This window comes from Lissotriton vulgaris, chromosome 5 (genome assembly GCF_964263255.1).
Source record: "Lissotriton vulgaris chromosome 5, aLisVul1.2, whole genome shotgun sequence".
Taxonomy (NCBI): domain Eukaryota; kingdom Metazoa; phylum Chordata; class Amphibia; order Caudata; family Salamandridae; genus Lissotriton; species Lissotriton vulgaris.
This window is the reverse complement of record NC_141693.1, coordinates 716752362-716824450: the sequence shown is the minus strand read 5'-3', so window position 1 is coordinate 716824450 and position 72089 is coordinate 716752362.

Below are 72089 nucleotides of genomic sequence, written 5' to 3'. Positions count from 1 at the left end.
CCAAATTATATCCGAATCATACTTTTCACACACTAAATCTATATCAATTTTAAAATGTCCCATTTCAGCACCATATTCCCCTTGGGAATCCCACTGTATATATACATTTAAAATCAACATATTTTCATTATTTTTTTCAGCGATCATTAGGCTTGTTCTACAACTAAGCAACCGTTTGCATGTTACAGTGAGCTGAAGTGCATTTTTCACTAGTTTTGTAGATAATATTGTCAATAAGCCACCTGCAGGGCGACCGGACCTTGATTTTATTGCCGGGGCGATAGAATTGGCGAAACCCATCATCTACAGGGGTCTCGCCAAATAGCCAGGTCTCTTGGATACAAATGATCTCGTTGTTTTTTGCCAAACCTTTATCCGTTCATGCTTTATTTGATTTCCTAGACCATTTATATTCCAAGAGACCAGTTTTAAGCCATGTGGCAACCCCATTACCTATTCTATGTCGCTAAGGAGCCCATATCCATTAGTTTCCTCTAAATTTAGCTGAGAAGGCCCTTGGGGGCTTGTACTATGGCTCCAATTCTTCCAGGATTCCTCCAAATCTGAGTTGTTTATTACTATATTACGATTTCCCAAGCCTAATCCTACTTCTCTTTCCAATAATCTCACTTGCCTCTTTCCTAGTCCTGCATGATGCTTTAGTTTTTCTTCCCGGGGTATATAGTTCCTGCAAATAATCCTCCCAAGCACCCTCTTCTACAATGCAATTCATTGAGGCAACCGAAGTTCTGTTGCTGATTGTACCAGCTTCCAGAACTGTTGTATGTTCTTAGATTCGATAACCTCTAACAATTTTACCCAACAACTTTCCTTGTGGGTTCTCTTGGTACTATAAAGTAGCATGTTATATTCTCTCTTTAGTTTGACAAGGTTTTCAGCCCTGGTCGTGTCAAGTTTTTTATGCAGGCTACACTCTTCTCTCCTTTGTTCTATTTTCTTGTTTAGGCAATCCATGTTGAACCAGTTTCCTTGTCTATCCAGGGTATTTTGTTTACTCTTAGCAACCCTTGCATCTGTTCTGAGTTCTACACGGATACTTTGTACCACTTGAATTCTTTTCTCAACATACCAAGCCAAGTTTAAGCCACTCACACATCCTACATCAATATTTTGTTGGAGCCTGGTTAACCTTTCTATGTATTCTTCTGTTAACCATGTTGTTATGCGCCTTGGGTAATCTATCTGTTGTATTATTACTTTCTCACAGGCAGTCTGATGAAAGTTTACCAGATCTAGTTCTAATATATTGTGGTCACTGCCTTCTATGTGGCTAATCATGGGAACCCTTTACTAACGCAAAATTACATGCTGGCATAAAAACATAGTCTATGGGGCAATTTTGTGTCCCTTGTTTAAACGTTTTCTTCGCTGGGCAATCTTGGGATGACCTATCGTTCAAACAAAAAAGACTTTTTGTGGCTAGGTAATTTCCCAACTTTGCATCATGCATTGAACAAAGGCTTTCAGGAAACTTTGCTTGATTTATGTCATAGGACTCTAAGATTTCCAAACACAAAAGATCTAACTGCTTTGGGTTTAGTTTATGATTAAAATCTCCCATCAACCAAATTTATATCCGAATCATACTTTTCACACACTAAATCTATATCAATTTTAAAATGTCCCATTTCAGCACCATATTCCTCCTGGGAATCCCACTGTATATATACATTTAAAATCAACATATTTTCATTATTTTTTTCAGCGATCATTAGGCTTGTCCTACAACCAAGCAACCGTTTGCATGTTACAGTGAGCTAAAGTGCATTTTTCACTAGTTTTGTAGATAATAATGTCAATAAGCCACCTGCAGGGCGACCAGACCTTGATTTTATTGCCGGGCGATAGAATTGGCGAAACCCATCATCTACAGGTGTCTCGCCAAATAACCAGGTCTCTTGGATACAAATGATCTCGTTGTTTTTTGCCAAACCTTTATCCGTTCATGCTTTATTTGATTTCCTAGACCATTTATATTCCAAGAGACCAGTTTTAAGCCATGTGGCAACCCCATTACCTATTCTATGTCGCTAAGGAGCCCATATCCATTGGTTTCCTCTAAATTTAGCTGAGAAGGCCCTTGGGGGCTTGTACTATGGCTCCAATTCTTCCAGGATTCCTCCAAATCGGAGTTGTTTATTACTATATTACGATTTCCCAAGCCTAATCCTACTTCTCTTTCCAATAATCTCACTTGCCTCTTTCCTAGTCCTGCATGATGCTTTAGTTTTTCTCCCCGGGGTATATAGTTCCTGCAAATAATCCTCCCAAGCACCCTCTTCTACAATGCAATTCATTGAGGCAACCGAAGGTTCTGTTGCTGATTGTACCAGTTTCCAGAACTGTTGTATGTTCTTAGATTCGATAACCTCTAACAATTTTCCCCAACAAGTTTCCTTGTGGGTTCTCTTGGTACTATAAAGTAGCATGTTATATTCTCTCTTTAGTTTGACAAGGTTTTCAGCCCTGGTCGTGTCAAATTTTTTATGCAGGCTGCACTCTTCCCTCCTTTGTTCTCTTTTCTTGTTTAGGCAATCCATGTTGAACCAGTTTCCTTGTCTATCCAGGGTATTTTGTTTACTCTTAGCAACCCTTGCATCTGTTCTGAGTTCTACACGGATACTTTGTACCACTTGAATTCTTTTCTCAACATACCAAGCTAAGTTTAAGCCACTCACACATCCTACATCAATATTTTGTTGGAGCCTGGTTAACCTTTCTATGTATTCTTCTGTTAACCATGTTGTTATGCGCCTTGGGTAATCTATCTGTTGTATTATTACTTTCTCACAGGCAGTCTGATGAAAGTTTACCAGCTCTAGTTCTAATATATTGTGGTCACTGCCTTCTATGTGGCTAATCATGGGAACCCTTTACTAACGCAAAATTACATGCTGGCATAAAAACATAGTCTATGGGGCAATTTTGTGTCCCTTGTTTAAACGTTTTCTTCGCCGGGCAATCTTGGGATGACCTATCGTTCAAACAAAAAATACTTTTTGTGGCTAGGTAATTTCCCAACTTTGCATCATGCATTGAACAAAGGCTTTCAGGAAACTTTGCTTGATTTATGTCATAGGACTCTAAGATTTCCAAATACAAAAGATCTAACTGCTTTGGGTTTAGTTTATGATTAAAATCTCCCATCAACCAAATTTATATCCGAATCATACTTTTCACACACTAAATCTATATCAATTTTAAAATGTCCCATTTCAGCACCATATTCCTCCTGGGAATCCCACTGTATATATACATTTAAAATCAACATATTTTCATTATTTTTTTCAGCGATCATTAGGCTTGTCCTACAACCAAGCAACCGTTTGCATGTTACAGTGAGCTGAAGTGCATTTTTCACTAGTTTTGTAGATAATAATGTCAATAAGCCACCTGCAGGGCGACCAGACCTTGATTTTATTGCCGGGCGATAGAATTGGCGAAACCCATCATCTACAGGTGTCTCGCCAAATAACCAGGTCTCTTGGATACAAATGATCTCGTTGTTTTTTGCCAAACCTTTATCCGTTCATGCTTTATTTGATTTCCTAGACCATTTATATTCCAAGAGACCAGTTTTAAGCCATGTGGCAACCCCATTACCTATTCTATGTCGCTAAGGAGCCCATATCCATTGGTTTCCTCTAAATTTAGCTGAGAAGGCCCTTGGGGGCTTGTACTATGGCTCCAATTCTTCCAGGATTCCTCCAAATCGGAGTTGTTTATTACTATATTACGATTTCCCAAGCCTAATCCTACTTCTCTTTCCAATAATCTCACTTGCCTCTTTCCTAGTCCTGCATGATGCTTTAGTTTTTCTCCCCGGGGTATATAGTTCCTGCAAATAATCCTCCCAAGCACCCTCTTCTACAATGCAATTCATTGAGGCAACCGAAGGTTCTGTTGCTGATTGTACCAGTTTCCAGAACTGTTGTATGTTCTTAGATTCGATAACCTCTAACAATTTTCCCCAACAAGTTTCCTTGTGGGTTCTCTTGGTACTATAAAGTAGCATGTTATATTCTCTCTTTAGTTTGACAAGGTTTTCAGCCCTGGTCGTGTCAAATTTTTTATGCAGGCTGCACTCTTCCCTCCTTTGTTCTCTTTTCTTGTTTAGGCAATCCATGTTGAACCAGTTTCCTTGTCTATCCAGGGTATTTTGTTTACTCTTAGCAACCCTTGCATCTGTTCTGAGTTCTACACGGATACTTTGTACCACTTGAATTCTTTTCTCAACATACCAAGCTAAGTTTAAGCCACTCACACATCCTACATCAATATTTTGTTGGAGCCTGGTTAACCTTTCTATGTATTCTTCTGTTAACCATGTTGTTATGCACCTTGGGTAATCTATCTGTTGTATTATTACTTTCTCACAGGCAGTCTGATGAAAGTTTACCAGCTCTAGTTCTAATATATTGTGGTCACTGCCTTCTATGTGGCTAATCATGGGAACCCTTTACTAACGCAAAATTACATGCTGGCATAAAAACATAGTCTATGGGGCAATTTTGTGTCCCTTGTTTAAACGTTTTCTTCGCCGGGCAATCTTGGGATGACCTATCGTTCAAACAAAAAATACTTTTTGTGGCTAGGTAATTTCCCAACTTTGCATCATGCATTGAACAAAGGCTTTCAGGAAACTTTGCTTGATTTATGTCATAGGACTCTAAGATTTCCAAATACAAAAGATCTAACTGCTTTGGGTTTAGTTTATGATTAAAATCTCCCATCAACCAAATTTATATCCGAATCATACTTTTCACACACTAAATCTATATCAATTTTAAAATGTCCCATTTCAGCACCATATTCCTCCTGGGAATCCCACTGTATATATACATTTAAAATCAACATATTTTCATGATTTTTTTCAGCGATCATTAGGCTTGTCCTACAACCAAGCAACCGTTTGCATGTTACAGTGAGCTGAAGTGCATTTTTCACTAGTTTTGTAGATAATAATGTCAATAAGCCACCTGCAGGGTGACCGGACCTTGATTTTATTGCCGGGCGATAGAATTGGCGAAACCCATCATCTACAGGGGTCTCGCCAAATAACCAGGTCTCTTGGATACAAATGATCTCGTTGTTTTTTGCCAAACCTTTATCCGTTCATGCTTTATTTGATTTCCTAGACCATTTATATTCCAAGAGACCAGTTTTAAGCCATGTGGCAACCCCATTACCTATTCTATGTCGCTAAGGAGCCCATATCCATCGGTTTCCTCTAAATTTAGCTGAGAAGGCCCTTGGGGGCTTGTACTATGGCTCCATTTCTTGCAGGATTCCTCCAAATCGGAGTTGTTTATTACTATATCACGATTTCCCAAGCCTAATCCTACTTCTCTTTCCAGTAATCTCACTTGCCTCTTTCCTAGTCCTGCATGATGCTTTAGGAAGGCTTTCTCTTGCTGAACATTATGTTCTGTCCCTACTTCTTCATTGGGTACAAGCCGAATCCCTGCTTTTAGTATCTCGCTCTGATGAGTACAGGCCTCAGCAAGACCTGCGAGTGCCAAAGGGTTCGCCCTTCTGTACACAGAGTCCTCAGACTACGTAGGAAATTGGCACGGAAACTGGAAATACAAAAACATAGTTTAATAAACCTTTAAAGGTGGTACTACAGCCCACACAACACTCTACAGTATTGTACAAGGTAGCACACAGAACTCGGACATGCGGTCCCCTTTTATACACAAAGAAGGGGCTCATAAGTGGGCGGTTACAGCTCAAAACATGATTTACAACCATATATGGACATTTCTCGAACATGATCGATACATGGGTGGAGTTAACGGGTCTTGAAGCCCACCAAATTCACATTCCAATATACTTCAAGCAAAAACAGATGTTACTCTTACTGAGCATGCGCTAGACGCACAAGGAGTTATTTATAGCCTGTTGCTGGGAAAAATTCAGGGGTGACAACCAGCGAGGTAGGACTTGCCTCGTGGCGAGCACATGGTGCCATGTAGCATACAAGATGGATGCCTGAAAACAAAATGGAGTCCGGCCGTATTAGAAATACGAGCGGGAAAAACTGAAGTAAGACACAATAGCATGTCTTCAGTGAATGCTTAACATAATCGCTGTTTTATTTACAACAGACGACCCTTTCAGCATTTGCTGAAGACATTCGGTTTTCTTGGATAATCTAAATACTCATCGTTTATATCGATGCTCATCATATCCACTATCTCTCTTGTTATAGTTTTCTTATGGGCAGCATCCGCAACAGCTTGTTTATTAGGCACACAAAATGAAACACACAGAGAGCATATCATCGGGCTACATTGAATACATATGAAACAGGTGAATAATATGGCAACAATTATGCATAGCCCAGTGAGAACCTTCCAACCCCATGTAGAGATTAAAGTCCAAAACCACCCAGAGAAAGTCCAAGATCCATTTTCTTGGTGTATATCAGCTGCAATTATGCGCAATTTGTTAATGGCTTTATACACAGAAGGAGTATGATCAGGTATAAAAACACAACAGCTGCTTCCAATAATTCTACAAGCTCCACCTCTATCTGCTAACATAACATTGAGAACCATCCGGTTCTGCAAAGCAACAATCCTGGTAATTTGTAGCTCTTCAGTAAGGTTTCCAAGAGCCGCAGCAGTTTGATTGGTGACAGCTTCCACTACTCTCGTTAATCGTCGTATCTTTCTACTATTCAGAGCAGCTCCCACAAAGAAAAATAATCCTAAATTGAAATCTATATATTGTTGCAGACTAGTGTCCGTCTGATCAACATCATCTACAGATAAAGTTCGCTTGAATCTGTTTACAGTTACATTACTCAATAATTTCAAGTCTTTATGATATGATGCAGGTGCCAAGAATACAGGTGGCAATAAAAACGATACATAACATACCCCAGACCATCCAGCTGGTAATCGATAATAGCCCTTATTCCCGCATACAAAATAGGTGTTATGTGAAGCAAGGAAAGTACTGTTATTCAGGCCATCAATGTTCAACACAACAATACAATCACTAACACCTACAGGAATATGGCCTACACTTTGTACACATAAATCAGCTTGAGCTTGAGCCACTGAGATCACAAACTTCTCTTGTCCAACAGTGTCTCTAGTGTTCGTAAAGATATAAGGTGTCGATTCATTGTCCGGTCGATACTCTTCCCACTCCCATATAGTTCCGTTGGCTTGTGGATAGCCGTCTTTATCTTGATGGCATTCTTTATTCAGTCTAAAAAGTAGTCGTCCTACTGTAGGTTTTCTCGTAGCAAAGAGCAAAGTGTACCATGCTCTGCAAGAGTCATTATGAGAAAAGGGAAGAGGTATGAACGGTGTCCCCCCCTTCTTTTGGTGCGCTGGCATCATTCCACATAACCAGCAGTCGGTAGCATTTTTAGCAACGTGAGTATGATGCAACATCTGAATGAAAGTGTTATTCATATATGACTGTCAATGTTTCAACTCTTGATATGGGAGTGTATAGAAAAAGTGTTCATCAGGGACTGGAGTGGAAACACCATATAGTTCACGAGCAGGAGCCTTCTCCTCAACAAACCACATGACTGTAGCAATGACTGCTATAACAATAACGAACCCTACAGAACCAAGAATCTTCCTCTTATCCATTTGAGCAAATGTACACAGTATCTTCCTGAAACTAAAGTGTTGTCAGAACTCTTACCCCATAGGTAGCCGTTGTTTTCTTCACCATCGGGCCAAGACGTGTGTCACTACTCTAATGCATGGCTGATCCTCACCCCTTGCCTCATTGGCTCTCCGTTTCACTAACCTAGGGACCGTTCTGACAACTTCTCATACAATTGCAGATTCTTTCCTTGGTCGTAGATTGTATCTTCTCTATGCTGGAGTTGTCTGTTCCGGGAAGAACTCCTCAGAATCGTCAGGTACCACAGCACGGCCTCTCTCCGTAGTCAGGATATCTCAGTGGTCGGTCAATACAGCAGGTTCCACCAGGTCAGGTTGCACTTTTCGACAGTGGATGGAGTGAATCCAGTTTCTGCGATTGGTTACCCGCACTGCTGTTCTTGTCGCCAAAAGGGCTTGTTCAGGACCACACCATCTCGGCTCCAGACTACTCGACCTCTCGAAGGACTTCACGAGGACAAAATCACCAGGCCGGAGATTATGACCTTCTCCTGTGGACCGATCAGGGAGTGTTTCTCGAACCTGTTGATGAATGGAAACCAAGCTGTCAGTTAATTGTGCCAAATAGTCATTCATTAAAACACAAGGTACATCGTACACTGAACTTGGTTTGGGTACCCCCCAGATATTTATGGGGCGCCCGAAAACCATTTCATAAGGCGTTAAGCCTGTCCGAGAATGTGGTACTGATCTGATAGACAATAATGCCAAAGGCAGAGCATCTGGCCAAGTCAGAGAAGTAGAAGCCTGTATTTTTGCAATTTTTAACTTAAGTGTGCCGTTGTACTTCTCCACCAACCCTGCTGATTGAGGGTGGAACACCGCATGGAACCTTTGTACGATGCCTAATCCCTTCAGGACATACTTAATAACGTCCGCCTCGAAATGGGGCCCGTTATCAATCCACAACAATCTGTAAACACCGAAACGAGGAAAGAATTCCTTCAAGAGCACCTTAGCTGTAGTCATTGCAGTATTGTCCTTAGTAGGGTATGCTTCAATCCATGTGCTGAATGTACAAACCACAACCAGGACATACTTTAGATTATTGCAGCGTTCCAGCTGAATGTAATCCATTTGCAGTACTTCAAAAGGTACAGTGGGTGTTGCAAATCCTCCTGCTGGAGTTCGTGTCCCTTTCCCTGGATTATATTTAAGGCAAATCATACAGGTCTGTACTACTCTCTTAGCCGTGCTAGCAATTTCTGGATGCTCCCAAACTTGCGTAAGCAAATTCACAATTGCCGAAGCTCCAGCATGTGCTAGCCCATGTGCCATCTGAACCATAGGCTGTACGAAGGCTTGTAGGTAACTTCCACCTATCCATCTGCTTATTCCTCCAACAGCCCTCATCGTCCAATTCTCCATCTTTGGACCACTGGTCTCATTCTTTCTCAGTAGCAGTCTTTTGCATCTCTAGTACCTTTTCCCTAGCATCGTGCCACCGCTCAGCTTGCGACTTCACGACATACATTGAAGTGGAGCCAGGCTGCGTCGCAGTTTCACGTGCAACTCAATCTACGAAGGCCTTTCCTTGTCCTACTTTGTCTGTCACTTTCTTGTGTGCACTACATTTCACTATAGCTATCCTTTTAGGGTACGTTAGTGCAGTCAAGAGATTTTGTAGTAATTCTCCATACATTATCTGTGTTCCATGTGATGTCAAAAAGCCCCTTTCCTTCCAGAGCAGGCCAAAATCACGCGCTACTCCGAAAGCATAGCGGCTGTCTGTGTAGACATTCACACATAATCCTGCACTAAGCTCACATGCTCGTGTCAACGCTATCAGTTCTGCTGCCTGAGCTGATTTCTGCGGTATGCGTGCTGTCTCCACTATCGTGTGCAGTGTAGTGATTGCATATGCTGCGGAGGTGGTTCCATCTGGTAACTTCAAGCAGGACCCATCCACCCACAGCTCTCCATCCACATCTGTAAAGGGCGTATCCTGTAAGTCGATACGACCCTTTGTCTGTTCCTCAGTCACAAAGACACAGTCATGTGTCTCTTGTGCCTCGGGCTGAGTCGTTGGGAAGGGCAACAACGTAGCTGGATTCAATGTTGCACATCTCTTCAATGTAATATGAGGAGCCAACAGCGTCAGCTCGTATCCTGTCAGACGAGCACTGGTTAAATGCTGCGTCTTTGTCTGATTCAAAAGGGCATCAACAGCATGGGGGACCAACACCAACAGCTTATGAGATAAGACTATCCCTTCACTTTGACGTATTGACACAGCTGTCGCCGCAACTGAACAAAAACACCCAGGCAATGCTCGGGCAACAGGATCAAGTACTGCCGAAAAGTATGCACAAGGGCGCTGCTTATCGCCGTGCATCTGCACTAACACTGATAACGCGCATCCATCTCTCTCATGCACATACAATGTAAAGGGCTTCGTGTAATCAGGGGTGCCTAACACTGGTGCTGAACAAAGGGCCTGACGTAACTGTTGAAAAGCATTCTCACATTCATCTGTCCATGGAAGGGGGACTGGGGTATCCTTTGTCAAAAGGGCTAACAGTGGTTTAACTATGTATGAAAACCCTAATATCCACTGTCTACAGAAGGAGGTGAGACCCAAAAAGGCTCGGACTTCTTTCTGTGTGGAGGGTGCTGGTGTGTCTAAAATAGCTTGAATACGATCTGGTGTAAGTGCACGCCCCTCCTTAGTCAAAAGGTGACCTAAGTAGGTTACCTTTGGTCTACAATATTGCAATTTCTTTTTCAATACTTTGTGGTTGTGGGATGCCAGGAAGGTAAGTAAAGACAATGTACACTCCTCACATTGTTCAGAGGTGTCGGCCGCCAACAAGATGTCACTGACATATTGTATGAGCGCCACACCTTCAGGTAAAACAAAAGAATCCAACTGTCGTTTCAATGCCTGACTATAAATGCTAGGGCTCTCAGTATAGCTTGGGGAACTCTACAAAATCTGTACGATCTATTATTCAACGTGAAGCCGAAAAGATATCGGCTGTCAGGATGAATAGGGATCGAAAAGAAAGCGTTCTTCAAGTCTATAACCGAGAACGTTGTCATAGTTGGCGGGACCAGAGTAAGGAGTGTCGTAATATCTGAAACCACTGGGTATTGAGGTATCACTATCTTGTTGACCTCCCTCAAATCGATAATAAATCGATAAATCCTGGTGTCAGTGTCTTTCTTCAAAATCGGTAGTATAGGACTGTTGCACACGTTGTATGGAACTTCTTCAACCACCCACACTTTAATCAGGTCCTGCACTATCTGAATGAGCGCCTCCTCCCCCTCCTGTGATATCCGATACTGAGGCAGGCATGGCAGCACAGCTCCCTCCTTTACACTGATGTGTACCGGAGGGATGATCATCTGTCCCACGTCAGTATCGGAGGTGGCCCACAAAGATTTAGGCAAAGAGGCCAGTGCAGCCTCTACGGTAATCATGTACACCCTCTCCATTGTTGGATAATTATCATTCAGGATAACACGTACTCCCTCAGGGGAGCACCGTATCGTGGCCCCAAAGTGCTTGAGCATATCTAGACCCACAATATTATCAGGCGTGTTTGGAGAGAGTAGAAATGGGCATGGTGCAGCAAACTGATCTACATAAAGTGCAAGTGGTTGTGATAGTGGGCTAACAGAAGGCGTTCCATCGAACCCTATTGACGTAATTGTTGAGCCAGACAGGGGAGCCCTCAGAACCAATTTTTTAGACAAAGCGCTACGGGTAGCTCCTGTATCAACCAGGAACTGGTCAGTAGAACCCAAAACATGTGCTGTAACATAAGGACCCCTCTGATCTACTGGCACTTCAACTGGTTCCTTACCCCATCCTACGCAATCCTATGCATACTGTGAGTCATGCTGTTCAGGAGGTGGATAATCAGACATTTGGTACTGATTTCGTCGATCAAAAACATTGGACCCATCTCGGGGTCACATATTAGACTCAAACCTAGCTCGATCATTCGTATTGCCTCTAGGGCCTGAAAAACCCCCTCTACCCCTCATGGATCTCTGTCCTGGCTCCTGCCGCTGTGCACGTAATAACAGACACTCGTTCGCCCAATGGCCTTTCTGCCTACAATAAGCACATTGATCCCGGGCCAAGTCAGTACGGCCTGAAGGGGAACTGGAGAAATTCCGACCGCCCCTTTCATTACCTCTACGAGGCGGTCCATACACTTGTGCTAACATAACCTTCGTTTTTAGATCTTTAGATTTCTTCTTCTCAGTACCCTTTGCTTCTAACTCCTGACGCTCGTAATACTGAGCCATCGTCAGGAGGGCTGCTGGCGTCGAAGTCGTCCAAGAGCTTTCACTCGCTTTTAATCGAGCTGCTACACTTGGTAATAAATTCAAAACATATTTATCAACAAAGAGATGTCGACCTGTGTCATCCGTAAGCGACTGACCGCTAAAATCAAGAAATGTTTCCTCAAATCGTCTAAAGAAATCTGAAACCGATTCATCTACTTTCTGTTTACATGACGCTAACATAGTCCAATCAATCTTTTTAGGGGGGATGAGCGTCTTTAATTTAGCCAGGATAGCAGCAGGTAGATCTAAAATTGACTGGGGTGGTTTCTGCGCAGGTTTACTCTCTCTATCCTCATTCTCAAGATCCGCCCATTTAAATTTAAATGACTGAAGGTCATCTATCCTTCGTATAGATCTCCACATATCAAGGGGTAATATAAGCCCGAAAAATAAATCAATATCGGCCAAGGTCATAGTACAGGAATTCAGGGCCCCCTCAACTTCCTCGTAGAAGGCAGCGGGATTCTTTCGTGGATCAGGTAATGCTGCCTTTAATGCCATAACATCTGCCCTATTCCAAGGAGTATAAACCCAATTATAGATAAAATACCCTTGAGCATCCGCTGACCTTCTATCTGAACTAGTGCCTACTCCTTTAGGGGGAACATACAAAGGCGCCGCCTCCCGCATTGGTTTAGCATGCACTGCATCAATCTTATCTGAATAAAAGATGGATGACTGCTTCCCGCCGCCACTCGGATTCGTGGTCTCGTCCCCGTCTTTCCTTTTCCGCGCTTCGTCCCATAGCCGACACGTCTCATCCCGTAATGCAAATAGCCGTCGAATCGCATCGGGCACCTGAGAAGGAAGAAAAAGACCTTTACGCAGTTCCTTTGCATCAGCTATCACATCAGCTGGTTCAAGAACATCTGAATATTTCCGAAAAGCTGACACTACTTCATTAGAAACAAAATCAGCGAAATATAGTTTCTCCCTATCTTCCCATGCCTCAAGCTCTTTCAATAGATCGGCAAGGGGAATAGTATCTTTGTTGACCCGATAAGCAATCTTACGGAGATCAGCCATACGCTCAGTCGATAACATAGACCGCGTATCCACCTTCTGTCCGGGTGGTCTATTATCTTGATCTCCTCCTCTCGGAGCAGACTGACACACGTTCGGGGGCGGAGAGCGATCTAATAACGAAAAATCATCCTTCGATTTATTAAGGACAGGATAAAGAGGCTGTCGAACAGGATACTGGCCAGATATTTGCAACCGATGTAAGAACAAATTTAGAGTATGGAAGGACATCGATTACGATACCTTCAGGATATCCTTGTCTAATACTCGCCCGGAGATTCAGCCTAATCTTACTGAAGCAGTAGGTCAGTTTCTCAATTGGGTAGGCAACGCGGTGGAAAAGCATGCCCCACTAAAAATCATCTCGAAAAATAGAAAAGTGCCTTCAGCACCGTGGTACTCAGAGACCCTCAGAAAGCAAAAACAGATCTGTAGGAACCAGGAAAGAATATGGCGAAAAACTTATGATAACATACGTAAGGCCAAGTACAAAAACGAACTAACCACTTACAAAAAAATGATTCAGGAGGAAAAAAAGAATTATTTTGAGCAGCAAATTGAAAAATCAAAAAATTCAAGTCGACAACTATTTGAAGTAGTCAAGACTTTGTCAGGGAAAGTGGTAGACCTGAGCCCTCCCCAATCACAGGAATTCTGCAATAATTTAGCAGGTTTCTTCTTCTCAAAAGTCAATGACATTTACCCCGAATTTTCGGTTATTTCATCTAATACCAACATACAACCTAAACAATTAAGAAATATCCCGGACTGCTCATTTACTAAATTCAGGGACGTGACGAATGAAGAGATAATAGATCTCATGAGACAGGTAAAAACTGGCTCATCTCTAGATCCTTGCCCCCCTAAAATTCTTATTCCAGTAAATGACTTGGTTAGTGAAGTCATCACTCCAATCTGCAACGCCATGTTCCAATCCGGGATTTTCCCGGACAAGTTAAAAAACACACTACTGAAACCCCTCCTCAAAAAGAGTGGTCTAGATAAAACAATCCTCAAAAACTATAGACCTATCGCCAGCTTGCCTTTCCTAGCCAAAATAGTGGAGAAAGTTATGAATAGCCAACTAGCCGAGTATATCGAACATAACAACCTCCTGGACGAGTCCCAGTTCGGATTTCGCAAACTACATGGAACTGAGACCGCTCTTATAAAGGCTGCCGATGACATTAGAACCATCAGGGACCAAGGAGGAACAGCGATACTGGTCCTGCTGGATCTTTCGGCGGCCTTCGACACGGTCAATCATGCTATCCTGATTGACCGTGTCGAAGAAATGGGCATTCGCTCAATGGCCAAAGAGCTTCTGGCTTCTTTTCTGTCGAACAGAACGCAAGCAGTGACCTTGGGCGAATTTCAATCTACCGAGCTCGCCCTCCCATGTGGCGTTCCGCAAGGCTCATCCCTAAGTCCGACACTTTTTAACATCTATGTGTCGGACTTAGCTAGGGTAATCAAGAACTACCGGATGAACCTTACCTCATACGCCGACGACACCCAATTGGTGATCGCAATTAAGAATGATGGTGAGGAAGTAGCTGCCAGCTTCCAGGAAGGTATGGTGGCCATCAAGGAATGGATGGCTGAGAATTGCTTACGTCTCAATTCAGATAAAACGGAGGTAATGATCTTTGGAAAACTATCGCCACAATGGTCCAACACATGGTGGCCGACTCCTCTTGGAGCCCCCCCAGAACCTGTGCATAAGGTCAGGAATCTGGGAATTATTTTCGACGACAATCTCAATTTCGCCAGCCATGCCAATCAGGTAGCGTCATCTGCCTTTTACAAGCTCAAGATCATTAGAAAAATCCTGCCCTATCTGCCTGAGAGTACAAGGAAAACAGTGGTGAGCTCCTTAGTACTCTCATCACTTGATTATTGCAACGGACTATTTGTAAATGCTCAGGCACGGGTGGTGGCCAAACTGCAGCTTATTCAAAATGCTGCTGCAAGGCTACTATCTGGCATTCCCAGATTTCAGTCCACCAAGCAAGCAATAAGAAACTACCACTGGTTAACGGTGAGAAATCGCATTAGATTCAAGACCTTGTGTCTCACCTTTAAAGCTCTCAAGGGTCATGGCCCAGTGTTTCTCAAACAGAAACTTTGCCACTACCTTCCGAAAAGATCTCTTCGATCTGAACAGAGACTTCTACTGGTAGTGCCACGAACCAGGACGGTTAAATGGGGCGACAGATGCTTCATCAATTCCGCAGCCAAACTTTGGAACATGCTTCCAATGGAAATAAAATCGGCACCCTCGTTACTCCAATTCAGGAAACTGGTAAAAACCTGGTTATTTGACCAATAACCGTTCAGCACAACATTTCCTAAGGTAGACACCTTGCTTAATCAGAGATCGTTAGCTAAGTCATAGCGCCAAGACACCCACGGGTATATGCTGCGCTTTATACATTTTTAAAATAAATAAAATAAATACATTTCTCCTGCTTCTCTTCTAATTCCTTTGCTTCACGTTTTTTTGCCTCATGCGCATCATCACGCTCACTCTTTCGCTGCTCTTTTTCAATCAGGGCTTGCTCACGCTTCTCACGCTCTCGCACATCTTTCACCCACATTCGTATACATTCAAACATGTCTTGTCTCACTCGTCGCTTACACGTACACTGCTCCACATACTGAATTTTCTTCAAATCAAACAATCCATACATAGGCTGAGGTAATATGAATTTTTATGGTCAATTGTGTCCCCTAACGTAGACCCCAACGGCTCCATGTACGTGCTTCAAGTACATGTATGTTCCCTCCACTTCCAGCTATGAAGACGCAAATACATTTGCGTCCAACGTTAACATGTCCTCTTTCAGATCCACCATGAATGGGTCGAATATTCAGTTCCTAAGTATGCCTTGCCACCGTCTTTACATGGTGCACTTTTCACGTTTTCCTGACTCTGGCGAGTTAGGCCCTGATTTCTGCCATCGAGCTTTTTCTGCCTTCTGCCTCTGGAAGCTGCAGCCTGGACCTGCATCTGTATCCCTGACCTTTGTCTTACTCCCTGCGCGGCTAGCGGTGCCTGGCTCGGCCTGCTTGCCTGCCAAAACAGTATTCAGCCTTCAAGTTATCTGCTCCGCGAAAATACATTCCTGTCTAGTAGTTTAGGTAAACATCCTTCCCAGCTGCAGAGCAAAGGGCCCGGCCTTTCTGTCTTCATGCAAGTAATTCATAGCTCCCGTTACCATGGTAGGCCCATGGCCCCTTGCTTTACACGTAGACACGTAGTCGCATATGCACGCACTAGCAGTCAGTATAGAATAGCCTCTGCCCGAGAGACCTTTCCTTCTAGATAATATAGTTCCTCCAACACAAGATACCAGATATGATTTGGGATTAGGTTGTTCTGACACGCCAGACTTCTGTCTCCCTGTATAGCGCAAATGTCAAGTCCCCTTCACCCTCCAGTTCCACGTCAATTACATGTCATGCTGCTGCGCGCGCATCTCTGCCACATATTTCTGCTGACTCTGCAGGATTCTTCTATGGATCCACCCACCAGTGACCCTTCTTTATGACGTTTCTAGCACACACATCTATGTACGCCCTTGTGCACGCCTTCTGTTACGCATGTGTGTTCTTATCTCATTTCTCTCAGCTGTTACGCCTTCTGCATTCATCACCACTATATGCATTGACTATATATATGATATTCTGTTAATAAAGCATTGTACATGTCCATGTCCATTCCCTTCCTGAACCCTTGTGGTGATGGAACATGATACCTGGTTCGAACCAATTCCTTTTTAAGGAATAAAACCCTTATAAACTCAGATGCCACGGACTCTGCCTCTCATTTTTTTGACTGAGTTATTCTTATTGAACTTTACCGCATAGAAATTAAGTATAGGTAATTTTATTTACCACATAATTGGCGCCCGAATAGGGACCCCTCCCCCACCTTACGCGCCGGCGGTGCGTTGCAGGCCTGGTCCCCTGCCACAGCCGTGACGGACAACTACGCGTACCCGCAGGATTTCCTGTATCTCCCTCAGGCCAACGGAGGTGACTGAGGCTGCGATCGACACCCAGACGAGGCGGTGAGGAGTGCGGAGGATCCCGACCAGAGCCCAGCCGAGAGAGCAAGGTCCGAGGTATTCAGAGGCCCACCAGTTCCGAAGTTCCGAAGTACCTACGTCACGAGTCGAGTCCAGTCCGGTCCAGTCCAGTGTCGAGTTTCCGAGGCCTTCCGTTCCGTGCTTCCCGGTGAGTACCGTTGCTGGGGACGCATCTAGACGGGTGCATTAATTTGTGTCCGGTCAAGACGGGTTTGGGTACACAGATCCGGTCTGCACTGTTTAGCAGTGTATCTGTACTGTTTAGCAGTATATCCAGTATTCAGCTATTAAGTTATTGTTCGTTGTTCGAAATGTTTCAATGTGTTTTAAATGTCGTGGTATGAGTGATTGTTTGATTTCCATTACTGTGTTTATTGTATTAGTGGTGTCCAAATCCGAGTAAGTATCAAGTATCAAGTACCACGGCTCAAAATGCCGCTGTTTTCTAAACTGAAACAGATAGGAACTAGGAAAGGAATACTCGAGGAAGCTGTTCCCATCCCACCCAGGGACACTCCCGGATATTTTATGTACCACAAACACGGCTTAGATGCTGTATTATATCTCGACTTGTGGGTGGACTACACCAAAGATCTAGCAGAGAATCAGAGATGGCCCGTTACAGGGACATGGGATGCCGAGTGCATCTTGAGAGTAGAAGAAGCATTATGGAAAAAGAAAGCCAGACAGTCACAGAAAGATGCCATTGAATTATGGCGTAAAGAATCGCATAAACGCACAGAGAAAGCACTCAGAAAAGCAGAGAGAAGTAAAGAGGATTCCGAAAAAGCCAAAGAAAAAGAACTACTAGAAGAAGGAGAACGAGTTAGGATAGAACAACACAATAGACGTAGTAATGCTATTATGACAGGATTGTATCCAGTCCTGGCCGAGGGCCTGCCCAAGGCGACCCCGGAAGTACCGAAAGATCAGCCCCCTCCATTGGTTCCGACTAAATTACGTCACAAGACCGCAGCAGAGATTTTCCTTTCTTCTTATTTAGACGATGTAGCACCCGCATACACCAATGTTCCACCTGCACCTATACCACCCACTAATAACCTTCCCCAACGACAGACCACTCCTCCACCACTTCCTGCACCCCCCATTGACCCTATTAATCTGCTTAATCCTTTCGGGCCTGACACGACCCTACAGACAGATCATGCTCAAGCCTCCGCCTCAGGAGGTGCATCAGGGGGTTACCATACCCCGCCACCAACACACCGAATAACTATTAGAGAACTAGCAATGGAACGTACTCCGAAACCAGCCACAATGGAAAAGCTTAAAGAGCTTCTTACAGATTGTAGATATGACCCAGTACCAGGCAAAGACGGTTGCATGATATTAGCATCAATACGCATAAGACGTGCTGCAAACTTTTTGGTTTTATTTCCAGGAATGCAAGATTACCTAGACAGGATATATCATTTTGTTCAGACAGGGGAGGGTCAGGAATGTATTCACGAGGCTATGGCACATCAGAAAGTAGACCTTCAAAGTGTATTATTAAGATTCCTCATAAACTGTTTCATAAGAGAACGAGACCGGCCTGGTGTAAATAAAGAAGAGATGGAGGTACTAACTACGTGGGGTCAGAATATTTCAGAGGGAAAACATGATAGAAAGGCATGTATAGAGGCCATGTACAGGAAAATTCGTAAAGAAATAGTAGTATTTCATGCAAAAGAGAACGCTGAAAGGGAAGCAGAATCAGACACGAATAAATCTTCAGGGGAGGAAGAGCCAGAAGATAGAGGAACGATAGCATATGTAGGAAAGGGTAGATCCTTTAATAAGCCGATACGCCCAGAAAGCAAGAGACTTTTTCACTCCGCTATGTCAAACCTGAAGACTCCTGAACATCTATTTCAGGCTACCGATAAAATACTTCAAGAACGAATGGGGTACCATGTACTCGATTCCATGGATGAACAAGAATTAGCCAGGTCAGCAGTACAATGGGCTGACAATTCTGATAAATATAGTGATGACGCATTAGCGCAGACCTTTTTGAATCTTTCCCCAGACGAACAGTGACTAGCTAGTATGTATATGATACAACACCTCCTTATATTGTATAAGAGCCAACATTCTGATCCAGGTCCCTTACCTGATGTATTAATAGAGTTACTCATGAATAAATGGAGGGGCCTGGGTACCGACTTAATTAAGGTAATTCTAGAACATCAACACAGATATAGTGCTTTCCTGAATCCACAGTTTGTTTCAGCTCCACCCCCAGAAAGAAAAATGTTTTACATAGACAGACAAAATCCCTTGCGAGAAGTGCATCCAGTCAGGAATGCTGATAATACCTTTAGACGTGTGTTTGTGTACACGCCCATAACTAAAATGGAATTATTGGAAATGAAGAAACTAGTGCCCAGTCACGATAAAGACCCTGCAGGTTTCCACCGTGAAATAAAAGACATGTTACTCATGGGTGATTATACCTATCCCGACATCATGAAAATATTGAAAATATTATTGCCTGCCGGTATTTACGAGAAACTCAAAGAAAAAGAATGGGAGGTGGGAGAGCAAAAGATTGATTGGGCTGCATTAGAGAATGAAGAAAATACTCGAACCCCAGGCCTAGGGCTTGGGGATAAAACTAAAGCATTACCAGGATTGTTAGTACAAGTATTGCCACGTTTATTAGCAACGAAAAAGGAGGACTGGGATGCAATCTCAGCCTGCAAACAGAAACCCGATGAAGACACTAGTGATTTTTATTCCCGATTTGAGAAATGTTTTATTATTAATAGTGGCCTGAAAGCAAGTAGCGAGTCATATCCACACCTTTTTGTATCCAAGTTAGGCCAAAATTCCTTGCCCCAAGTTAAGAATCGTGTACTGAAAGTCGAGAGCACCTGGCAAGCAAACACGCCTTCCCAAATGTTACAAATGTTACAGTACCACCAGAACAGAATTAGAGAAGAACATGATCACGAACAAAGACGTATGAAAGATACGAAAATGAAAATGTTAGTAGCCCAGTCAGTTCCAGCTGATGGTCAGAAAAAGGGCATGACACAGTCCAATAATTCAGCAGCTCCTGTTAAAGGGACATGCAACTATTGTAAACAGCCAGGTCACTATATAAACGATTGTGCAGTTTTGAAACACAATATAGCTACAGGTAAAACTAAAGAAAGACCGCGTCAACCTAGACAGGACCAGGTCCAACAACAAGTACCACAGAATATCCAGCCTATGCAGGCTCCACAACAGACAGTACAGACCGTAGCGGTACCACAGCCACAACCAATTGCCGCAACACAACATGCAACGCAGCAGATGTACCAGTATGCCCAAACTGATTATCCCGATTATCAGCGATACACATGAAACAGCCTAGAGAGGGAAGTTGGCTTGCCTCTTATTGAGGTTCCTGTAGATCAAGAGGGTCCTTACGTACATAGCCAAGTGTTAGGAAAAGATAGAAAGTTTTTGATTGATACAGGGGCAAGCAGGACGACAATAAGTCACAACGAGGTTCCAGGGGCACCCCTCTCAGGCTCCCAGAATGTTTCCCTTGGATTTTCAGGCAAGCCTATTGTAAATGAAGTATCGAAACCAGTACCTCTTTTAGTTGGTCCGTTGTCTCGCACTACAGATTTGTTATTAACGAAATCATGTCCAGAAAACTTGTTAGGTATCAAGACACTGAAAGCTCTAGGAGCTGTGATTTGCTGTTCTCCGGAAGGAGTAAGACTGTTTTTGCGTGACTTCAAGGGTCACTATGTGTTGAGAGATATTGATCCCAGATTACAGAACGTTCCTGCACATTTATGGGCACAAGGCCCCACTGATGTAGGTTGTATGCACATTACACCATATCGAGTCACACTCAGGCCAGGGGTGGTATTACCACGAATCCGACAATACAAGTTACCCCCAGATGCTGTAGTGGCTTTACTGAAAAGCATTGACGAGCTCATTGCACAAGGAGTGGTTGTAGAAACCGACTCAAATTTATGTAATTCCCCTATCATTCCGATTCTTAAACGCACTGATCCAAATGCACCTCCAGTTTATCGATTAGTGATCGATTTACGCGAATTAAATAAATGCATTGTACCACAGTATCCTGTGGTCCCAGATATCTCCTCACTACTGACAGCTATTGATTCCGAGGCAACGTTCTTTACTGTAATTGATCTGAAGAACGCCTTCTTTAGTGTCCCCATTGATCCGGAAAGCCAATATCTCTTCGGATTCTGTTTAAATGGCCGAAGCTTCAAATTTGCACGCGCACCTCAAGGATTCACAGAAAGCCCCAGCATCTATAGCCAAGCACTGAAAAGACAACTTGACAGTATTCACATGCCTGATAACACTGCCCTACTTCAGTATGTCGATGATCTATTGATCACCGCCCGAAGTGAACCTGAATGTGAGCAAGCATCACTGACGGTTTTGCATTTCTTGGCTGCCAAGGGACACAAGGTGTCTCCTTCGAAGCTGCAATTCTGTGTTCAGCAAGCGGTTTACCTTGGGCACTTGCTGTCCAAAGGGGGGAGACAGCTAACACCTGACCGTATCCAGTTAATTGTAAACATGTCACAACCCAAGACACAAAAGGAGGTACGAGCTTTTATAGGCCTCACTTCTTACTGTAGACAATGGATTCCTCAGTATGCATTTCTAGCCAAACCACTCATACAGTTGACAACCCAGGAGGCAGCGACATCGACTGTCCTCCCTTGGACTCAGGAACATACACAAGCTTTTGACGACTTAAAGAAAGCCTTATGTCAAGCACCAGTTTTAGCGACACCATGTTACAGCAAGCCTTTTACACTTTTTGTCACAGAACGCGAAGGTACTGCATTGTCAGTACTCACCCAAGATCAAGCAGGTTCACACAAACCGTGTGCTTATTTTTCTAGTACATTGGATCCAGTAGCCCAGGCGCTGCCTGCGTGCTTGAAATCAGTAGCAGCGACAGCTCTAGCAATCAGACAAAGCGATTCCATAGTGTTAGGACATCAATTGACAGTACAAGTTCCACACTCCGTGGAAGTTCTTTTAAACCGAACACAGACTCAACACTTGACTATAGCACGACTGACAGGTTATAAATTGACATTGTTTCAGCCACACATAGAAATCAGACGTTGTAATACATTGAATCCTGCTACACTTCTGCCATTAAGTGAGACAGATCCATTGGCACATGATTGTATTGAAGTCATTACCATTACGACGAAACCCAGACAAGACTCGACAGATACCGCATTACCAGATCCAGACCTGACACTTTATGTGGATGGTTCATGTATGAGAACAAGTACAGGAGAGTTAGTGGCCGCATATGCAGTCACAACAGAAACTGAAGTCATAGAAACGAATTGTATTAACACCCTGCCAGCTCAAGCAGCAGAGCTCATCGCTCTGACACAAGCCTGTATTCGAGCACAGAACAAGAGAGTTAACATATACACAGATTCACGTTATGCATTCGGAGTTGTACACGACTTCGGAGTACTCTGGCGAGAGAGAGGTTTTTTGACTTCTCACGGTGCCAAGATCCAGCACGGTCCCCTCATTCAAGCTCTGTTAGACGCAATACATTTGCCTACAGCCATATCCATTATGAAGTGCAAGGCACATACGAAAGTCACAGATATCATTTCCCAGGGTAACGACCTGGCAGACCGAACAGCCAAACATACAGCTCAGACTCAGACTCACACAACTGACCTGACAAAGACAATAGTCCAGACACCGACACATTGCATGACAGTTAAGGATCCCGCCCTAGATGTAATTGACATACAGACACATGCTACACCAGACGAAGTCAAGAAATGGACTGAACTAGGAGGGATCCAGACAGAACAGGGATGGATGACGAAGGGAAAATCTACATGGTTTCTCCCCGACTCTATGGTTCAAGTTATCATTAACACAGTACACAGTCCAGCACATTTAGGAGAAAAAGCCATGTTAGATAGTATTCAAAACCTTTGGTTCAATAAACATTTACGAGCAGCAGCCAAACAGAAAGTGCGTACTTGCATGATCTGTTGACAGTTCAACCCAGGTAAAAGCATTCCCGTAGAGCAAGGTGGATTTCATCCTCCCGATCACCCTTTTGAAGTCCTCCAGATGGATTATATCCAGATGGAACGCTGTCGAGGATTCAAATATGTCCTCGTAGTTGTATGTGCACTCTCCCGTTGGACAGAAGCGTATCCAGTCCCAGATTACACTGCTCTGACCACTGCCAAGCAGCTGGTTCGTGAATTCTTCCCCAGGTATGGTTTGCCCCGTATCGTATACTCAGATAACGGTCAGCCATTCTCGTCCGAGCTTATGAAGCAGGTATCACTCCTGCTAGGCTATCAATGGAAATTCCACTGTGTCCGACATCCCGAGGCAGCAGGTCTTGTGGAACGTCATAATCAGACTCTGAAAATTCGTCTTGCCAAGATCTGTAGAGAGAAAGGCGTCGACTGGATAGTAGCTTTACCAGTTGCACTCTTTTACATGAGAATGGTAGCACACTCTAGAACAGGGCTATCCCCGTACGAGGTGGTCTTTGGTAGGCCACCGAATATGTGGGGGACGCCTCTGCCGAGAAAAATTACTGATGTTGACTGTAACATGCTGACAGATTACCTTGCTTCCTTGATGTCTGCACTACAATCATGTCGTTCACAGGTTGCTGCAGCCTTTCCCGACAACACCGAGGTGAAGCCACATGAGGTTGTTCCGGGGGACCTGGTGTTCGTGAGGAACTTCGACAGGAGAAGTCCGCTGGAGCCCCGTTGGCAGGCGCCGAAGCTAGTACTATTGACTACAAGGACTGCGATTAAAGTGGAGGGCCGTAAGGGCTGGCTTCACTCGAGTCATGTTAAAAAATGCCATGGACTGCCGCCAGACTTAGACTCCCAGCCCTGCCCTCCTCCACAGACTGACTCAAAACTCCCCCTGGTAGAGAAAACTTCTTCTCAGGAGTATAAATTAAAGTTGAGGTCTAGCAAGTCAGACAGTTTAATTGTTTAAGTCCTCCCCTAGGTGAATCGGTTAGACAAGTTTCTGACATGTATCCCCTAGACCCCAATAGAGAGAGAGATAGACAGAAACAGCTCAAGAAACGTGAATATTGTAAATCACTTCGTAGTCACTGTATTGTGACACTATTGATTATGTTTTTTCTGAGTCTTATGATTATTGCTGCAAGTATACTGCTACATGTATATTTTCCTATTTTCAAACGTGCACATTCTTCTCCAAATGACACTGTTGAGCACACTTTCAGTGAACTGCCCCCGCATGAGTTGTCTTACCGACTTGCTCTGCGCAACAATACATTCATTAGTATGTTACATCATTCCCATCAGACCAGCAATGCTACTAATTGTTGGATATGTGGCCGACTCCCTCCCTATCAGAAATACAAGGGAGTTCTGCCCCTCTTTCCGTACCCGTTCACACACAATGTTTCCTGTGGTGCATGGTTTAGTTTGATTAATTCCTTAAATTCTGATTCCGTAGTTTACCAGGGCAACTGGGTATGGGGAAACCTGAACACAGTTTTGCATAAAGTATGTTTTCCTGACAAGGAGGGTCTTCCCCAAAGGACAGGGACTGATCTAGAAAATGAAGTATATGGATTAGGTAACTTTACACTTAACCTCATGATTCTGAATGTCCAGTCCGAAGCCGAACCAGTCTTGCCCGCTATGTCAGTATTACCAGTAAAAGGTGAATTATGTGTCAGAAAGAATGGTTCAGTACACCTAGGTCATAGTGCATGTACTACTGTGATCGAATTTAGTGATAAAGGCAAGTCTACATTCAAGGCTTCCCGTCATTCCTATTTCGTTTGTGGTCATACAGCATATATACGTTTACCTCTAGATTGGGATGGTACTTGTTACATTGCCTTCCTTCTGCCACCTGTTTTCCTAGCCCCTCCTGATTATCATAGGGATTCCCATCTAGTACACATTAGACCCAAGAGAGATCTCCCGATTGTCGACTACACTGAAACGGCATGGGAACAATACACAGACTTCAATAAAGGTTTCTTTCCCTACTTAGGTGCTGTCTTCAATAGTAAATTGATACGTAAATTAACCAGGACCCTTGAAGCAGTAGTGAATGAAACTACTTCCGCCCTAGGCAACTTAACAGAGGAACAGTCTGCTATGAGACTTGTTGTTCTTCAAAATCGTCTTGTCCTTGACGTCATCCTGGCCGATAGGGGCGGAGCTTGTAGAGTCATCGGATCGAGCTGCTGTGTTTTCATTCCAGAAAACGCGCCATCAGTATATAGAGCCATAACCCGTCTTCACAAGATTGCAAGTCAGATACACCAGAATCCAGGCACCTGGACTTGGTCCGGTTGGTTCTGGAGCGTGTTATCAGCCTGGGGATGGAAAGTCCTATCCTTCCTAGGAATAGCCCTTCTCATAGTATTCAGTTGTTGTCTATGTCTGCAATGTGGGCCAGCGATTTGCGGCTTGTGCGCCACATCATGTATTCCTCATTCAAGTCCACGTTCAAAATACCGTAAGAAGAAAGAAGAGCAAATGATGTTACATGAACAGATTGATAGATTAATGAGGATTGATATATCATGAAGGGTCCGTAGGGGACAAGGAGGGAATGAGGTAATATGAATTTTTATGGTCAATTGTGTCCCCTAACGTAGACCCCAACGGCTCCATGTACGTGCTTCAAGTACATGTATGTTCCCTCCACTTCCAGCTATGAAGACGCAAATACATTTGCGTCCAACGTTAACATGTCCTCTTTCAGATCCACCATGAATGGGTCGAATATTCAGTTCCTAAGTATGCCTTGCCACCGTCTTTACATGGTGCACTTTTCACGTTTTCCTGACTCTGGCGAGTTAGGCCCTGATTTCTGCCATCGAGCTTTTTCTGCCTTCTGTCTCTGGAAGCTGCAGCCTGGACCTGCATCTGTATCCCTGACCTTTGTCTTACTCCCTGCGCGGCTAGCGGTGCCTGGCTCGGCCTGCTTGCCTGCCAAAACAGTATTCAGCCTTCAAGTTATCTGCTCCGCTCCTCGAAAATACATTCCTGTCTAGTAGTTTAGGTAAACATCCTTCCCAGCTGCAGAGCAAAGGGCCCGGCCTTTCTGTCTTCATGCAAGTAATTCATAGCTCCCGTTACCATGGTAGGCCCATGGCCCCTTGCTTTACACGTAGACACGTAGTCGCATATGCACGCACTAGCAGTCAGTATAGAATAGCCTCTGCCCGAGAGACCTTTCCTTCTAGATAATATAGTTCCTCCAACACAAGATACCAGATATGATTTGGGATTAGGTTGTTCTGACACGCCAGACTTCTGTCTCCCTGTATAGCGCAAATGTCAAGTCCCCTTCACCCTCCAGTTCCACGTCAATTACATGTCATGCTGCTGCGCGCGCATCTCTGCCACATATTTCTGCTGACTCTGCAGGATTCTTCATATGGATCCACCCACCTGTGACCCTTCTTTATGACGTTTCTAGCACACACCTCTGTGTACGCCCTTGTGCACGCCTTCTGTTACGCATGTGTGTTCTTATCTCATTTCTCTCAGCTGTTACGCCTTCTGCATTCATCACCACTATATGCATTGACTATATATATATGATATTCTGTTAATAAAGCATTGTACATGTCCATGTCCATTCCCTTCCTGAACCCTTGTGGTGATGGAACATGATACCTGGTTCGAACCAATTCCTTTTTAAGGAATAAAACCCTTATAAACTCAGATGCCACGGACTCTGCCTCTCATTTTTTTGACTGAGCTATTCTTATTGAACTTTACCGCATAGAAATTAAGTATAGGTAATTTTATTTACCACAAGGCCATCGCAGCTCAGGATCTTTTTTGGTGTATTTCCGCCACAATGTGCTGTACATTATGGGGGAAAGACCAAATTTGACGTACATATCCCTATTTGCCGTCCCTTCTGGGGGAGCCGGCTGTGATTCTTCAAGAACCAACCGGTCATTTCCAAAACAGCAGCACCACTTACGGAGTGCGCTAAAAACAGGCATGTCTAAAAATAATGCAGAATATGCAATATTATAATTAAATGGCACTTAAAACGTTGTGCCGCTCAAATTCACAGATCAGGAGAAATATCTCCACATTGCCTGCCTATATGGGTTGCAACACATATATAAGTTTACCAAACGAATAATATGACTAATCACTCCAAACAAACAAGCAATTTAGTCGGGGCAAGCGTATAAAACTGCCTTGCCAAGCCAGACTATCAAAGGCTCGGAACAAGTATCGCACAACGATTCTTACCAATCAAGAGCGTCCAGATTCCAACTGCCAAGTTCCGAATTCGCCCAAACGGCCACTATGCGGCAAACCGACAGAAAAGGTCTCAGTCGATGACCGGAGCCACCCAGATGGTCAGATCGGAAGGGAAGGAAGAATTACCTCGGGATGCCAGGACTAAAAGGCGCCGCTGGCAGTGATCACGTCCCCGGCAAGGTTCCAATCCTTCGTCACGACCAATCCTTCGAGCATCCGAGTCGCCGATGAGCCCCACGTGACGGGCGCCAATTGATGAGTACAGGCCTCAGCAAGACCTGCGAGTGCCAAAGGGTTCGCCCTTCTGTACACAGAGTCCTCAGACTACGTAAGAAATTGGCACGGAAACTGGAAATACAAAACCATAGTTTAATAAACCTTTAAAGGTGGTACTACAGCCCACACAACACTCTACAGTATTGTACAAGGTAGCACACAGAACTCGGACATGCGGTCCCCTTTTATACACAAAGAAGGGGCTCATAAGTGGGCGGTTACAGCTCAAAACATGATTTACAACCATATATGGACATTTCTCGAACATGATCAATACATGGGTGGAGTTAACGGGTCTTGAAGCCCACCGAATGCACATTCCAATCTACTTTAAGCAAAAACAGATGTTACTCTTACTGGGCATGTGCTAGACGCACAAGGAGTTATTTATAGCCTGTTGCTGGGAAAACTTCAGGGGTGACAACCAGCGAGGTAGGACTTGCCTCGTGGCGAGCACATGGCGCCATGTAGCATACAAGATGGACGCCTGAAAACAAAATGGAGTCCGGCCGTATTAGAAATACGAGCGGGAAAAACTGAAGTAAGACACAATAGCATGTCTTCAGTGAATGCTTAACATAATCGCTGTTTTATTTACAACAGCTCTCTGCCTTCTCTATGGCAATTTTTACCAAGTCAGAATAAACTTGTACCCTGGTAAGCTCTTTTCCATCAATGGTTGACTGAAATCCCACCTGTCGGAGGTCTTTTGAACCTATTCCTTTCAAATTGGGGCAATGAGCAAATGAGTTAAGGATGAGGGACCTATTTAAATGCAACAACTTCTTCGTTTTTTCCCCACCCCTTCCCATTTTCACTCGTTCAAAATACAGCCACCTGTTCCCTTTATCCTCCATTCCTGCCAATATGGGCCCCCTGTGGGGCTGTTGGGTATTATTTCTAACCTCTTCATCTAATATATTGCCCGAATAAGGAGGTAGTAATACCAGGTATTCTAGTTATATTAGATGGTATATGTTTTATATACCTTGTCGACTTCTCCTGGTAGTTTTGTTTACTACAACAGATCTGCTTTTTAGCTGATTTCTATAATGGTTTCTCAAAGCTTTCTGTTCGTATTCTTCTCGCTCTTTCTCTCACAATTTTAAAAGATTTTAATTTTAGCTCTTCTTCGAATTCCCCCATCTCTCTCCTTTTTTCCACCACTCTAACATTACCCTTTCTTTCAGCGCCTCTTCCTACGGGTCTCCCCGGTTTTAGTAAGCCTTGTCTAATATAACCGCCCCTTCTTTTTACCAACATCGGCCACCTATAGATATAAACTTTGTGCTTGGCAATTGGGGGTTCTGCATTCCCGACCTCCTCCCCCACCACAACCGGGGAAAGAGGCTCGGGGTCAGGGACTGTTCTTAACATTGTTGGCATTTGGCCCTTGATTCCTTGTAGCTGTCCCTTCAATCTTAGATAGGTGCGATTTCTGTGTTTTTAAAATATCATGGTTTAACATTGTAACTTCCAGGAGCCCCTGAAGTGATTTTTGCAGCATTATCATCAGTTCCAACACTGAAGAGGCTGGTGTTGCCAAGGATTCTAAGTTAAACTCTAAGGATTGATTACAGCCATTACTGCCCATGCATGCTGGATTCTGGTCGCCATAAACTTCTTGCCTTTCTATTCCCTTCGAACTTCCATCCAAGGCTGGGACTTCTTCCTCGTCTTGCCTTAAGTCCCCGCTATTTGTTTCCTGGGAAGCGCACTGTAAAGGCAACCTTGGGGATGAGGATAGTCGAGGTGACATTATTAGTCCCTTATAACCTGTTAAGGACTGTGGGGATTGGTTGATCAAATTTACAGAGTCCATCGTTTGTTCATCAAAGATTAGGGAGGAGCCCCCCTTCCATGATTCCTCCCCTACTATTTCTGCTTCGGCAGTAGGGGACTTGGCTGGTGAGAAGACTCTTTTAAAATGCTTCTCCACAAAGTCTTTTAGGGAATTTGATGCTATACTCCCCCTTCGTCCAACTTACGATGACTCCTTAGATATTTTCTCTTTTTCTTCTGTACTCGCTTGGGTTTTGGTTTTGTCCCATGGTGTGAGAAGTTGACCTGATATATGATGTTCACTAGTTCTAGTGACCACCTTGTATCAGTCCAAACAACCCTTATGGTGATTGGTTGTAAGTCAACCTTATAGACCAGCTATCCTAGTAGCGTGGACAAAAGCAGTCTTTAGGCTAAACTCTTTATGGCATGTGAAGCCAGCTGTTTTACCACATATAACCTTTGAATACCAAATGAAAAGGACACCACACAGGTTGTTATGAAAATAAACAGTTATTTATTAACTAACATACACCTCTGAACTCTTTATGAGGTCAGAGGGCTAAGCACATGACAAACTCTTAGGAAAAATACCTTTAAGTTGCACGATTTACAATGGAGCCCTAGGGGCACGACAAACCATATACTAAATAAATGGAATGTGAAAGTCAATTAAAGGAATGGAGCTGTCCAGAGGTTGTAGGATCGCTGGGACCACGCTATACTAACTTGAGGTAAGTAATAGGAGGCCCACGGAGCGCGTGTGCAGAGTGTGAACTCACACGCGAGATGCGTACAAACGTCTATAGACAGTACAGTTTAAAGAAAAGGTGAGTACTGACGTTCCTGACTAGATAGGACTTAAACGACAATGGAACTGGATACTAGGAGAGTCAAGCTACCCTTGAGCACCGAAATGCTCGTGTTACCTCACCCACAGGCTGCGGGTGCATAGGTGCGAAGTCGTGTCGGGTTTCCGCGTCGAAGTCTATGGAGCCTTGAAGAAAGATGGTGCAGGCGACCAGGAGGAAGAGGTCCGGTGCAATCCAAGGGGGAATTGGTGAAGAGAAGAACCTGAAAGCAGAGGGGACAATGTTCAAAGTCACTAGCCAGTGACTGGAGTGGAACCAGGAGTGGAACCAGATGTTGTTGTCGCGATCAGGTGGACGCTTGTCTCTGCAGCCACGTGGACCAGGTGGTGTCTTCGACGACCAGGATGGAGGCACGAGCTGTCCCACGCAGGCTCTCGCTGTCGGCGGTGTCGTCTCTGGACTCGGGTTCAACAGGCCTTGGCAAAGGCAACCCACGCGGTGAGTGGAAACGGCGTCTGGAGTGGACCAGGAGGGTCCGGGTGCTCCTCTTTTGGAAGGGAGCAAGGGCCAGTCTGGAGCAACCAGACCAGCAGCAAAGTTGTCGGTGTTCGTCGTCTAGGAGGTCACTAGCCAGCTGGCAAGTGACCAGACAACGCGTCGAGCAGCAAACAGGCAGAAGGGCCCCACGCAGATCTCGTGGATGCTGGAGGGCGGATCTTTGATGCAGGAGCTGCTCAGGGTCGGGGCTTCTCAGTCCCCAAAGCACTTGGACGAGGATACCTCAGAAGTCGTGCTGGAGCGAAGTGCTGCTTCTTTCAAGATGGCCGGTCCCACGTATCTCGTCGCACCCACAGGTCTCAGCTCGGCTGCAAATGTGGGTTGAGGTCGGAGAGGTCTGGGAATCCGGGTCTCGTCGGGCTCTGAAGTCTGGATCCTTTGCAGGAAGACGACAAAGGGAAGTCGCGGTACGCTGATGGTGCCTGCAGATGCAGGGTGGACACTCCTTGCCCACAAGGGAGATTCCTTCTGTCTTCTGTGGAGCAGAACGTCGAGGTCCAGAGTTTCTTCTTGGGAAGTTGATCAGGATAATCTAATTTGGAATGGGACCAGCTCCTACCTTTATCCAGCTAAAGGGGGGCTGCACTACGACTAAGTCCCTCCTCTGGGTGGGACCAGGAAGGGGGTGGTTACACCCCCTTTCCTTTGTCCGGTCTTGTGCCAGCTCCGGGGCTGGAGTGCCCCAGGAACTGGTTCTGAGCGGTGTATGCACAGGACACCTTGTGTGCCCCAGGCATGTCTCATTCCTTTTAGCCCTGGCCTACCTAATACACAAAATCCTGTCTGGGGTGGTGCTAGCACCTCCCAAGGCAGGAAACCCTTTGTCCGAGCCTCCCTCGCTGGAAGGACTCCCAGCAGCAGGAGGTCAGACTTGTGTCTGTGGTGGCAGCATCCATTTTGTGATGCTGAGGCTCGAGTTAACTTTAACCGGGGTTCACAGTTACATACATGTCGTGTCCCTCTAGAAGGGTGGAATGCTACCCCCGTCGCCAGAATTAGCGAGGGGGTAGTATTCCAATTCGTATGACACCTTATGTTTTGATAATGCTATACCAAAGTTAGCATTTGACCGCGAGGTTCATAATGCACTTAAGAGTATATGGTATAGCGTTATCATAGAACAGCTATTAGCTTGGTTCCGCAAGCTGCAAACGGGCTCGGCTCATGCCAGAGCACCATCTCACATAATTCCAAGCAGTCTGCCTTCAGGATTGATAAGGCCTGCCATAGGAGTGACTGATAGGAATATATGTGTCCATTTTAGGATTAGGTATAGAGATACTATACCTAAAGCAAAGGGTGATTACACCACCTTGCCCCAGCTGTCGTGCAGCCAGTTGTGTCAGATTTGGATAGCCAGCCAGGGGTGGCATAATACATGCTGCAGCCCCTGGTAGGCCCTGGGTACACCTAGGCCCTGGGTACCTAAGGTACACTGTACAGGGACTGATAAGGTGACTTAGTATCCAATTGGTTATGCACCTAAGGTACATGGAATCCATTTTACAGAGAGAGCAGTGGGCCTAGGGTCCTGAATAGCAGGGTCCCAGGTCAACTAAGTCGAAAAACCAGCAAAACACCAGGCAAAAAGTTGGGGGTAACCATAGTCAGATATCCACCTTCCTACATAACCCCCCTAACGAAAGGAGATAAGGCTATCCTTGACCAGGTAAGCCTATATTGCCTGAGTGGCCATATGAGGTGGTACATGCACTGGCATGGTTACCCCCTATCCTATGGTCCACTAAGCAATCCCTCACCCTAAGGGTGTCTGAGGGTCTCCACCATAGGGAATCTATACCTGTGGTGTGTTTTGGCAAAGTAAAAGGCTGGTGCTGGGATGGAGTACTGAAGTGAGACTCCACTAATGTTGGGCTCAACTTCCTCCAATCACTATCCACCATATGTGCCTTTCTTTCCAGGACTGAGTTGCTGTGAGCTCTCAGGGTCAACCTCTGGCTACCTAAATCTGGAGGCTGAGTCCCTCTGTTTGGCTTACTGGAGGGACAGGTCAGGTTTGGGGTTTTTAGGCCCCAGGTTTGGCTGTGCCCAACAGTGTCCATCTGGGGGAGGTCCCTAACTAAGTTTAAGGGGGATCCCTCAGGAGTTTGTTTTATTGTCACTTGGCTAGGACTACTAGCTTCAGTGCCCTAAATCTGCTGATTGGGGAGTTCTTTTGGACAGGGGGCCCTTTGGGGTCCACCACTGGCCTTCCTGACCTCTACTGCCCTGGGCTGACTGAGGCAGGGTAGAGAGGGGCAGGTTACCTGCTCCAGACTGGGTCCCACCTTGGAAGGGTCCACTGACATCAGGGGCTCTGCCAGGCTAGGCCTGACTACCTCTGGGGCAGTTTCTTGACAAGGGGTCAGATCAGTTCCCTGAAGAGGCTGATCCTTTCCTAAAGTCTGGTGGGAGGGAGATTTCTCTTCCTCATCAATGCTCTCTGTCTGAGTGGAGAGATCCATAGTTTCAGGCTTCACAACACTATTATCTGTCTGAGTTTGAGCTGTGGCCATCACAACTCCACCAACCTTTTCAGGAAGGGACTCAGTTTGGGGATGGGCTGTGACCATCACAGCCTTGCCAACCTGTTCAGGGAAGGAATCTGTCTGAGATTGGGCTGTGACTGGCACAGCCCTCCTGACCTGTTCAGGGAGGACATTTTGGACTGGGGCTGTGGCTATCACTGCCCCACTAACCTTACCATGGAGGTTTACCATTTTAAAATGGGTTTCTTGCTCTACCTCAGCCCAGGCTGAGATCTCTAAATCATTCCCCAGTAGGCAATCTACAGGCAAGTTTGATGACACTGCCACTCTCTTGGGGCCAGTGACACCTCCCCAGCTGAGATTGACCACTGCTATGGGATGATCTCTCTGCACTCCATCAATGTTGGTTACCTGGTATGTGGCTCCAGGTATAAGTTGCCTTGAGGGGACTAGGCTCTCAGTCACCATGGTTATGCTAGCCCCTGTGTCTCTGTAGGCCTCAACTTTTGAACCATTGATGAGGGGCTCCTGTCTGTACTTGTCCAAAGTGTTGGGACAAGCTGTGAAGTTGGCAAACCCCATGCCAGTCTCACAGACAAGAGTATCTAAGTCTGGGGACCTGGTTAGGCCAGAGTCCCCAGGAACTCCCAAAGTAAATGCACCCAAATTCTTGGGGGCACTCCCACCACCTGGGGGATTACTACTAGTAGTAACAGGAGGCTGGGAAGTGTTACTTGGGGTTATGTTCTCCTTATTGTTGTTGGCCCTTGGACAACTGCTATCAGTTTTCCAATGGCCTACTTGTTTGCAGGTATGGCAATAAGGTTTCTTTTGGGTATTGGAAGGATTCTGGGACCCACCCTTTTCAGAGGATTTTTGGGGCCCTGATGTGGTTTGATCAGAAGATTTATTCCCACCCTTCTCTTGAGGCTTGGTTGATTCTTCCTTTTGGTCACCACCCTGGTTCTTAGGCCTAATCCTGGTTCTGACCCACTTGTCTGCCCTCTTACCCAATTATTGTGGAGAGGTCAGATCAGAGTCTACTAGGTGCTGGGGTAATAACTGGTTCTGACAATTATTTAAGACTTGCTCTCTCATAATAAGATTATACAATCCTGTGAAGTCAGTAACTTTACTACCCAGTAGCCAGCCTTCTAGAGCCTTAGTGGCACAATCAACAAAGTCAGTCCAATCCTGAGACTGAGTTTTCTGGGTGTCCCTGAACAGCAACCTGTACTGCTCAGTTGTTAAGCCAAACCCATCAACCAGTGTATTCTTCAGGACTTGGTAATTGTTAGCATCCTCAGCTCTAGTAGTGAGGAGCTTATCTCTACCTTTACCTTCAAAGGAGAGCCACCGTATAGCTGCCCACTGACTCTGGGGGATGCACTGGACAGTGCAGGCCCTCTCCAAAGCAGTCATCCATTTGTGGATGTCATCCCCTTGTTTAAAGGGGGGCACTATTTTACTCAGGTGTCTAGTATCAAAACTCGTGTCTTTATCTCTAATGATAATGCTGCCACCAGTGGGGTCTGTCCCACTCAATTTCTGCTCTATGGCAAAGGCAAGTCTTTCTTTGGCAAGGGCAAGTTCTTCCCTCTCAATCCTCAGATTGACTTCCCTCATCTTGGCTTCATGCTCTCTTCTCTGAGGGGATGTCTGAGAGACATGGGTATGAACAGATCTGTTAGAGCCTCTGGAGTGAGACCTAGCTTGTCTGTTCCCAAGGTTAAGCCTACCTGAGGATAGGCCTGGGGGTCCCCCAGTTCCATTCTCATGTATGCTTAAGTTGGTCCTGGTGAGCCTACTGACTACTACTGGACCTTTTTCTGCCTCATCCCCAGATAACTCCTTTTCCTCTTCCTCCTCTTCACTTTCTGTTTCATGGAGGTTAAGGTCAGGATCACCCAAGGTTCCCTCTAAGGGGGGCATGCTCCCATCTGGATTAGAGGGGCCTGTGTTAGAACCCCTTCTGGCATCATATGTCTCTAAGAGACCTATCAGAAAAGGAGTGGTAGGGTTAGAACCCTGTTTTAGTTTCCTGAAGGTACACAATTGTCTCATCTCCTGGAAGCTAAGAGCTGCATATCTGGAAGTGACCTGTGGAGGGTCATCACCCACAAGGGGAGCCTCTGTGTTCCCTCCTGTGGTAGACATGCTTTTCTAGTGAGGTGTAAGTGGTGCACTTACCTACACTATGGGTTTACCTACTGATCCCTTGCTAAGAGTTGTAGTCAGGGTGTGCTACTCCCTTTCTACTACAACAGCTGGTTCAGTAGAACTCAGAGTATTTCTAAGCTTGTTATATGTACCTATGGTACCTTATGTGATTTTTCAAATGATATCTCAGATTATATTTGGTAAAAACAACAGCAAGCTCAAATCTCAACCGCTGCACACCAATGTGAGAAGTTGGCCTGATATATGATGTTCACTAGTTCTAGTGACCACCTTGTATCAGTCCAAACAACCCTTATGGTGATTGGTTGTAAGTCAACCTTATAGACCAGCTATCCTAGTAGCGTGGACAAAAGCAGTCTTTAGGCTAACCTCTTTATGGCATGTGAAGCCAGCTGTTTTACCACATATAACCTTTCAATACCAAATGAAAAGGACACCACACAGGTTGTTATGAAAATAAACAGTTATTTATTAACTAACATACACCTCTGAACTCTTTATGAGGTCAGAGGGCTAAGCACATGACAAACTCTTAGGAAAAATACGTTTAAGTTGCACGATTTACAATGGTGCCCTAGGGGCACGACAAACCATATACTAAATAAATGGAATGTGAAAGTCAATTAAAGGAATGGAGCTGTCCAGAGGTTGTAGGATCGCTGGGACCACGCTATACTAACTTGAGGTAAGTAATAGGAGGCCCACGGAGCGCGTGTGCAGAGTGTGAACTCACACGCGAGATGCGTACAAACGTCTATGGACAGTACAGTTTAAAGAAAAGGTGAGTACGGACGTTCCTGACTAGATAGGACTGAAACGACAATGGAACTGGACACTAGGAGAGTCAAGCTACCCTTGAGCACCGAAATGCTTGTGTTACCTCACCCACAGGCTGCGTGTGCACAGGTGCAAAGTCGTGTCGGGTTTCCGCGTCGAAGTCTATGGAGCCTTGAAGAAAGATGCTGCAGGCGACCAGGAGAAAGAGGTCCGGTGCAATCCAAGGGTGGATTGGTGAAGAGAAGAACCTGAAAGCAGAGGGGACAATGTTCAAAGTCACTAGCCAGTGACTGGAGTGGAACCAGGAGTGGAACCAGATGTCGATGTCGCGATCAGGTGAAGGTGGACGCTTGTCTCTGCAGCCACGTGGACCAGGTGGTGTCTTCGACGACCAGGATGGAGGCACGAGCTGTCCCACGCAGGCTCTCGCTGTCGGCAGTGTCGTCTCTGGACTCGGGTTCAACAGGCCTTGGCAAAGGCAACCCACGCGGTGAGTGGAAACGGCGTCTGGAGTGGACCAGGAGGGTCCGGGGTGCTCCTCTTTTGGAAGGGCGCAAGGGCCAGTCTGGAGCAACCAGACCAGCAGCAAGGTTGTAAGTGTTCGTCGTCTAGGAGGTCACTAGCCAGCCGGCAAGTGACCAGACAACGCGTTGAGCAGCAAACAGGCAGAAGGGCCCCACGCAGATCTCGTGGATGCTGGAGGGCGTATCTTTGATGCAGGAGCTGCTCGGGGTCGGGGCTTCTCAGTCCCCAAAGCCCTTGGACGAGGATACCTCAGAAGTCGTGCTGGAGCGAAGTGCTGCTTCTTTCAAGATGGCCGGTCCCACGTGTCTCGTCGCACCCACGGGTCTCAGCTCGGCTGCAGATGTGGGTTGAGGTCGGAGAGGTCTGGGAATCCGGGTCTCGTCGGGCTCTGAAGTCTGGATCCTTTGCAGGAAGACCACAAAGGGAATTTGCTGTACGCTGATGGTGCCTGCAGATGCAGGGTGGACACTCCTTGCCCACAAGGGAGATTCCTTCTGTCTTCTGTGGAGCAGAACGTCGAGGTCCAGAGTTTCTTCTTGGGAAGTTGATCAGAATAATCTAATTTGGAATGGGACCAGCTCCTACCTTTATCCAGCTAAAGGCGGGCTGCACTACGACTAAGTCCCTCCTCTGGGTGGGACCAGGAAGGGGGGTGGTTACACCCCCTTTCCTTTGTCCGGTCTTGCGCCAGCTCCAGGGCTGGAGTGCCCCAGGAACTGGTTCTGACCGGTGTATGCACAGGACACCTTGTGTGCCCCAGGCATGTCTCATTCCTTTCAGCCCTGGCCTACCTAATACACAAAATCCTGTCTGGGGTGGTGCTAGCACCTCCCAAGGCAGGAAACCCTTTGTCCGAGCCTCCCTCGCTGGAAGGACTCCCAGCAGCAGGAGGTCAGACTTGTGTCTGTGGTGGCAGCATCCATTTTGTGATGCTGAGGCTCGAGTTAACTTTAACCGGGGTTCACAGTTACATGCATGTTGTGTCCCTCTAGAAGGGTGGAATGCTACCCCCGTCGCCAGAATTGGCGAGGGGGTAGTATTCCAATTCGTATGACACCTTACTCGACATGTTTTGATAATGCTATACCAAAGTTAGCATTTGACCGCGAGGTTCATAATGCACTTAAGACTATATGGTTTAGCGTTATCATGGAACAGCTATTAGGACTTGGTTCCGCAAGCTGCAAACGGGCTCGGCTCATGCCAGAGCGCCATCTCACATAATTCCAAGCACTCTGCCTTCAGGATTGATAAGGCCTGCCATAGGAGTGACTGATAGGAATATATGTGTCCATTTTAGGGTTAAGTATAGAGATACTATACCTAAAGCAAAGGGTGATTACACCACCTTGCCCCAGCTGTCGTGCAGCCAGTTGTGTCAGATTTGGATGGCCAGCCAGGGGTGGCATAATACATGCTGCAGCCCCTGGTAGGCCCTGGGTACACCTAGGCCCTGGGTACCTAAGGTACACTGTACAGGGACTGATAAGGTGACTCAGTATCCAATTGGTTATGCACCTAAGGTACATGAAATCCATTTTACAGAGAGAGCAGTGGGCCTGGGGTCCTGAATAGCAGGGTCCCAGGTCAACTAAGTCGAAAAACCAGCAAAACACCAGGCAATCAGTTGGGGGTAACCATAGTCAGATATCCACCTTCCTACACATGGCACACTAGGCTTTCTCCTGAAGCTTTTTGATCTATTGGGAGGTCTTTTTGCTTTTGAGTATGTCCCAGTGTGCTTTTATTCTTCCTGGGAGCCATCTTTTAGACTTTTCAAGTTATATATAGAAAATTGTCTGTGCCTCACCTGGCACTACTATTTGTCTTGGTGTCAATTTCTGATGCCCGGGCCAAAAGTCAGCAGCAGTCACACTTATGCATTCCATTAAGAGCAGCAACCTGGATAGCTTGGCTTGGCACGTCAAGATGGCAGTCGCACTTTAGGAGTGCTCTGGACCCCTCCTTCATCCGTGCCACGATCCGCCAACATCAGGGACTTTCTGCCCTTCAGACAAGTAACTAGCAATCTCTGGCAGCCTGCCTTACTGATTTTGAGCCCTCTTCTGTGGCTATTGCCCCGTTCTGGCATCCAGTGGCCGATCTCCCGCGCGCCTCGCTTTAAATGGCGGCTCTCGCCTCCTATGGGCCTGGGCTCTGAGCGGCGACTTTGAGCGGCGGCCCATCACTGCGGCTGACACCGGGGGTGTCACCGGTGCCGCCACTTGCGTGAGGGAGAGACGGGGTGTCAGTCAGACGAGGCCTGCGGTGGGACATCGGGCGGTGCGGCTCGGCCTGTGGCCTTCTTGCCTCCCCGCCAGAGACTCAATCTTCGGGTGGAGCCGGGCCTGCACTGCGGAGCACCCGGGATGAGCTGTCAGTTTGGACTGAGCGGCTAAGTCCGGTGGCTGAAGTCCGTGGAGTGCAAGCAGTTGCTTTAGAACATCACCCCCTCTCCTGTGAGTGTGGCGTTGGAACCCGCTCGATAGTGCAGTGCGGCCCTGCCGGAGGGGGGTTTCGGCTGCACCACCGGGCAGTGGGGTGGCGGGGGCCTCCCTCCCCCTCATCGGAGTCGGGACGCGAATGTGCTGCGGGCAGCAGCGTGGTTCCTGGAGCCTGCATTCCTACTGATGCCGTGGAGTGCGATAACTCACGCACTCTCCGGTATGGGGCTTCCCTTCTCCGGGGAGAGCCATCATGTCCACGAGCGCCCGGATTACCGAGGAGCCTGGGCTGCCCTACTTAGGTGACGGATTGCTGAGAGGGACCTCCGCCGCCAGGTAGCTGGATGGTCACACTGTGAAGAATGGGGCAGATACACAGTTCCCCATGTAGAAGGCTTACGTTTGGTACTCCCACTGAACTATCTCCTGTGATGTCAACGCACCCCGGTGTCTGGCTTGTATTAGTAGGTGCACTCAGATGATGATACGAGTACTCTTTCTTGTCCCCTTTTGTTGACTTCTCCTGCGCACCAGTTGTCGTCGGCTTTTGTGTGATAGGATTGTCACTCTCCTATCTCTCCACTTCTTTTCTTCTCTGCAAATGTGGCAATGTGCCACACTCTTTACTCCTTCGTTCTTGCTTTATGTGTAATGTGGCGTCTGGTCACATGTCTTCTTTGTAACCATTGCAAAGTGGCGACAGGCCATGCAAATGCATGTCTTTTCTACACATGCTCTGAAAGTGGCGACAGGCCATGCATTCTCATAGGGACCTCCTGCTCACTCAGTCATGTCCTTTGAACAATGCATCTTCTCCCATTACAGACCACTTGCAGGTCCGGTCCTGTCAGTAGGATGGGGCGTCTTCTCAGGTGCATCAGCCACTTTATAGACAGCGGTGGAGGTAGGTGTGCATTGGTAGATCCGTTCTGCAACCCCTTCCATACACTTCTTATCCTCGACAAGATATTCTTGTAGTAACTCAGGATCACTGTGAGAGGCAAAAGTCTCCCTTCTCTTGTGTCAGTGGCAGCTTGCCTCTTGGAGTGTGGGACTCTCCTCATGCCTGAAATGGACTGATGCACAACACAGTCTTAAGGCAGTGTTGGAGGCACTCTCTGAAGAATCTCTGGCCCACTACAGGGTAGTCTAAATGCAGTTAGGTTGAACACGATCTCTCTCCTTCCTGCATTCGGGCCACATGGGGCCCCTTCTCTGGGATCTCTTTGGTGCTACGTGTATAGCGGGTAGCCTCCCTTCCGCCTCCTCTTTGCTTAAGGGATTAGTTCTTGCACCTTGTTGTTGCGCTGTCTTGATGTTTGATGAGGCCCAAATTTGTGCATGCTTGACAGGGTTGGTCAAACCATGTGATATTCTCCCTGATTGTCCGATTGTGGCCAGGTAGTGCAGGTTGGGCAGCTGGTGCTGCTATTGTCATGCAGCCACGCATTGTGTAGCTGCCCTCTTGGCATGGTCTCTGCTCAGGCAGTGATGGGGCTGGTAGCTAGTCCTCATAGGTGCTGTATACGTGTACCCTGTGTGGTGCTCTTTCTTGCAGTGATGACAACCTGCTACCAGGAGCATGAATGCTCTCTTTCCCCTAAACAACAGGTGGCCACTAGGGGGCATGTGGCACAATCCTCAAATGCGCGGTGGTGGCAGACAGTGCTTTCTTGGCTAGCATTGAGTTTCTTGTCTCAGTCAAGGCAGCTTGAGGCCGTGTCTGTTCAGCACCAGGGGCATGTAGCACTTCTCACAGCCAAACTCAGGTTTGCCTCTTTGAGGGCTGGCCTCACTGGGTCTCGTTCTAGTTTTCCAGTCACTTATTTGTGCATGCAGTAACCTCAGTGCTATGGACAGCTGATCTGCTGTGTCAAGTCACTGTTGGCGCAGGTTCCTGTTAGTATGCGTTGGTGGCAGGATACCACAATGGGGCGGGGAGTGGGGCTTGCAGTGTCTCTTCACTGCCCCAGCTTCACTTTGTCACTATGGCCAGTTCTGCTCCAAGCCCTCTTAGCCAGCAAGTAACTTCTGATGATGCAATGTTTCCACCGGAAGCAAACAGTTTCTTTTTCTTTTTTCTTCCGGTGGTTGTAATGACAGGTGGCTACAGAGAGGCACGCGGGTGATAATTTTCTACCTGCTGGCTAGCAGTCTGAGTAGTAAGGTAGGCAAACAGTCTCTTTTCACTCTGGTTTACAGTGGCGGCATGCTGCCACTAGGTGTTGTCTTAGGCAGACTTCGCGCTCCTTCGCATGGGCAGTGACAACTGTAGCATGGAACTGGAAAAAATCCTTCTTTCCACCATTCCCCTTTTTGTGAGTCTGTGTGGGAAATGTGGCTACTGTGCAGGGTTATGCTTATTGTTGCAGGAGGAAAGTCTCTTGTAGAATCCACCTGCTCGGGAGGAGGCACTGACCAGGGAGCCTCCTGCTCTGACTCTCACTTCACCACTGGCTCTCCCGTGTCGGGCAGTGTGTCAGAGGTGGACCTTTTTTAGGTCTCGGCTAGGCAGCACATGCATGCGCTGCCTCTCCGAGACTTAAAGTAATCTATATTGTTGAGTGAAACTCTGCCTATTGCTGTCTAATATGTCCTGCTGCTCGCCATTTGTTTAACACTGCATTGCTCTTCTTTATCTTTTTTATGGTTGGCTGGCCATGCAAAATGTCACTTCCATTTTGCAGGAAGCAGCACCGACCAACTACTGTTTACTTACACTGCTGGGCTGTTATTATTCTATTTAGGGACTACTTTCTTGTTATCATTAAGCTAAGCAAGCCAGCAGCCTAACTAAACAGTTGTTGGTCGGTGCTGCTTCCTCTCAGCGCAGCTCCGATTTCACCGCAGCCATGCTAGTCAGCAACTTTTTTCCTCCTCCCTCTCACCAAACTGCCAGCGCCCGCGACAGTCGGTTGTCTCTTAGGGATAAAAACATTCTCTACTAAGGTAGCGAGGCAGAGCAACTCAGAGCAGCGCTTTGGGGAGGAGGAGTCATCCGCTGACATTAGAGGCCGGCAGCAGCCAGCCAGAACCGGGTTGTATTTAACAATTGTTCTCTTTTCAAAAATGCATTTAGTTTATTATGACTTATAACACAAAAAGCAACCATTTATCATACACATGCATGGCAAAGCTCGCACATGACTCACAGCACCAACATCCACAGTGCGATCAATGCATGCATTCATGAGGTCGCCTCTCCCTCCGCCCGCCCTCCATTCCTCTATCCCCGGCCCCAAGTCACCAACATTTAGTGTGCGTTCCGTGGTGCCCTCCACTGCACGCTCTCCCAGGCACCTCTCTCCCCAGCCCGGGGGTCTCCCTGCTGCTCTGTCTGTCGGGCCCTCCTCCGCCCGCTCATCGGCCCGTAATACTTTCAGTTGCACTTGCCCCACTAAGGACCACTCTATCATGTCCCCAAGCCAGATTTGGAAAAAGTGTCTGCCGGACTTGGACCCCCCGATCTCCGGACTGCTCCCCCAGCATCCTTCTAGGGTGTTACAGGTCATGTGTAGAACAGCACCCCGTTCTGGACAGTTGGGGCGGAGAGGGTCTATCGGCGCAGATTTCGGTGGCTTAGCAAGGGGGAGGGTGGAGTTCTGCAGAATAATAAAAACAAAACAGGCTTGAGAGCAGCGGAAACATTCACTCCTGGGCAGAGCTTTTCTTTTTATAGTTGCAGAAATATCCCATGGTTTGGTAGAAACCGAACCTGCTGTGGAATAAAAGGTGCAAGTCTTTAATTCTGACACATTTACAACTTTTACATTCTGAGGCGGGGTATTCTGTGGCGTCCGATATACTTGTTTATGCAATCGCATTAGACGTTCGCATGCTTCACCCCACTAATGCCCCTAGGCACAGACTGAATTACTTACACAGGCATTTTGGTCCCAGCGAGACATCAATCCCCCGATACTCCCTAAACGTGCCACTGGTGAATGCTGGAACGTACCTTATAATTAATGTTATGACTGGGTAAAGAGAAATGTTTTTTTTCTCTGCACCGGACGGCCCCTTTAATTGCTCCCTCTTCCTCATTTTCCTCCTCTTTGGAACCCCCGACTTCGCCCTCCTCTTGTCCACCAATTCTCAAATCGTACAGGTGTCCTTTTAAGCTCAAACTCTTTCTTGTGTTCCACCTACCTGCACCCTAGAATCCGTCTCCCAACTTCCTCCAAGTGAATCTGTGAGGCTTGAACGGTAATACATTTCGAGATTATTTAAAGGAATTTTTTATTTCTACCATTGCACACAAAATTCCAATTACACTCGGATAATCAATCTTTATTCTCTTTGTTCGATTAATGCTGAGTGTGCAATCAGTGTGTATTTTACACTTGAAACATTTAATTGTTTGATTCTGTGTCTCGTTCATGCCCGTGGGTGTTAAGGCTTGTCATCTATTAATTTAGATTACATTTTTCTGAGTCGTTCTTTGTTCTCACTCTCCCCTTTGGGGGGGTGATTATACAAGTCTGAAATATGGAATTTCACTTCAGCGACACTGTGTTGAAATATTGCCACTAGATAATGCATATGTTCAGTCTGACTGACTTACACTCTCCTGGGATGCTCTGCTCCAAAATCCCAGTCTGCGTGGGCATTTCCTCATGTCTATTACCCAGGGCACAAGTCCTAAATAAAGAAGTGGGGGGACGCTCAGAGACAGGAAGTGATGTCACGACAGGAAGTGACGTCACGAAAGATAAAAAAACATAGAAATACAGCAATAATCACGTTTTAGCGGGCCCCCTGTGCCACTGCACCAGTATCAGCTACGCCCCTGGGTGTATGGGGGTGAATGAAGTCACGGGAAGAGAGGAGTGAAGGACGAGAAATGGGGAAAGGATGCGTGGAGAGAGGGGGGGCACAGACTTCAGGAGAGGGAGCATGAGATGGGCCTAAATCTTAATGTGGGGGGCATGTATGCAAGCGAAATCCAAATGACTGACCTGTACTCGATGATTCTATGTTTTATCACACTAACTTTGCAAGTGGGTATGTTATAACCCGAAGCACAATAGTAACATAGGAACCACAAGTCCCAGAATGCAAAAAGGAAGCTGGGTTAAAAAAAAAAGAAAATGATGAAATGGTGTGTCACTTGATACCTACGTACAGGTTGAGCACTAACAGTGTTCCCTGACACACGCAAACACACACACACTGCCCAGTCGCAGGGCATAAATACTTACACATTAAGGACATTGTATACACAGATCGGTAGTGGTGTTTTCAAATTATGAAAAGGACCGCACAATCACTAATATCAGTAAAAAATAGAAAACAGTACTGGACAGTCAATAGAATCTTTCACAATATCAAAGACGGAGTGCTACATGGACCAATATCCCCCACTACCAGGAAGGAACACAACTTATCAAGCCAAAGGATTGACAAGTAAACATACAAACAAAAATGGTCAGGAGAGCACAATCCTACAATGTAAGTATATGATGACTCGTACAGCATAAAGTCCAAGTAATAGTAAATCAGAATGGTGTCAATAATTCAAACTAGGATGCAGGACACATAGATGAGTAAAGTTCATAGTTTGTTTCATCTTTTCCTTTATTAATTTCTTAAAAATAGTTGTCCAGTTGATAAATCGACAGCCAACACGTGTTTCGTCCGTACTATGAATTAGTACAAGGACTTTTTCAAGGCTAATAAGGTGAGATAATACGGCATGAGCCTTGACAAATCACGTGGATAATTGACAGTCAGCTCGATGCTCCCAAAGTGCTATTCTGTAAGGGGTATTAATGTATCCTGATGGAACCACGTGATAGAAGCCACAGAAGTGGATGTTGCGGTCAAACAAATAGACTCAGTATGTAAGCTAAGTTAAATCCACAATCGAGCAAAGGGATTAAATGGAAAAATATAGACTACCGTACATGCCGTGGTTATTCCAAGTAGCGGCGGTGACATCAATATTATAAGGCTATGCGGTGTAATGTAACACCAATGTGCTAAAGAACGACTCGAAGTTACACGAGGCGTGATGTATAATCTGACACCACTTGATAATGGCACTCGGAGTGCCATTATCAAGTGGTGTCAGATTATACATCACGCCTCGTGTAACTTCGAGGTGTTCTTTAGCACGTTGGTGTTACATTACAGCGCATAGCCTTATAATATTGATGTCACCGCCGCTACTTGGAATAACCACGGCATGTGCGGTAGTCTATATTTTTCCATTTAATCCCTTTGCTCGATTGTGGATTTAACTTAGCTTAAATACTGAGTCTATTTGTTCGACCGCAATATCCACTTCTGTGGCTTCTATCACGTGGTTCCATCAGGATACATTAATACCCCTTACAGAATAGCACTTTGGGAGCATCGAGCTGACTGTCAATTCTCCACGTGATTTGCCAAGGCTCATGCCGTATTATCTCACCTTATTAGCCTTGAAAAAGTCCTTGTACTAATTCATAGTACGGACGAAACACGTGTCGGCTGTCGTTTTATCAACTGGACAACTATTTTTAAGAAATTAATAAAGGAAAAGATGAAACAAACTATGAACTTTACTTATCTATGTGTCCTGCATCCTAGTTTGAATTATTGACACCATTCTGATTTACTATTACTTGGACTTTATGCTGTACGAGTCCATCATATACTTACATTGTAGGATTGTGCTCTCCTGACCATTTTTGTTTGTACATTAAGGACATTGTGCTTGTTGTTCAAATAAGAATCTGGCAGAGGGCAGAACTCTTTCACTAGAGATCCGCATACTGTGAGAGCGATTAAGATGAGGTACAGGTGCCTCCGGATTGTATCACGTAAACAAGTGTCTCTGAAAAAACGAACAGCACCTTCCAACGCCTCCATAATACTAATATTAAGACAAGGTCCAGGGCACAAGTCCTAAATAAAGAAGCATGAGATGGGTAGCGAGTGAGTGGGCAGGGGAGGGTGACTGGAGGGGTGGAAAGAGGAGGAAGGAGGAAGCAAGGAGTCCGTAAAGGTTGGGAGATCGGCGGGGCGGCCGGTCCGGTAAGTAACGCCATCATTTTCCAGTCCAGCTTTTGGGCAGGGGGGACGGCGTCCACCCTGTAAAATAAGTGGGGGACGCCGTCCACCCGCGTGGTACCCAGACTCGAGCCCTGCTATTACCACATTTGTGTCACGTATAGAATTGTCATTCTGTTTGCTTTGTTCGTGAAAGAAAGATTTGCTGTTGGTCCTTTAAATCCATGTATGCAATTTGAAATAAACAGGCAAGCATAGGTTGCACCTTGTGTTTTTGCCAATGGTTGTTTAATTTCACTAATATTCTATTTATCTGTGCAAATTAATATGTCCCTCAAACTGCACCCTCTTTCAATACCAGGCAGTGGTTTCACTGTGAATAGGAATGTAAAAACATACCAAATCTCATGTGGTTAAAATGCTAAAAAATGATCCTTTTATTCTTCTTTGCAGATATCAAGTTCTTGGTCACAAAGGACCTCACATGATCTTTCTGATGTTATTTATTTTCTTATCAACATGTCCATGCTCTGTAACTGTTTTGTTCTTGCATCTAATGATAGCTCATTATGTTATCATCATGTTATCTGACTGAAGATTTACAGAAGCCTCTCTTTTTGCTTTTATGTATTTTAGGCAGATATTTTTTTCAATCTCCAATGTGGCTGTTTGGTAATACTTTAATTAAACTACTTGGATTATAATTCCCTGGGTCTAAAAAGTAATTATTGTCTGTCAATTTTTGTCTCTAGACACCATTTTGCTAGTGTCCCTTTGACATCCATAAAGTTATGTTGTGTTTTGCAAATCTGTAAAGATGTTTCAGCACCCAGGCTAATGAGCTTCATAGCTAAATACATATAAGGTTCCAAAGGCGAGACCGATTATATTGCAAATGCTTGTTTACCAGGTGGCCTCTGTTGCTCCTCCACTGCGGAAAGAAAACCGCGCTCTATTCCATTCCTTTCTTTATGCTGCATTCACTCGAGCCGGGGTGCAGTCTGGCAAGTGACTGATTTTGGAAAAGGGGGTGGTAATGGACAGAGTTTCTGAATGATGCAGAATACTCCTACCCAGTCAAGAGATCAGGGCTTGATCCATCACCGTTTTTTAGCTCACTGCACCATCCCAGCTCAGAACCTGGCTACATGCAAATTAGTATGTTCCTGTCCCAGTGCATGATGGGAACAGGGCAAACCAAACTACCAAGCCAATTCTTATACTGGGAAGGAGACAAGCTTCCGGGGACCGGTTTCTGGCATTTCAGCCGTCGTTGGCCCGGCTTGCTTGAATCCTGATGGTGCAATGAGCAAGGGACTCACGTCTGAGTATACCCTCCCACACTTAGTGTGGACAAAATCGATTTTGGAAAAGGGGGTGGTAATGGACAGAGTTTCTGAATGATGCAGAATTCTCCTACCCAGTCAAGAGATCAGGGCTTGATCCATCACCGTTTTGTAGCTCACTGCACCATCCCAGCTCAGAACCTGGCTACATGCAAATTAGTCTGTTCCTGTCCCAGTGCATGATGGGAACAGGGCAAACCAAACTACCAAGCCAATTCTTATACTGGGAAGGAGACAAGCTTCCGGGGACCGGTTTCTGGCATTTCAGCCGTCGTCGGCCCGGCTTGCTTGAATCCTGATGGTGCAATGAGCAAGGGACTCACGTCTGAGTATACCTTCCAACACTTAGTGTGGACAAAATCGATTTTGGAAAAGGGGGTGGTAATGGACAGAGTTTCTGAATGATGCAGAATACTCCTACCCAGTCAAGAGATCAGGGCTTGATCCATCACCGTTTTTTAGCTCACTGCACCATCCCAGCTCAGAACCTGGCTACATGCAAATTAGTCTGTTCCTGTCCCAGTGCATGATGGGAACAGGGCAAACCAAACTACCAAGCCAATTCTTATACTGGGAAGGAGACAAGCTTCCGGGGACCGGTTTCTGGCATTTCAGCCGTCGTCGGCCCGGCTTGCTTGAATCCTGATGGTGCAATGAGCAAGGGACTCACGTCTGAGTATACCCTCCCACACTTAGTGTGGACAAAATCGATTTTGGAAAAGGGGGTGGTAATGGACAAAGTTTCTGAATGATGCAGAATACTCCTACCCAGTCAAGAGATCAGGGCTTGATCCATCACTGTTTTTTAGCTCACTGCACCATCCCAGCTCAGAACCTGGCTACATGCAAATTAGTCTGTTCCTGTCCCAGTGCATGATGGGAACAGGGCAAACCAAACTACCAAGCCAATTCTTATACTGGGAAGGAGACAAGCTTCCGGGGACCGGTTTCTGGCATTTCAGCCGTCGTCGGCCCGGCTTGCTTGAATCCTGATGGTGCAATGAGCAAGGGACTCACGTCTGAGTATACCTTCCAACACTTAGTGTGGACAAAATCGATTTTGGAAAAGGGGGTGGTAATGGACAGAGTTTCTGAATGATGCAGAATACTCCTACCCAGTCAAGAGATCAGGGCTTGATCCATCACCGTTTTTTAGCTCACTGCACCATCCCAGCTCAGAACCTGGCTACATGCAAATTAGTCTGTTCCTGTCCCAGTGCATGATGGGAACAGGGCAAACCAAACTACCAAGCCAATTCTTATACTGGGAAGGAGACAAGCTTCCGGGGACCGGTTTCTGGCATTTCAGCCGTCGTCGGCCCGGCTTGCTTGAATCCTGATGGTGCAATGAGCAAGGGACTCACGTCTGAGTATACCCTCCCACACTTAGTGTGGACAAAATCGATTTTGGAAAAGGGGGTGGTAATGGACAAAGTTTCTGAATGATGCAGAATACTCCTACCCAGTCAAGAGATCAGGGCTTGATCCATCACTGTTTTTTAGCTCACTGCACCATCCCAGCTCAGAACCTGGCTACATGCAAATTAGTCTGTTCCTGTCCCAGTGCATGATGGGAACAGGGCAAACCAAACTACCAAGCCAATTCTTATACTGGGAAGGAGACAAGCTTCCGGGGACCGGTTTCTGGCATTTCAGCCGTTGTCGGCCCGGCTTGCTTGAATCCTGATGGTGCAATGAGCAAGGGACTCATGACTGAGTATACCCTCCCACACTTAGTGTGGACAAAATCGATTTTGGAAAAGGGGGTGGTAATGGACAGAGTTTCTGAATGATGCAGAATACTCCTACCCAGTCAAGAGATCAGGGCTTGATCCATCACCGTTTTTTAGCTCACTGCACCATCCCAGCTCAGAACCTGGCTACATGCAAATTAGTCTGTTCCTGTCCCAGTGCATGATGGGAACAGGGCAAACCAAACTACCAAGCCAATTCTTATACTGGGAAGGAGACAAGCTTCCGGGGACCGGTTTCTGGCATTTCAGCCGTTGTCGGCCCGGCTTGCTTGAATCCTGATGGTGCAATGAGCAAGGGACTCACGTCTGAGTATACCCTCCCACACTTAGTGGACAAAATCGATTTTGGAAAAGGGGGTGGTAATGGACAGAGTTTCTGAATGATGCAGAATACTCCTACCCATTCAAGAGATCAGGGCCTGATCCATCACCGTTTTTTAGCTCACTGCACCATCCCAGCTCAGAACCTGGCTACATGCAAATTAGTCTGTTCCTGTCCCAGTGCATGATGGGAACAGGGCAAACCAAACTACCAAGCCAATTCTTATACTGGGAAGGAGACAAGCTTCCGGGGACCGGTTTCTGGCATTTCAGCCGTTGTCGGCCCGGCTTGCCTGAATCCTGATGGTGCAATGAGCAAGGGACTCACGTCTGAGTATACCCTCCCACACTTAGTGTGGACAAAATCGATTTTGGAAAAGGGGGTGGTAATGGACAGAGTTTCTGAATGATGCAGAATACTCCTACCCAGTCAAGAGATCAGGGCTTGATCCATCACCGTTTTTTAGCTCACTGCACCATCCCAGCTCAGAACCTGGCTACATGCAAATTAGTCTGTTCCTGTCCCAGTGCATGATGGGAACAGGGCAAACCAAACTACCAAGCCAATTCTTATACGGGGAAGGAGACAAGCTTCCAGGGACCGGTTTCTGGCATTTCAGCCGTCGTCGGCCCGGCTTGCTTGAATCCTGATGGTGCAATGAGCAAGGGACTCACGTCTGAGTATACCCTCCCACACTTAGTGTGGACAAAATCGATTTTGGAAAAGGGGGTGGTAATGGTCAGAGTTTCTGAATGATGCAGAATACTCCTACCCAGTCAAGAGATCAGGGCTTGATCCATCACCGTTTTTTAGCACACTGCACCATCCCAGCTCAGAACCTGGCTACATGCAAATTAGTCTGTTCCTGCCCCAGTGCATGATGGGAACAGGGCAAACTAAACTACCAAGCCAATTCTTATACTGGGAAGGAGACAAGCTTCCGGGGACCGGTTTCTGGCATTTCAGCCGTCGTCGGCCCGGCTTACTTGAATCCTGATGGTGCAATGAGCAAGGGACTCACGTCTGAGTATACCCTCCCACACTTAGTGTGGACAAAATCGATTTTGGAAAAGGGGGTGGTAATGGACAGAGTTTCTGAATGATGCAGAATACTCCTACCCAGTCAAGAGATCAGGGCTTGATCCATCACCGTTTTTTAGCACACTGCACCATCCCAGCTCAGAACCTGGCTACATGCAAATTAGTCTGTTCCTGCCCCAGTGCATGATGGGAACAGGGCAAACTAAACTACCAAGCCAATTCTTATACTGGGAAGGAGACAAGCTTCCGGGGACCGGTTTCTGGCATTTCAGCCGTCGTCGGCCCGGCTTACTTGAATCCTGATGGTGCAATGAGCAAGGGACTCACGTCTGAGTATACCTTCCAACACTTAGTGTGGACAAAATCGATTTTGGAAAAGGGGTGGTAATGGACAGAGTTTCTGAATGATGCAGAATACTCCTACCCAGTCAAGAGATCAGGGCTTGATCCATCACCGTTTTTTAGCTCACTGCACCATCCCAGCTCAGAACCTGGCTACATGCAAATTAGTCTGTTCCTGTCCCAGTGCATGATGGGAACAGGGAAAACCAAACTACCAAGCCAATTCTTATACTGGGAAGGAGACAAGCTTCCGGGGACCGGTTTCTGGCATTTCAGCCGTCGTCGGCCCGGCTTGCTTGAATCCTGATGGTGCAATGAGCAAGGGACTCACGTCTGAGTATACCCTCCCACACTTAGTGTGGACAAAATCGATTTTGGAAAAGGGGGTGGTAATGGACAGAGTTTCTGAATGATGCAGAATACTCCTACCCATTCAAGAGATCAGGGCTTGATCCATCACCGTTTTTTAGCTCACTGCACCATCCCAGCTCAGAACCTGGCTACATGCAAATTAGTCTGTTCCTGTCCCAGTGCATGATGGGAACAGGGCAAACCAAACTACCAAGCCAATTCTTATACTGGGAAGGAGACAAGCTTCCGGGGACCGGTTTCTGGCATTTCAGCCGTTGTCGGCCCGGCTTGCCTGAATCCTGATGGTGCAATGAGCAAGGGACTCACGTCTGAGTATACCCTCCCACACTTAGTGTGGACAAAATCGATTTTGGAAAAGGGGGTGGTAATGGACAGAGTTTCTGAATGATGCAGAATACTCCTACCCAGTCAAGAGATCAGGGCTTGATCCATCACCGTTTTTTAGCTCACTGCACCATCCCAGCTCAGAACCTGGCTACATGCAAATTAGTCTGTTCCTGTCCCAGTGCATGATGGGAACAGGGCAAACCAAACTACCAAGCCAATTCTTATACTGGGAAGGAGACAAGCTTCCGGGGACCGGTTTCTGGCATTTCAGCCGTCGTCGGCCCGGCTTGCTTGAATCCTGATGGTGCAATGAGCAAGGGACTCACGTCTGAGTATACCCTCCCACACTTAGTGTGGACAAAATCGATTTTGGAAAAGGGGGTGGTAATGGACAGAGTTTCTGAATGATGCAGAATACTCCTACCCAGTCAAGAGATCAGGGCTTGATCCATCACCGTTTTTTAGCTCACTGCACCATCCCAGCTCAGAACCTGGCTACATGCAAATTAGTCTGTTCCTGTCCCAGTGCATGATGGGAACAGGGCAAACCAAACTACCAAGCCAATTCTTATACTGGGAAGGAGACAAGCTTCCGGGGACCGGTTTCTGGCATTTCAGCCGTCGTCGGCCCGGCTTGCTTGAATCCTGATGGTGCAATGAGCAAGGGACACACGTCTGAGTATACCCTCCCACACTTAGTGTGGACAAACTCGATTTTGGAAAAGGGGGTGGTAATGGACAGAGTTTCTGAATGATGCAGAATACTCCTACCCAGTCAAGAGATCAGGGCTTGATCCATCACCGTTTGTCCCCGGAAGCTTGTTTCCTTCCCAGTATAAGAATTGGCTTGGTAGTCAAGTCAAATGATCTTTATTCGGAAGTCAGAAGCATCCATAAAAGTACTCACAGGTTAAGTTAAAAAGATACATTAAAATGATTGATGAAATTTATCCTATACATTGTACAGTTGATCATACATGAAATAACATTAAAAAGTTGCATACATGCATACAAAATAGTCCTTTTCAAATGCAGAAGATAGCTATTTATGTAGTATCCAATGTGCAAAAGGCAATTTTGTGCAAAGATGAGCAATGTGCAAATATTCTTTAAAACAGTCCCCAAACTGTCGTAACTGGACGACCAAGGTAGCTACATATCTAAACGCCAATACAATACTCAGGTGTGCAAAAGAGCTAATGTACAAAAATGCAATATGCAAATGTTCTTCAGACAGAATCCATAGTTGCACGGGAGCGAACACTAGCTTTAAGAAAACTGCTCACGATAAATATCACCTCATCAGAGGACATCCTTCGAAAGATTTTCATTGCCTGATTCAAGTCCCTAAGCCCGTGTCTACAACAGTACGGTTTTAGGTATTGACAAGTATAAAGTTTGTGAAAACCACAGAAGAAAAAATAATGTATCAAACTTTGTTTGCCGCCCACGGAACAAGGACAGTCCAACTGTTCCAGATGTTTATTATAACCAAGGGGGAAACTTAATAGGTTTACAATGCTTCCATCCCGGAAGCGGAACAGAAGGCTCCTATTCCACCTGCCTATTGTGGTGAGCAGATATCTTTGTGGTAAAACTAGGGAACCGTTATAAGGCTCGACTAAGGAAAAATATTTAGCAATGGAAGATTTGGGGTGTTCAGATCTTGCCCGCTCCTCCCCATATAATTCATATAGTGCTCTTTTAACTATATTTTTATGAGAGCAGTAGATAGTGTTAGGGGAGCTAAACAGAAGGCCCTGACCCACACTAGACATGCTTACCTCGACTGCTTTTAACCAAGGTACATGGCGAGACCTCTCACTTTGTAAGCAGTCGGTTATTATACTGCGGGTTAAGTGGGCAGCGGGATTTAGCCAGATTTTGAGCCAGAAGATAGCAGGTCTTGAACGGATGAAATCCTCTATGTATGGGAGTTTGAGCTCATTATGGCAAATAAATGTTGGAGCACAGAAGACTCCCCCCAATATTTTTCTGCAAAACCTATTTTCCTCAGTTTGGATGTGTGTGCAATTAGAGTACCCCCACACTTCCGCCCCATAGGTTCCCGTGGGTTGGCATTGGGTGCGGTAGATCTTTAAAAGTGAGGTGATAATGTCAGCCTGTTTAGGTTGCCGAAGGGAGAGAATCGAATTGATAGATTTACTGATTTTGTTTCTCCCATAGGACACATGGGGTTGCCAAGAGCCCGTATTAGAAAATAGCAGTCCTAAGTATGGAAAAGTGCTTGTGCATTTAAGGCTGTTATCCCCTGTTTTAATTGCAGTTATATTGTATTTTTTGGGCCCGCAATGCATAATAAAAGATTTTTTATAGTTTGTGGTTAGGCCCAAATCTGCCATAAAATTAACAAAACCAGAGATTAGGATACGGAGGGCGTTGGCTTGGTAGTTTGGTTTGCCCTGTTCCCATCATGCACTGGGACAGGAACAGACTAATTTGCATGTAGCCAGGTTCTGAGCTGGGATTGTGCAGTGAGCTAAAAAACGGTGATGGATCAAGCCCTGATCTCTTGACTGGGTAAGAGTATTCTGCATCATTCAGAAACTCTGTCCATCACCACCCCCTTTCCCAAAATCGGTCTGGCAAGTGACCACCAGGTGGCGGTGCAGCCACCCTTCATGGGCCGCGCAAGCTGTTCCAGAGCTGCAGGCTGTACATCAGAAATGTGCACAGCTCCTTTCACCCGCAGACTGTAAAGATCACTCAGGGGACTGGCAGTATAGTATTACGTTGTTTATTGCTAAGACAACACACCAACACTTGTGGTCACAGGAATAGCTACGGTCAACTGACACTCAGGTGACACTCAGCTGCAAACGTTCCAGCTGATTACAACCAATCACGCGCGGGCATAGCAAGTGCGAGCAGCTGTAAGGGAAAGAGAAGAAGGGTAAAGATACAACACATCTCCATCCCTAAAAAAGAAAAGTATGGGAAACGCGCAGCCATTACTCAGTGCATCTTACGCAGCGCTAATCACAAACAAAGTCTTCGTATTTATTGGGTTTGCTCAAAACCCGACCAAAGCTACTGGTGCTGGCTATTGCTCTACTAGTATCACCTTCGGGCATCCTCGTAGGAGCTGCCAAATGTCCTTCATCACAAGGTAGTGATTTTACAGTCTCTTTGCTGTAGGTGTTGGAATCCCCATCGTACCACACAGGTTCCTCTTGTTCTTCACCTGATTCATAGACATCATCCGTGTCCAGGAATACCGCAGAATCGTCACTACTGATGTCCCTCCTTTCACCAATGGATTCTACATTTTGAATTTCATTTGTTCTTTGTTTTTCGTCGTCGCTGTAGTACTCAGACTCTGAATCTCCATATTCCCATTGTGACCACTTTGGCACATTTTTCCCCTTCATGGGTTTGGCTTTACTCCCTCCCTGTGGATTAACATCTCTACTGTGACAGAATGATATCGCGGAGGCATGCCACACTCTTCCATCACTGAGTAGGGCAGAATTACAGAATACTTCTTTTACTTCTAGCGGTGCCGTAAACCTGTTTTCTCCTTTGGTAATGTGTCCGCTTTTCTTTACTCTTACTCTGTCACCGACTTGGATGTTGAACTCTTTACAGTTCTTTCTTTTGTCATATTTTTCTTTGTACGCAGCTTGAGCTTTTTTTATCCTTTCTCTTATTGTATCCACAGACCACTCCTTTTCCTACAACGACTGGGGGCATTGTCGGAGCACCTCGCCTGCAAGCCCGGACATCACGCCTACCTGCCTCGCTCTCCCCCGCCGCCGCACCAGCCGCCGAGAGGGGGGAGCACCTGCTAAACTCTGACCACATCTCCCAGGATCCCTTGCTGGGACTCGGGGGACGCCGCCTGCAGCGTCACTTTGCCGCGCCCGGAGGCGCATAAAGACGCGACGCTCCTGCTGGGGAGCGGGGCCCTACAATGACTGGGGGCATTGTCAGAGCACCTCGCCTGCAAGCCCGGACATCACGCCTACCTGCCTCGCTCTCCCCCACCGCTGCACCAGCCACCGCGGCCGCCGAGAGGGGAGAGCACCTGCTAAACTCTGACCACATCTCCCAGGATCCCTTGCTGGGACTCGGGGGACGCCGCCTGCAGCGTCACTTTGCCGCGCCCGGAGGCGCATAAAGACGTGACGCTCCTGCTGGGGAGCGGGGCCCTACAATGACTGGGGGCATTGTCAGAGCACCTCGCCTGCAAGCCCGGACATCACGCCTACCTGCCTCGCTCTCCCCCACCGCTGCACCAGCCACCGCGGCCGCCGAGAGGGGAGAGCACCTGCTAAACTCTGACCACATCTCCCAGGATCCCTTGCTGGGACTCGGGGGACGCCGCCTGCAGCGTCACTTTACCGCGCCTGGAGGCGCATAAAGACGCGATGCTCCTGATGGGGAGCGGGGCCCTACAATGACTGGGGGCATTGTCGGAGCACCTCGCCTGCAAATCACGCCTACCTGCCTCGCTCTCCCCCGCCGCCGCACCAGCCACAGCGGCCGCCGAGAGGGGGGAGCACCTGCTAAACTTTGACCACATCTCCCAGGATCCCTTGCTGGGACTCGGGGGACGCCGCCTGCAGTGTCACTTTGCCGCGCCCGGAGGCGCATAAAGACGCAACGCTCCTGCTGGGGAGCAGGGCCCTACAACAACTGGGGGCATTGTCTGAGCACCTCGCCTGCAAGCCCGGACATCACGCCTACCTGCCTCGCTCTCCCCCGCCGCCGCACCAGCCACCGCGGCCGCCGAGAGGGGGGAGCACCTGCTAAAATCTGACCACATCTCCCAGGATCCCTTGCTGGGACTCGGGGGACGCCACCTGCAGCGTCACTTTGCCGCGCCCGGAGGCGCATAAAGACGCGACGCTCCTGCTGTGGAGCGGGGCCCTACGACGACAGGGGGCATTGTCGGAGCACCTCGCCTGCAAGCCCGGACATCACGCCTACCTGCCTCGCTCTCCCCCGCCGCCGCACCAGCCACCGCGGCCGCCGAGAGGGGGGAGCACCTGCTAAACTATGACCACATCTCCCAGGATTCCTTGCTGAGACTCGGGGGATGCCGCCTGCAGCGTCACTTTGCCGCGCCCGGAGGTGCATAAAGTCGCGACGCTCCTGCTGGGGAGCGGGGCCCTACAACGACTGGGGGCATTGTTGGAGCACCTCGCCTGCTAGCCCAGACATCACGCCTACCTGCCTCGCTCTACCCCGCCGCCGCACCAGCCACCACGGCCGCCGAGAGGGGGAGCACCTGCTAAACTCTGACCACATCTCCCAGGATCCCTTGCTGGGACTCGGGGGACGCCGCCTGCAGCGTCACTTTGCCGCGCCCGGAGGCGCATAAAGACGCGACGCTTCTCCCACGTCGCGGGGCGCGCGCGGGAGACGCCGGGCAGAGCCCAGGCAGAGGGCGGGCCGTCTGTGGCCGTCCGGGGATGACCAGGGCCGGGATGGGCCACCCCCCTTGGACCTGCTTAGAGGTATTGTCAGTGACTGTTATCTGCATGCTTGAAGACCCATATATTGGAAGATCTGGGTATTGATTAAAAAGACTGTAACAAGGACACTGAAAATCGCTAGGTGTTAATGTGGACATATTAGTGGAAACTGTTATCATATTGGTCTTAATTGTCCCAAGTACAACAGGAAGAGGGAGGGAATAACCTCTATTGCGAACTGTAAACTATGGCTACTAAACCCAAAACCTGCTCGTCAAAGAGCAAATTAGGAACCCCCCTTAAACCAAAAAACTCAGGCCCAGAGCCAAGTGATATAGCAACCCATAAAGCCACTCCGACGGTTATCGACTTAATGTTACGAAAGGTTGCTGGGGATATAGAGCGTGCAGAGAGACGTATATCTATGACCCTAACCTCCCTGCCACTGACTCCTATACAAACTGAGGATTTAAACCCCACCGGCACGCTAGATATAGGCAGTCGGGAAAATTCATTAGACACTGTCCCTTGTGCCCAACAAGCAATAGAGGAAGAAGTTTCTACAAATATAGACACAAACACAACACCTAAACTATTAATTAAAAAGCGTCGAAATAAGAACTTACAAACAAGGACCAGGAAAAAGACTAATAAGGGTAACAAGTCAAAAGACACAGAGGATGAAGTTCTAATAATAGAACATAAAGCCCCCCCAATCCCCCCGAGGTGGCTTGATGCCATAATTTTAGATCTGCAAAAGCACTTGGAGGCATTTATAACTAGCCAAATTAAACCACTAGTGAGCAAAATAGATAAAATAGCTAACGAATTGCAGAGACAGGGCAAGGCCAGGGAAATTCCAACAGCCAAACAATTAGATAAGGCGATGCCAGCAAACAATCTCCCAGTCCAACAACCCTTAGTACCCAATAACTGTGTAAGCTATGACCAATGCACCATCGCCCAAGTGCATGTTGCGCCCAAAGGGGTAATTGAAGGGGGGGGGGGGGACAAACACACATAGAAACATGGACAGAAATAAACCTCTAAGACAGAGACCGGGAGTGCAAAGGCAGCCAGATAATAGCGCCATCCCGCATCAGACATATAACCATCAACCAAATAGTGAGCAAAATGCTAAAGCTCAAGTTCCGCTTTCATGTGTAAATCTACCCCCAGAAGCAAGCCCCTTTGTTGTCATTTTCACTGGGGTACCTGGGCTTAGACAGGGGCAGAGAGAAACCTATATCGAACTCAAACAAAAGATCACTACCTGGCTAAACATCCACAGACCCTTGCAGGGAGGGAGAGGGGGGTGGAATTCTACATCTAAGAAGGGCACACTGGGTGGGAACCAGAAGGGAATTGTATTATTGCCAACTTCAGGGACCCGAACCTAGTAGATTATATATTAACTAATGACAACAGAAATACCACTAGCACGATAAGGACCATGCCACTAGCATACTTCTACTCCAGGAAATTGGTTACACACCCATTAAATTTCCAACAGATAGGAAGGAGTAGATTTACAGATGGACATGGTCCAAGGCCCATGGAGTATGGCATCCAACCCTTAGCATACCAGGGAGGCCCCCAGTGGACAAATAGATATAGTCCCTTACAGTCCCTGGACGAGAATGAATGACTAGGGACAGGAGGTGAGGATAAGGGATAAAAAGAGTATAATGCATGATAGAGAGGTTGTAGTGGAAGAAAGTGAAGATAGGCAAAACGCTGTAGAATACCCAAACAATAAAGTTAAAGAAAAGGAGAAGGCTAGGACAGAGAGGCTAACTGGTTTATGTCCACCCGTGCGGGATATGAGAAGGGGGGGAAGAGCGGGCAGGAAAGCTGAATATCATGTCATGGAACATAGCGGGCTTATCAGGAAAATTTGATCATCCTGACTGGAGGAATGAACTCCAGGGGTTCCATATTTTGGCGTTTCAGGAGACATGGGCAGTCAATTCTACACCATACCAAATAGAGGGCTACAAGTGCTTTTTTGTGCCAGCACAAGAAGGTAGAGTAGGAAGAGCGAGAGGAGGGTTGGTGCTCTACGTTGATCTAACCCTAGAAGGCAGATGGACTGTACCAACCTGGATGTCACACACCCTGCAATCTGTAATATTTCAGAGTAGAGGGCTGAGGTTACAGCTCTTTAATGTTTACAACCCAGGACCCACAAATGGGAAAAATGCCGCACTATGTGAGCTAGACGAAAGACTCATGCAAGAGGCGGAGCAGAAGAAAGGGGGGGGGGGGGTACCAATGACAATAGTAATGGGCGACCTTAATTGCCACCTCTGCCCAAATTTGCCCCCGGACCTTCTAGACTGGGATACCTGCCCTCTTAATGTTGGGCCACATTTGGAGCATAACCAGGAGGGCATACAATTAAACACAATAATATAAACCCACTCACTAGCACACACTATTGACTTAATAGTCCCGGAGGTAGAGGGCACATATGTTCCAACTTTCAAAGAAAGAGGGAACTTCACTATCATAGACTATATATTGATATCCTCGTTTGCCAAAAATAGAATTGCCAAGGTCAGAACTAAATGGAGCACCTTTAGTGACCATAATAACCCCCTTGTCATGGAAATTATACAAACTTGCGGGGGGCAAGTTTAAAGGGGGGGGACACTAGCCTTCAGCCAACAGACCAGGGGAGGCGACTAAAGTGGGCAAGGATAAATCCCCACGAGTTCTATAAAACACTAGTCCAAAAAGGAAGAACACCGGTCGAAGACTGTCTGGACGCCCTAAAAGAAGGATTAGAATTAGTGGCGTCTTTTGAAATCCCTGACAAATCTAGTGGATAAATTGCTGGAAGCAACAGGTTAGAGGAAGGATTCCAAGAACCCAAGGTGGTTCGACAAGAGCTGCTCCAAAGCTTTAAGGGACCTAAAAGCTTGCCTTAAAATTAAACCAAGGAATAAGACAGAAGTGGCTAATTGTAGATTAGTCTATAGAACCAAAGTAAAGGAGAGGAAGAAGGTGCTACAAGCAGAAGTATGGGCAGACTTGAGAGAGGCGGGAGAAAACAGGGACTTTGCAGAATTCTGGAGAATTGTAAATAGGCCCTGTTTCAATGATAACTCCGCCCCGGTGATTAGTAGCAACATCCTCCCAGATCAATGGGTCAATCACTTCCAAGGTTTATACAATAAGTCAAAACTAGAAATCCAGGAGGGTGAGTGGCAGGGCACCCGGAGTGGTGAAATAATTTTCTCACTAGAGGAGATAACAAATGCGATCAGCGGGTTGACCCCCAATAAGGCCCCCGGTCCAGATGTTACCCCACCGGACCTATATAGAAGCACTATAGACCTATGGGCCCCGATCTTAACCAGGGTTTTAAATGTGGCCATTAAATCAGGGCTACCACGCTCCTGGTCCACTGCATTGATCGTACCCATTTTTAAGAAAGAGACAAGGGACGATCCAAAATGCTACAGGCCGATTTCGCTCATAGATGTCTCGGCCAAAATCTTGGGTCGAGTGATCTTAAATCGGCTCATGGAGTGGACAGAGGAACATCAAACTATAGTTGACATACAGTATGGGTTCAGAGCCGGCAAATCGACGAGTGACCAGTGCCTGAATTTGTATCTCCTAACAGCTAAATATACAAAAACCAGTAAGGGCACGGTCTATATGGGATTTATGGACCTGGCTGCGGCTTTTGACAATGTCAATAGGACTAAACTGTGGGCCATGATGCATAAGCTAAGTATTGAAGAGGGGTTGATAAATAACCTGAAAGAGTTGCATTGGAACACTACTGCCAGGGTCCCTTTTAGCCCAGAGGGGGGGCGAACTGACCAATGTCTATGCTCAGGAGGAGTAAGGCAAGGGTGCATACTAGCCCCTTTTCTCTATTCACTCTACATCAATGTGTTAGAGAGTGCCCTCACCGCCCTAGATGTGGATTGCCCCAAAGTAGGACGCGTCCAATCCCAGTACTATTGTACGCGGATGACGCGGTCCTGCTGGCCTGGACCCCGAGGGCTTTACAACTTTTGGTGGATGGATTTGTTAAATTTATGGCTGACCTGGACTTATCTGTCAATTTAAATAAATCTTTTGTCATGGTGGCTGGCAAAAAACCCGCCAATAAGTGTGTGTTTAAGATAGGGTCACATACCTTGGGTAAAGTAAAGACTTTTCCCTACCTGGGTCTCCTATTTGATGGTGACATTCAGTTTAGCCAGCTGCTCGAGGAACATTGTACCAAGCTAGTTTCTTCGAATGGTGCCATATTAGGCTTTGTCCGAAGGCTGGGGCGTTGGTGTCCAGAACAAATAATGGCATTATATGGCTCAATCAGTACAGCAAAGGCCTTGTATGGTGCTGAGGTATGGGGTTTCAGGTACTGCAAGCAACTGCAACAACAGGAAGATACATTTTTCTGCAGAATCCTGAAAATCCCACATACCATCCCTGCCGAAATTGCCCATGCCGAACTGGGGATGCCATACATTTCAGACTATGTTAAGCTGAGGCCAATCATAGCATGGACTAGAATCTGGACCAACTCGGAGGCATCCTTGAGCAGGGAAATCGTGTTAGACTGCTTGCAGAGGGACAAGGGGCTACAAATTCCTTGGCTAAAATATGTGAAAGACTCTTTAGTGAATATTGACCAGTGCCAACTTTTTAATGACCCATCTTCGATTTCAAACAGTTGTAAACTAAGGGTGAAAAAACTGCTCCTAGAAAAATTTGAATCTGTCAGAAGTGGTCTCGGCCCTGTAAAGAAATCAATAGCAGCTCATGGCCTTGTAAGAAATGGGGCGGGAATGGAACCATATCTGTTTCTGATGTACAGCCAAAATGACCGATTTTTAATGTGCCGTTTTAGGCTCAATTTGTTACCCAACATCTTAGCTTATCCCGCTGGTTTTACTGTAACAATTGAGGAGAAGGGTGCCTGCCGCTGCGACAATAGGTCTCCGCAGGACACCCTTCATTTTGTACTTTTATGTTCATTTCATAGAAATCCTAGACGTCTGTTCTTGGTTGACATTCTTAGGAAACAGAAATTTCGCCACGCAAGAGCTGCACTGTTTTTTCTGTAGAAAGCTAGCGATACCCATACTTTATGTGCTATTTTAAGCTTTTTTTAAAGTAGCCGTAAGATTGAGGAACACAAGAAATTAAATAATCAGACTCTCTTTATGAATTGTACCCTCTCTTTTTTAAAGTTTTAATCCACTAAAAGTTCAGAAATGATATATAATGAAATTTTATTATGTAATGTGTTTTTATGAGGATTTTCTATTCTTCGAAATAAAGATTTACTGAACTGAACACTCCTTTTCCTTTGCCGACTTCATCCATCCAATGTTGTCCTTGGAGATAGGGGTTCTACCTCTCATAATTTCAAATGGGCTCACCAATGTTTTCTCGCCTGCAGTGATTCTGTACCCCCACACCATTTTGTTTACTTCTTTCCTCCAACATTTTCCGTTTGCAAGTTGGATGGTACCCTTTATCACGCTATCTACTGGCAAAACCACAACAGGAAAATGCTTTCAAGGCAAATCAGGAGATCTGCAATATTCTGGCACTGTTCTTTCAAAACAAGGTCCAAGTAATACATGATGACCTTTTAAACATGCAGGGATCCTGCGATGCAAATGCATACCCAGAGGAGGATCTGTCGCTAACACAGTGTAGGCTGTCTTGTTTTCCAGTAATGGCAAAGGAGGAGGTGCAAAAGCTGCTCCTCTCTATAAAATCAGGTTCTCCTAGGGACCCATGCCGCCCTGCTATTATGCATCTGGCCTCCAAAAAGATTTGTGAAAGGCTGACGCCCCTCATTAATCAAGTGCCGGAGACTGGTTCATATCCTGCTCTGTGGAAACAAGTGGCCATTAGACCCTTGCTTAAAAAACCTAGTCTGGATCCTCAAGTACTGAAGAACTACCTATGGTGGCGAAGGTCATTGAGAAATCGTTGAATAAGGTGCTGAGTGACTATTTAAATACTCACAACCTATTAGATCCAACACAACACGTTTTTCGTGCCTGCCACTCTACCGAATCGGCTTTGATTGTTGCAAATGAGGAAAAACGGAGGGTTGTTGATGATGGGGTCAGGGTGGTCCTTATTCTCCTAGACCTATCAGCAGCATTTGACACCGTGAATCACACGGTGTTAGTGCGGCGGCTGAAGGATCTAGGGGTTGAGGATACCGCCCTTGCCCTGCTTTCCTCCTTTCTGGAAGATAGGGAACAAAAGCTGGTTTGGGATGGACTGGAATCCAAGAGTTTTCATCTTCCATGCGGAGTTCCGCTGGGATCAGCACTATACCCCACACTGTTCAATATCTACGTCACTCCGATGGCAAGGCTCATCAGAAGATATGGTTTTGCGCTGGTATCTTACGCAGATGACTCACAGCTTGTTATTTCCATCTGCAAGCAAACTGAGGTCACAGCCGCTAAATTTCACGCATGCCTATCCCAGATCATTATCTGGATGAACCACAATTTTTTGAAGATCAACACAGATAAAACAGAAGTGATAGAATTTGGAGGGAGATCCCCCGTATGGAATGACTCATGGTGGCCAGTAGAGGCTGAGAAGTACCCATCTCCCGTCTCTAAGGTAAGGAACCTGGGGGTCATCTTTGATGACAAGCTACATTTTTCCGCCCAGGTAAATAGCTTGACATCCTCCTGTTTTTTTCTCCTAAAAACTCTGAGAAAGATTCTCCCATTTATTTCGCTTGAGCTTCAGAAGACAGTAATGGTGAGTCTCTTTCTATCCAAATTAGATTACTGTAATGCCCTTTTTTTGGGTATAGACAAAACGCAGATGGGAAAGCTCCAGTCCCTTCAGAATACAGCAGCAAGGCTGCTTCTGATAATTCCCAGGGGCTGTTAAACCTCAGCGGGCATTAAATCACTGCATTGGCTTCCAGTGCAGCAGCGTGTGGATTTCAAGGCCTTGCGTCTAGTTCATAAGGCACTCTATGGAGGTGGTGCTGACGCGATCTACAAATATTTCACCCCCTACACCCCCACACGCCTTCTAGATCTACTAATCTAGGTCTACTTAAAACGACTAGGATTAAACGGGCCAGATGGTGAGGTAGGACACTTTCCAATGGGGCAGCGCATCTCTGGAATAGACTACCTCTGGCCATGAGATTCCAAGCTGAAAGGAAGTTTTTCAGGAAGAATCTTAAGACGTTTCTTTTTGCCAATTAAACTGTTGAAGTTGTAGTTTCGGTTCTGCCTACACACATCAGCGGTACAAAAAGGGGAGTGGTGATGGACGGAGCATCTGAATCAATCAAACACTCACACCCAGTCAAAAGATCTGGGTTTAATCCATCACCGTTCTTTAGCCCACTCCGCCACCCCAGTTAAGACACGGCTATATGCAAATCAGTCTGACCCTGTGCCTCATGGGAACAGTCCAGCCCGAACTGCCAAGCCATGTCTTCCCTCGACAGGAAACAAGCTTCCGAGGACCGGTTTCTGGCATTCCAGCCGTCTTCAGCCCGGCTTGCTTGAATCCAGTGGCAAAGTGAGCAAGGGACTCACGTCTGAGCATACCCTGCCACACTTATGGCGGCCAAAAGCGGTACAAAAGGGGAGTGGTGATGGACGGAGCATCTGAATCAATCAAACACTCACACCCAGTCAAAAGATCTGGGTTTAATCCATCACCGTTCTTTAGCCCACTCTGCCACCCCAGTTCAGACACGGCTATATGCAAATCAGTCTGACCCTGTGCCTCATGGGAACAGTCCAGCCCGAACTGCCAAGCCATGTCTTCCCTGGACCGGAAACAAGCTTCCGAGGACTGGTTTCTGGCATTCCAGCCGTCTTCCGCCCGGCTTGCTTGAATCCAGTGGCAAAGTGAGCAAGGAAATCACGTCTGAGCATACCCTGCCACACTTATGGCGGCCAAAAGCGGTACAAAAGCGGAGTGGTGATGGACGGAGCATCTGAATCAATAAAACACTCACACCCAGTCAAAAGATCTGAGTTTAATCCATCACCGTTCTTTTGCCCACTCCGCCACCCCAGTTCAGACACGGCTATATGCAAATCAGTCTGACCCTGTGCCTCATGGGAACAGTCCAGCCCGAACTGCCAAGCCATGTCTTCCCTGGACCGAAAACAAGCTTCCGAGGACCGGTTTCTGGCATTCCAGCCGTCTTCAGCCCGGCTTGCTTGAATCCAGTGGCAAAGTGAGCAAGGGACTCATGCCTGAGCATACCCTGCCACACTTATGGCGGCCAAAAGCGGTACAAAAGGAGAGTGGTGATGGACAGAGCATCTGAATCAATCAAACACTCACACCCAGTCAAAAGATCTGGGTTTAATCCATCACCGTTCTTTAGCCCACTCCGCCACCCCAGTTCAGACACGGCTATATGCAAATCAGTCTGACCCTGTGCCTCATGGGAACAGTCCAGCCCGAACTGCCAAGCCATGTCTTCCCTGGACCGGAAACAAGCTTCCGAGGACCGGTTTCTGGCATTCCAGCCGTCTTCAGCCCGGCTTGCTTGAATCCAGTGGCAAAGTGAGCAAGGGACTCACGTCTGAGCATACCCTGCCACACTTATGGCGGCCAACAGCGGTACAAAAGGGGAGTGGTGATGGACGGAGCATCTGAATCAATCAAACACTCACACCCAGTCAAAAGATCTGGGTTTAATCCATCACCGTTCTTTAGCCCACTCTGCCACCCCAGTTCAGACACGGCTATATGCAAATCAGTCTGACCCTGTGCCTCATGGGAACAGTCCAGCCCGAACTGCCAAGCAAGTCTTCCCTGGACCGGAAACAAGCTTCCGAGGACCGGTTTCTGGCATTCCAGCCGTCTTCAGCCCGGCTTGCTTGAATCCAGTGGCAAAGTGAGCAAGGGACTCACGTCTGAGCATACCCTGCCACACTTATGGCGGCCAAAAGCGGTACAAAAGGGCAAAAGGGGAGTGGTGATGGACGGAGCATCTGAATCAATCAAACACTCACACCCAGTCAAAAGATCTGGGTTTAATCCATCACCGTTCTTTAGCCCACTCCGCCATCCCAGTTCAGACACGGCTATATGCATGGCGGCCAAAAGCGGTACGGTACGGTGATGGATTAAACCCAGATCTTTTGACTGGGTGTGAGTGTTTGATTGATTCAGATGCTCCGTCCATCACCACCCCCTTTTGTACCGCTTTTGGCCGCCATAAGTGTGGCAGGGTATGCTCAGACGTGAGTCCCTTGCTCACTTTGCCACTCGATTCAAGCAAGCCGGGCTGAAGACGGCTAGAATGCCAGAAACCGGTCCTAGGAAGCTTGTTTCCGGTCCAGGGAAGACATGGCTTGGCAGTTCGGGCTGTACTGTTCCCATGAGGCACAGGGTCGGACTGATTTGCATATAGCCATGTCTGAACTGGGGTGGCAGAGTGGGCTAAAGAACGGTGATGGATTAAACCCAGATCTTTTGACTGGGTGTGAGTGTTTGATTGATTCAGATGCTCTGTCCATCACCACCCCCTTTTGTACACACATCAGCGGCAAGACGCCACGGCAATCGAGCGCTTTATAAACTCCTATCCTATCCTATTCTATTAAATCTTTCCACAGCTCCATTTCCAGCCGGGTGGTACACAGAGGTTGTTTTATAATTAATTCCGTTTCTATCCACAAACTCCTTGAATGCACCAGAGGTGAACTGGCTTCCGTTGTCACTCACCATAGTCTTAGGAATACCTTCCCTTATGAATACTTCTTACATGAATTTCTGTACATCGTTAGTGTCTACTTTTCCGCATACTTTTACTTCTGGCCACTTTGAGAGGTGATCCACCATTACAACTACATATACGGTTTCTTCTTGCCACTTCACAGGTCCCATTAAATCTATTCCGACTCTTTCCCATGGCATATTTGGGCATTTTAATGGCTGGAGCGGAGGACGTAGGGTTGTTTGTGTTTTATCCGAATTCTCACATTCCATGCAGTTTCTAATGCCCCTCTCAATCTGTATGTCACATCCCGGCCACCAACACCAACATTTGATTCTGTTTTTTGTTTTGCTCATTCCCAAATGTCCTTTGTGGCAAATACTTATTATTCTTTCTCTGAGTTCTTTAGGTGGCACCACTTTACCTTGTCTCAAAATCAGGTTGTCTTCCACTGATAGTTAATTTCTAAGTTCCCAAAACACGCTCAATTCATTCCCTACGTTGTTTTTCCTTGACCATCCTTCCACAATGTATTTTTTAAATTTTTTGTAATTGTTCATCACAAGAATATTCCCTACTCCATTCATCCTTCTTTATGGTTGGGAATTCCTCGTTGATACTTGCAACGCATAGCTCTTCATCCTGTGCCTCACTTCCGGTATTCTTTAAAGGTAGTCTACTCAGGAAATCCGCTACCACGTTCTTTACTCCAGGTAGGTACTGAACCTCATAATTATCATCCAGTAGTCTGATGGATAGGCGTGCTAAACGTGGTGATGCATTGTATAATCCTTTCACAGTAAGTACTTTAGTTAGCGGTTTGTGGTAACACCTTAGGATTATTTTTTTTCCCCAAATGTATTGTCGGAAATGTTCCATTCCCCACACGCAAGCTATCGCCTCCCTTTCGATTACAGAGTATCTTTCCTCTGTAGCTGTTAGAGAGCGTGATGCAACCTCTATTTTAATTTCCTTTCCGTTCTTTTCAATCTGCGTAAGAACTGCTCCAATACCATTTCCGCTTGCGTCTGTGGTGATTACACACTCCAGATTTCCATCAAATCCTAGCAAGGCAGGTGCCTCACACACTTCTTTTTTTAGTTGTACAAAACTTCTTACGCATTCTTCAGACCATTCGTATTTAGTCTTGTTCTTCAATAGCTTCCTGATTTCATAAGTTTTTGCTGAAAAGTCCTTCACAAATTTCGAGTAGTCCTCCACCAGCCCTAGAAACGCTCTGAGTTCATCTTTGTTGGTGGGCACTGGTGCATCTTTAATTGTCATTATGAGTTCTTTTATTGGTTTAATACCTTCACTCGAAACTTCGTGACCTCGGTAGTTCACACAATTTTTCCTAAACTTGCACTTTTTCTTGGCAGGGGATACTGATCTATGAGAATGTTCTTGTTTAAGTCTCGTAGGTCCATGATTACCTTAATTTTCCATTTGGTCTTCTTGCAACTACCAAAGGTGCAACCCACTCAGCTGACTCTGCAGGTTCTATTATGTCAGCTTCCAATAACTTATTAATTTCTTCTCAGACTTTGTCTCTCGGTGTTAAAGGTATCTGTCTCACTTTGTGTACACATGGGGTGGCATTCTCTTTCAACTTGATCTGGTGCTGGAACCCTTTCAATTTGCCTATCTTCCCATTAAACACCTTTCGGAACCTTTCTACAAGGTCTTTTGTCGTTAATGTGTCTTGTTGCATAACTAGCACGAGTTCAGGACTGTTAGGATTTAGAGTGATGCCCAGTTGTCCCTGGTCCTTCCACCCTAATATGGATGGGCCAGTAGCTGCTACATACATTTTGCTTTCCATTTCTCTTTCCTTGAAAACAAAATTAAGTGTCCTGTAACCAACCAGCTCGATTGGTTCCCCTGTGTAAGTTTTTAACATTATATCCGGTTTCTTCATTTTGTTCCCCAGAACTTCTTTAAAATTATTACACTAAACCTCCTGGTTAATGATTGTGCAAGGAGACCCAGAATCTGCTATTATTTCCATCTCCACCCCTCCTATTGTCATTTTGCACAAAGGTTTTTTCTTGATTTTATCACGATCTTCTTCATTTTCTTCAGTTACATTAAGTACGCATAGATTATATTCAGATTCATCTGATGATTCAGTTTCTATTTCCACCTCTACTTGTACATACTTCACTTTTGCTATCTCTCTTCTAGTGCACGATTTTTGGAAATGTCCTATGAGTCCGCACTTGCCACACTTGTTGTTCATTGCTGGACAATTCCAATCATTTGCCAGTTGTTTGCTGCTACCACAACGATAACATTTCAATTCTTCAAACTTTTTTTCGTAATTTCTCTGTTTAGGTCTGTCATTTCCTTTGCTTCTGTACTCATTATTTTTTTTTCTTAGTACCAATTACTTTTGCAACTAAGGAAGATGTCATTTTTGTTTTTTGTTTAATTGATGACTTCTTTTGCACATCTTCCAGTCAATTCCGCTTTTTTTTACAATTTCAATGACTTGTTGCAGCGGCTTCTCACCCTTAGCCCACAGCGCATCCTGTATATTCGGGTTGGCAGCGCACATAACAATTTGGTCTCTTATCAAGTCATTGTGCATATTTTCAAATTCGCAAGTTAATGCCAAGTTTTTCAATGCAGCTACATATTCATAAACACTTTCTTCCTTTCCTTGTTTTCTTCTGCAGAACTTATATCTGTGAACTGCTACACAAACAGTAGGTTTGTAATAGCCATCTAAATCTTCAATAGCTTCATTATACACATTCCTGTTCTCTCCTTCACGTGCTTTCTTATTAATGTTTTTGTATACTTCTAATCCACCAGCACCCAAACAATGTAATAGGATTTTTTTCTTTTCTTCAGGTTTCATAGGTTCATCATCTTTTTTAAAAGTGGACACATAGTTTGCAAAATACTCTTTCCATGTGTCCCACTTAACTGATGGTGTTCCTGATCCATTCAAAAACGGTTCAGGTGGCTGTTAAGTTGTTTATGTTGCTGTTTGCCATGGTGAGTCACCAAAATCACTTCCCTTATCGCTTTTTATTATGTGAAAAACGTTCCTTACTTTCAGTTTACCGTGCTTTCTATTCTAGGTAGTTTGATACTCCCATGAATTGTACAGTAAAACACTTATTTTCTAATTTAATTCCTCATGTGCTGTGTTTATTATTGTTTTCCTCCTCTAAGAGTTTGCAAAGTTATTCGTATTTCTTTTTTTTAATTGTAATTTGCTATTCCTTCTGTTCAGCTTAAAACGTTTCTCTGAGTGTGCAATAATCTACTTCATTAGCGCAGAGCTAGCGTGTTTATTACTTAGTGGCACAACGTTGTTTTACTCATTTTCATTTCAAAGATGGCGTCGGGCGCGTCAATATAAGTCATGCCGCCCTTCGCGCCACGCTTCTGAGGAGATAGTAATCAGAGCTTTTCTTCATGCGCACTGAACACCTGAGGCAATATTCGCCCGCACTCTGCTTCGCCTGCTTTTCCACCACACCGCTTGGCTTAATCCTCTCACACACGATGCCAACGGTCAACTGGACAATCAGGCATGCATCCGGTGCTTCATTTAAGGTAAAAGCCTCGTTATGTTACACTTCTTTCTTATGCCTCCTCAAATTAGGCGATTTTCTCAAATATTATTTCACAAGCCTTTAACTCACCCCCTTGGACACAAAAAGAAAAGAAACAAAACACAGAAAACAAAAGAACAAGAAGGCTCTCAATGAATGTAATCATTTAAGTAAGCAGGTGGGTGACGAGAGCGAGGACTCCTCAAATTAACACTTGCATGAGAAGAATGGGCAGGAAGAGCATCAGGGACAGAAGCCTCAACTTCACATGAAGAAGTAGAAGCATCACCACTACCCACCTCCTCCCGTACAGGAGGCAGGGAAGAGGCATTGTAATTCCCAAAGTTCACAGGATGGTCAGATACATCCCATCCTCGTCGCCAAATGTTGTAAGATGAATAGACGATCTGACACGCAGGTAGAAGGCAGGTAGGATGTTTATTACAGCACAGAAGCAAACAGCACTGAAGCCCATCTGGCCAAGCACAAACTGCCACAAAATAGAACATGTAGGAGCATCATAGGGAGAACCTTCAGGCAATCTAGAAGGCTGGCTAGAAAGGAAGACTAAGGGAAGATAAGCACTGTACAACATCTGACTTTCATGCGCTTGATGTTAGGATTCAGTTTTCACCCAATCTGTCAGACCTCTTCAAATATTTATCTCTCTTCTTTCCTTACCGGAGAGTTCTTTAATCGCGTGGGTGTCACGGTGTGTTGTCCCCGACCTTGTCGCCAAATTGTAAAGATCCCTCAGGGGACCGGCAGTATAGTATTACGTTGTTTATTGCTAAGACAACACACCAAGGCTTGTGGTCACAGGAATAGCTAAGGTCAGCTGACACTCAGGTGACAACTGTCAAAACGAACACTCAGCTGCAAACGTTCCAGCTGATTACAACCAATCACGCACGGGCATAGCAAGCGCGAGCAGGGGTAAGGGAAAGAGAAGGGTAAAGATACAACACAGACACTGCCAGTTTGGGGTTTCCTCAGTGCTGGTGTGTTCCCCTAGTGAATTATCTGCCCCAGCACATACACCATGGTAGGTAAGGTCTATTTGTATGCTTGTGCCCCTGCTTTCGGGAATTGACAACATGGGCAACTCCAGGCACGTTGCTCGTGCGGATACACTTTTCCTGTTGTTCCACAAACGTGACTGTCTGGGGCTCAGCACTGCAGCAAGGCTCATGCAGATGACGGTCAAGGACAGCGGTGCTGCTAGCGGGCTGTGGGTGATTGTATGGGTTTGTACAGGGTACCTGCTGTCTGCCACGCTTTTCCTCCCCATGCCGAAACACCATACCTCAAGGGGTAAAGTTGTAGGTCTTACCCTCAACTGGCGCAGGGCCTGCATGAGCGACCTGCAAGGAGCGCTGCCTTTGCTTTTGCGCTGTCCACCATCTTGTGCAGTCTCTCAGCAGGCGGGCAGCAGATGGCAGTGCTGCAATATGTTGGAGACAAAGGATCTCCGATTTCACGTCACAATGTGGAAAGGCTGCACCCTCATCTAGGGACGAGATACCCAATTCCTCCAGCAGGCCGATAGAGGTGATGCCTTAATGCGTATCTCCTCCTTTTTCATGGCGGATGGTTGCAGGGA